The sequence below is a fragment of the Puntigrus tetrazona genome, unplaced genomic scaffold (genome assembly GCF_018831695.1).
Source record: "Puntigrus tetrazona isolate hp1 unplaced genomic scaffold, ASM1883169v1 S000000644, whole genome shotgun sequence".
Classification (NCBI taxonomy): domain Eukaryota; kingdom Metazoa; phylum Chordata; class Actinopteri; order Cypriniformes; family Cyprinidae; genus Puntigrus; species Puntigrus tetrazona.
Window position 1 is genome coordinate 201,239 of NW_025048265.1, and position 62,410 is coordinate 263,648.

The following is a 62,410-nucleotide window of genomic DNA, read 5'->3' on the forward strand; positions in this document are numbered from 1 at the left end:
TGCTGACAAATGCTGCAGCCGCGAGTTCTTCATAGAGACATCAAACTGGAGAACTTGTTAGTTAACACAGACAACCTGGACGTGACTCTGATTGATTTCGCTGCGGGACCTGCTGCATGAAATGCCGTACAGCACCTTTTTAGTGGTATGTATTATCAGGTGCCTGAGATTTTCTGCAGTATTTTTAACTTTCGTGAGTGGTCAGACCAACTTGTCATGTTGCACATGCTAACGGTGAAGAGAAAACATGCCCTGCCGGTATAAACGTACAAATGTCTTTCTTCTCCAGGTACAGAGGAATACTGCCCCTGAATATTCAGAGACGGGCAAGTACAACGGACGGCCAGCAACAGTGTTTTCACTGGGGTAGTTTTTTGTACACTTTGGTCTGCGGCTATTATCCAGACCACACCGATCTGGACAAGATCAAGAACTGGCTGTGGTATCTGCCCAGCTTGTCAAAAGGTCAGACCTTCAAACAAAGCCAACAGTAATTCTATATCGCAGAAAAGCACGAAAAAAGCCATCTGAGCCAAGTGTCCGCTCTTCCTCTAGATTATTTTTGCAAGCAGGTGAGTTGTTGTAAAGGAAGTTTAAGATAGCAGTCAAACGTCTCTCTCTCTTCTTTCTGAACAGAATGCAGCCATTTGATCAACGCCTGCCTGCATCCCAACCCCGAGGAGAGAATGCCTCTTGACAGACTCCTACCCACGACTGGTTTAACGTACCTATATATGATCAACATACATCATTGAGATAACTCAAATTGCTTTTACTTTGTTAGTTGTTTCGTTTGCTGTCTAATGATCAATAAACCTGATTTTTTTTTTTTTGTTTTTGTCGTAGGTCATCCCAAAAGTCGTGGAGACAAGAGCACCCTGCCACTGCACGCCACACAGGAAGTGCCCTGCAGTCAGCGTAGTGTCTGGTGGGCTGACACGAGTGGCCCATCCATCCGTCCGGGTCTTTGCGCCTTGCGCGAGACCGGCAAGCTCTGGTAGCGTCTGGCGCCAGGGCTTGACACTCCAAAAAAATGTTAATAAACAAAAAAAAATAAAATACTCTGTGTGTGTTAAGATTTGTTATTCCTCGTCATAAAAATATGTGTCTTATTTGCCATTTGACACAACCCCTCTTCCGACCTGTAGTGACCACTACTTGTGTTGGACCACTCCAACCTCGTATAATTCAATTGTTTTGTAGGCCCCTATTGTAATATGTAAGAAATATCACCAGCTTCATGAGTACTTGTAACGCTTAATGAAGTGAAATTTTATTACAAATTAATATTCAAAATATAATACTATTTATATAATTATCTTTTTTTTAAGCTGTCTACAGTATGTGACGGAAGGGGTATAGTTTTTAACAGTAACGCTTAAGTCAAAGAAATCCGACTACGCCACCCCTAGGATTATTCCCTGGGAACAAAGTTATAATTGACAGGTTCGGATCCCCTGGGAAAACACACTCATCCTCCTCACTCTCAGCACTGGAGCCCTCAGGGTTGTGTTCTGAGCCCCCCTGCTGTACTCTCGCTGTACACACATGACTGTGTGGCCACTACAAACTCCACCACCATCATTAATTTTGCTGACGACACTGTCGTGGTGGGCCTGATCTCCAACAACGATGAGATGGCCTACCTTCAGGAGATCAACAACCTGAGAGAGATGGTGTCAGGAGAACAATCTTCTCCTGAACGTCAGCAAAACAAAGGAGTTAATAGTGGACTTCAGCACGAAGCAGGTGCGCTCTACCATCCCATCATGATCGACGGACCCCAGTGGAGAGAGGGACAGTTTCTCGGGTTCCTGGGTGTTCACATCACGCAGGACCTGTCTTGGTCCTGTCACATCAACACCCTGGTGAAGAAGGCCCGGCAGCGCCTATACCATCTGAGGCGCTTAAGGGACTTCTAGACTCCCATCTCAGGTGCTCAGGAACTTTTACACCTGCACCATCGAGAGTGTCCTGACGGGAAACATCACCTCCTGGTTCGGGAACAGCACCATGCAGGACAGGCGAGCTCTTCAGAAGGTGGTGCGGTCAGCTGAGCGCACCATCCGCACTGAGCTCCCTGTACTGCAGCACATCTACAACAAGCGGTGCTGTACCAGGGCCAGGAAGATCGTGGAAGACCTCAGCCATCCCAACAATGGACTCTTTTCTCTGCTGCGCTCAGGAAAGCGCTTTCTTCCCTGAAGGCAAACACAGAGAGAATGAGGAGGAGCTTCTTCCCGCAGGCTATTCGGAGTCTGAACCAGAGAACACCCAGCACCTAATTACCGAATTCCCATGTTCACCCTCTCTTTCCCCAGATACTCGCCACTTACATTTGGACAATTGCACAGCCACTTTACACTTACACTTTATACATACTTTACACTTTATATCTTATACTTTATATTTATATTCTATTTTATTTTATTTTTTTATATTCTACTTTGCACACTTCTTTTTTATACATATTTTTTATATTTTATATTTATATATACATTTAAATTTTGTTTCTATTTTGATGCTGGACGGTTGTAAAGAACATTTCACTGCATGTCGTTACCATGTATGTATGTGTATGTGACAAATAAAATTTGAATTTGAATTTGATTTTTCATATGAAGTTAGGCTAGACACTTGGGTAGCATATAAAAGTATAAATTTTATTAATACACAAATTTTAAAATGCTTTCGCAAAAAGAAAAAAGCACCGCTTCAAAACAAGAATACAAATACAGAAATAATCTAAGGTTGGGGTCCTACAATAAATCACATACATCCGGCAGGGCTGAGGCTTCCAGCGGCAAGAGGAGTTCGGTTTTTACGATGGCACACTTCCACGCACACACCCCTGTGCACTCAGATCACACTACTAAATACTCAGTGTTACACAGCATACCAAGAAGAACCACCACCAGGAGAGAAAGCCAACCACCCGTGGGACCCCAGCTCCTGCAATGAAGCAAACAAAATAAATACAAAATTACAACATTAACCACAAAGTATAACAAACAATACATTAAAGCCACGCCGCACCAACAGGGGCACAAAGAAAAGAAAACAAAGACTTAAATCAAATACAAAATCAGGTTACATCCAAAAAGGTAATTTAAACCAAACAATTCGATCAAGAAAAGTAAATATCAACTAAACTCACAGAATGAAATGGAACAAGACAAACTAAAAGACAGGTGTAACGAATGGGAGAAAGGGAGGTGATCTTGAACATTACTCCCAGAAATAAAGAATACATAATTTCAAGCGGGCATTAAAACCACATCCAAACCAGACACGAACAGTCCCCTTTAAGAGTTACTGATGGCAGCTTCCGGCGTGTAACCAGGATAATTTAGCAGCATAAAGAGAAGTCAAAAGCACGTGGTTTCTATATGGGCGAAACAAAAGAAAGGGAGGATTCTACGCAAAAAGGACAAAAAGATGTTAATCTGCATCACATGGTTCCCAAATTTTAAGTATTGGTAGCACTTACCGTGAGAATATTACGCAGCAATAAATATCTATGGGCACCGGTTTGTCACTCATGCCTTCCGCTCACACAGTGGGGTACAGGAAATCATGACTATTTTGTGCGTAACAACATTACCTCCGCAAGTAGGTTAACAGGTTAAAAACACCGCCTCGGAAGAATGTACGTTACCTTTAAGCCAAGTCAAGGCATGCAACAATATGGTGGACGGCATACATACTGCGCCCACAGAAACAGTCGCTAATGAGGCATCTACGTATAAATACAAGGGTCTTTGTAGAAAAAACACATAAACGTATTCTCTTACACCAAATAATGATCTTTAAAATAGCATTATGTGACCCGTTAAAATACAGTGAACTGTAATGGCCTGTTTGCTTCATAAATGAAAACAAGAACAATATAATTCAGTTTATTATTACTAAATTTGAATGAAACTTTTCACTGATCGCTATTCACATTCTATGTGATATTGTCACCTATACCGAACAGTTTCACAATTGTGTTTTACTTCACAATATTGACAATACTGACAGGAATTTATATTTTGCATTATGATAAGGACCAAAGTATTACCATAATACGGTCTCAGTGCTCATGTGTTAGTTTTTGCTTATTATGAATTACTTGTCTATTTGACTCTATAATTTTATTTTTGATTTTAAATTTGACTTCATATTTGTACCCTTAATTTCTTTGTAATTTTTGTATTTTGCCTTTTTAATGAATACATTGTTTGTATTATTATATATGCATATTTTAAAATATGTCTATAGTCACAGTCAATTTCCTACAAAAACTAGTTGAACATTTTTAAACATTCCGATCAGAACATCAAACAGGTTCTCCCCACTCAGTGACGCACCCACTGAGAAACCTGATCAAAGTGCTCTAGTAATTGGCGATTCTATTGTACGAACGTGAAAATAGAGACACCAGCCACCATAGTCCAATGCTTACCGAGCCAGAGCGCCTGACATCTTGTCAAATTTAAAAGTGCTGGCTAATGCTAAACGTAAATTTCGTAAGATTGTTATTCACGCCGGCGCTTAATGATGTTCGACTTCGCCAGTCGGAGATCACTAAAAATAATATTAAAGAGGTGTGTGAATTTGCAAGCACGATGTCGGACAATGTAATATGCTCTGGTCCTCCCTGCTTACCGGGTGATGAGATTTACAGCAGATTGCTGGGTCTCAATGGCTGGATGTCTAAGTGGTGCCCGCAGAACAACATAGGCTTTATAGACAATTGGATGAGTTTCTGGGGCAGACCTGACCTGTTGAAAAGAGATGGTCTTCATCCCTCTTGGGGTGGTGCCGCTCTTCTATCTAGAAATATGGCATATAGTCTTATAGCTCCAACATGACCAACTAGTGCCCAGGTCAGAAGCAGACAGACCGGCTAAACCGACCGCCTGCTAGCTGCCTCACGTCACAGAAGGCAGTTAATTCTCAGCACATTCTCAGAGACTCTTTCACCTAGATATCACACTATAGAGACTGTGTCTGTTCCCCGAATTAGAATATGCAGAGAACGTCCAAACCTAATCAAAAGCAATAATTTAATTAATGTCCAACAAATTAAAACTACCTATAATTCAAATAAGCAAACGATAAAACTTGGCTCACTAAATATTAGATCACTTTCCACAAAAGCACTTTATGTATATGATTTGATCAATGATCAGAAGCTAGATTTGCTTTGTTTGACAGAAACCTGGCTAAAACCAGATGATTATATTACTCTAAATGAATCTACCCCCCAAAATTATTTCTATAAAAATGAGCCACGCTTAAAAGGTAGAGGGGGAGGTGTTGCTACAATTTATAACAATATTCTTAGTTCTTCTCAGAGGGCAGGCTTTAAGTATAACTCATTTGAAGTTTTGGTGCTGCATATAACATTATCTACAGAATCATGTGCTAGTGATAAATCTTCTGTTATGTTTGTACTGGCTACCGTGATACAGGCCACCAGGGCACAGCACAGATTTCATCAAAGAATTTGCTGATTTTCTAACTGAGTTAGTACTGGCGCAGATAAAGTCTTAATTGTTGGCGATTTTAATATCCATGTTGATAATGAAAAGACTCATTAGGATCAGCTTTCTTAGACATTTTGAACTCCATTGGGGTTAGACAACACGTCTCTGGACCTACTCATTGTAGAAATCATACTCTAGATCTAATACTGTCACATGGAATGGATGTTAAAATGGTTGAAGTACTGCAGCAAAGTGATGACATTTCAGATCACTATCTAGTCTTGTGTGAACTCTGTATAGTTAAACCTGTAAACTCTGCACCTTATTACAAGTATGGTAGAACCATCACTTCCACCACAAAAGAAAGCTTTCTAAATAACCTTCCTGACTTATCTCAATTCCTTAGCTCATCCAATACGACGCAAAAACTTGATGATGTAACAGAAACTATGCACTCTCTTTTTTCTAGCACTTTAGATACAGTTGCTCCTTTGCACTTAAAAAGATAAAAGAAAACAATCTGACTCCATGGTATAATGACAACACACGCACCCTAAAGAGAGCAGCCCGGAAAATGGAGCGCAGGTGGAGAAAAACCAAATTAGAAGTATTTCTGTATTGCCTGGCGGGAGAGTATGCTGTCATACAGAAAAGCATTAAAAATAGCAAGATCTGATTATTTTTCATCCCTTTTAGAAGAAAACAAACACAACCCCGGTATTTATTCAGTACAGTAACTAAATTAACAAAAATAAAGCATCAACAGGTGCTAATATTCCCCAAGAGCATAGCTGCAATGAGTACATGAATTTCTTTACTTCTAAGATTGATACCATCAGAGATAAAATTGTAACTATGCAGCCACAACTACAGTTTCACATCAGATAGTGAGCTTTAGATCCCCTGAGGAACAATTACACTCTTTCTCTATTATAGGAGAAGAAGACTTGTACAAACTTGTTAAATTATCTAAACCAGCAACATGTATGTTAGACCCTGTTCCATCTAAACTATTAAAAGATCTGCTTCCAGAAGTCATAGATCCTATTTTGAACATTATTAATTCATCATTGTCATTAGGTTATGTTCCCAAAACCTTTAAACTGGCTGTAGTTAAACCTCTCATTAAGAAACCACATCTTGATCCCAAAGACTTTTTAAATTACAGACCAATCTCTAATCTCCTTTTCTGTCAAAGATACTAGAAAAGGTAGTATCCTCACAACTGTATTCCTTTTTAGAAAAAAATGGTGTCTGTGAGGATTTCCAATCAGGTTTTAGACCGTACCATAGTACTGAGACTGCTCTCATTAGAGTTACTAATGACCTGCTTCTATCATCTGATCGTGGTTTTATCTCGTTATTAGTGCTATTAGATCTTAGCGCAGCATTCGATACTATCGATCACAACATTCTCTTGGATAGACTAGAAAACTATGTTGGCATTAGAGGAAGCGCCTTAGCATGGTTTAAATCATATCTATCTGACCGCTATCAGTTTGTGGCATTAAATGAGGAGGTATCATATCGATTAAAAGTAAAATATGGAGTTCCTCAAGGCTCAGTGCTTTTCAACCTGTACATGTTACCTCTGGGAGATATTATCAGGAGTCATGGTGTTAGTTTTCACTGCTATGCTGATGATACTCAGCTCTATATTTCAGCGCAGCCTGGTGATACACACTAAATTGAGAATCTAACAGAATGCATAGTCGATATAAAAAGCTGGATGATGAGTAACTTCTTAATGTTAAATTCTGAAAAAACAGAGGTGCTAATAATTGGACCTAAAAACCCCACATATAATAATCTAGAACACAGCCTATCACTTGATGGCTGCTCTGTTAATTCTTCATTGTCAGTTAGGAACCTAGGTGTGCTGTTTGACCGCAATCTTTCCTTTGAAAATCATGTTTCTAGCATCTGTAAAACTGCGTTTTTCCATCTTAAAAATATATCTAAATTACGACCTATGCTTTCAACCTCTAATGCAGAAATATTAATTCATGCGTTTATGACCTCAAGGTTAGATTATTGCAATGCTTTATTGGGTGGTTGTTCTACACGCTTAATAAACAAACTTCAGCTAGTCCAAAACGCAGCAGCCAGAGTCCTTACTAGAACAAGGAAGTATGATCATATTAGCCCAGTTCTGTCAACACTGCACTGGCTCCTATCAAACATCGAATAGATTTTAAAATCTTATTAATTACCTATAAAGCCCTGAATGGTTTAGCTCCTCAATCCTTCAGCGAGCTCTTATCACATTATAGTCCTGCACGTCCGCTACGCCCTTCTTGAACAATCTCCCTAACTCTGTTCGGGAAGCAGACACACTCTGCCAGTTTAAATCTAGATTAAAGACACATCTTTTAACTTAGCCTACACATAACACACCAACACGCTTTTATTATTCAAATCTGTTAAAGGATTTTTAGGCTGCATTACTTAGATTTGCTGGAACCGGGAACACTACTTCCTAAAATACGATGTACTTGTGACATCGTAAAAGAATGGCATCTACGCTAATATTAGTCCTGTCTCTTTCTCAATCTGCTTTCACAGTTTGTATCCAGACTAGATGGTGGATCAGCACCCAGAGATTATGTTCATCAGAGACCAGAACACCTAGATGCGCCCCGTGGACCAATCACCAGATCCTGATGCACACACACGCACACACTAAGTCATTTACACTACCTGACACAGCTGCGTTTAAAATTGAACTGGAAGTTAAGTGCTGGGCGTCCGGTCAGAGGAGAACTGACCCCAACTGAGTCTGGTTTCTCCCAAGGTTTTTTTTTCTCCATTCTGTATGCATGGGGTTTTGTTTCCTTGCCGCTGTCGCCTCTGGCTTGCTTGGTTGGGGACACTTAACTTCTAGTGACTATCGTTGAATTGACTACAGAGACCGCTCTCTGCATTTAATAAGAAATTGGTCACTCTCGTCATTATACATCCATGTCATTATACTGTACAGTGCTTTGATGCAACCTGTGTTGTTAAAAGCGCTATATAAATAAAAATTATTGATTAATTGATTGATTTTTATGTACAGTATATGCATATTTTGCTATTAATGTCAAATATATTTTGCATTAATTGTTCTTTAGTTTTTTATTGATCTGTTGTTTTTCAGTTGATTATGTCATATCCAATGCTACATGGGTCTGTAGTTCTTTCTCTCAACAAAGCTGTTACAGTTTAGTACATTATTTGTCCAAATACTGTTTAAATGCTGTTTTAGTTTGTGAAAAACTTTAAGACATTTTCAAAATCTCATAAAATGGATTTCAGAACAAAGTGGGTGGGTGCTGTTGTTTCCTCCTTTAACATTTGCATGTTTATTTATTTGTCATCAACTACTGGATAGATTTGACCTTTGATTTTATTTATTTTCCCGGGTGCTTTTCCCTGTCTCAATTATAAAAGCACATTATACTACTTTAAATACAAAACAAAACATTTATTTACACAATTAATATACATATATACAATTATATTTAGCTTCTATCTGATCCCATCAGAGCTCGGGTTTCAGCTGGCGCTGCATGTTCAGCTCCTCCAGCATCTACACAGAGCTCCTCACAGACTGAAGAAGAGGAGAGAAAGCTGATGTTCTTCTCCTCTTTTCTTTTGGTGCCCAGAGGAAGCTGTTCTCTACAGTTTCTGTGTCAGTACAAATCATTCAAGCCATTTATCTAGACTGATCCTGACCATACAACCCAACCAAAGACTGCAGTGATTGTGATTTCTGTAAAGTCATTGTCCACCTGTTCAGTTTAACCAGGGGTGGAGCTCAATGTCATCTAAAGTGGGCCGATCTGCCGCCTCTGCACTGAGACACCAGCTGATCAACTGACGGCACTCTGTTACACACAACACAGCACTTGTGTTCAGCAACACAAAACAACAAACGTCACAGGATTTGTGTCTCTTGCCTGTAGACAGCTTTCGAGGGAAGCGCAGTATGCTTTTGGAGGTGACTCTCCGTGTGACTCTGAAGGGCAACCACCCGCACAGGATTTTATAGAGAGTCACCCCGACTGACCAAACAGTAGCCGGTCCTGCATGATAGCGACGCTGACCGAACCATTCAGGAGGGGCGTACTGAAGAGTGCCTGAGAGACACAGCAACAACAGAAAGACTCCAGTCCAAAATATCTTTCAACGGTTTCTCTTTGTTTGATCATCATCAACGTACAAACACATCCACAGAGTGATGTAGAGAGATCTTTCTTGCTGTAACGATAAAACTACCTGAAAACCATCTGTAGGCCGAGTCCTTTACTAGGTCTCCACAGCCAAAGTCCAGCAGCTTGACTTCATGTGAGTCCGTGGAAATCAGCAGGTTCTGGGGCTTGACGTCCCGGTGCAGGACTCATGGCTTTCGCAGTGTTTCAACGCTGATGAGCTGCTGCAGCACTTTCTTGGCCAGGCTCTCATCCAGGTAGCCGATCTCCTCACAGAAACTCTGGAGATCTTGGCAAGGAACCGGACGCTCCAGGATCATGATGTATTGAGCGGGACTGTCAAACCACTCCACGAGCTGCAGGACATTGGGGCAGGCAGGAGCTGAATTCACCAGAGTCATCAATGCCACCTCCAGCGGCAGCCGGCCATGTCCTTCCTGCAGGGACAAATGCTGCGTTATATCCAGATGTGTTCAAACCAATGAGAAACAGAACAGATTCACTCACAACTTTCAGTCTCCTCTGCGGGCGTGACTTTAGAGACATATTTGATGGCAACCTGTAGACAGAACAAGCTCCTGTATAACATTTACTGATCTCAATTCTTAGGCTTCTTGAATGAATAACAGAAGAAAATTTCTTACTGGCAGTCCATCAGACCTGCGTGTCCCAGCAAACACAGAGCCGAATCCACCTCTTCCCAGCAATGAACCCTTCACATATGTTTCTGTAACATAAGATCACAAGAAATGTCTGCGAGAGAAAACACGTTGTAGTATCTAAAACTGTTCAGTAACAAGTCTTCTCATAATCTGAGCCTGATTTCTTTAATGTAAGTCTATTCTGACCTCTGCGAGAGCGCTTGGCAGGTCTTCTGCATGAGGTGGATGGACGCTGATCTCCCTGACTGCCGCTCTGCCACTTCCTCTTCCTGTTAGTCTGATCCGCTGACACAGAAACGGCCAACTCAGAAGGTAGAGGTGCTATATAGCCAGGCAGCTCTTGACTCGTGTCTGGGTTTGGTTTGGCAGCGGTTCCTGGTCGTGGTCACCAGAGACACGTCTCCCAACCTCCTGAACAGCAGCACTCCTGGATCTGGAGCGGCCTGAAGATGGAGCATTTCATCCATACAATAACTAAAGGTCCTATTATAATAACCAGATATCACATACCAATAACACAAATAATAAACAACTGAAATATAAAACACTCACCGCGTCTTTTTCAGCCATGTGAGCCATTTAAACCAAACCAAACTCCAATAAATAGAAATACAAAGCAAGAAAAATAACAAAATAGCAACAAACTAAATCAATTAGCGAAAGAAATAATAAATGTATACTGTCCTCGGAAAAACAACGAACAAAACAGAAAAAAACCCTCCAAACTTCTTCAAAATTAAGAGAAGAACAGTTAAATAAGTATTCTCAGGATAAATATCTGCAAAAGTCTCTTTGAGGTCGCCTCATCTCTCATAAGACATTTATATTCAGAAAGAAATCATTTAGGTGCACTCGTCGCTATAGCAACTAAAATTCGAATCAAACAGACGTCGCGTGCGTGAGCGCGCATACGTTGAAAAAAAAAAAAAAAAAAAAACCCTTTCTTTATTTTTAACTATTTATTTAAATTTGTGAGATTTATGTAAACACAAAGTTTTTCCTATGTGATTTTATATTGAACACACATTTAAAAAAATATATTAATACGGATTTTTCTTTATGCACAGCATCGCCAGTTAATGTTAATTGGTGTAGTTATTATTTAATTATCATAACTTTTTATTAGAAATGTAGTTATAGTTGTGTAATTCATATTATATTTATTTGACAGGTATTCTTTTACGAATCAATTTACAAATTAATTTAAAATCAATTACGGAGCAAAATACATATGCTGTTGAAACGGAACAAGCAATGTGTAATTAAGAATGTTAATTAATCACATATATAATTTTCATTTGAAGTGATTAAGTATTTTATTAAAAATTAATTTAATCGATTTAACATTGTCGTCATATATTTATTGTGTGCGTATTCGAATCACGTGACCTGACCGTTTCCTCTTAGCTAGTCCATAAAAATATGAATATAAAACCGCAGGTAGGTTAAGTTATTAATAATAACTTAAATATTTGTTTTTAATCTCAAAATCCTGTTCAAATAATATTTATCACGTCTACACTTACTCATATTGATATTCATCAAATTCATATTTTCAGTTAAGGAATAGAGACTTTTCTACTACTAACAAAATTGATCGTGTATGAAGATAATTTTGACAATGATGTGAAGAAAAGGCTGTTTTAATTTAGCCAGAGCTCATAATAAAACAATATAAATATACGGATAATAATAATAATAATAATAATAATAATAATAATAATAATAATAATAATAATAATAATAATAAATAGCTTACATAAAAATAATCAATAAAAAAATCTGAACAAACGCAAACCATCCCAATCATGGATTAAGATATTTGATGTAACTAGGTCTATTTGTGAATAAAACGGACGTACGCACGCGACGTCGTCATAGCAACGAGTGTAACGATATGAATTCCGGCTGAAAATATAAACACTGTCTGTTTTGAGAGACGAGACGAGACGACTTCAAAGACTTTTGGAGAGTATTTTCTGCGCAAAACTGGGATTTTTGGACTTTGGAAGATTTCTATACGCAGAGAGTTCAGATTATTTCTGAGAACACTTTTATTATATTATATTTTTTTTCATTTGGAAGAAGTTCGGAGGCGTATTCAATTGTTTCTACTTCAGAGGAGTATTTCTGAGGACAGTATTTATTTACTTGTTCGTTCATTCATTTCATTAGTTTGGTCAGTTATTTTATTTAATTTTAATTTTAATTTTACTTTTATTTTTGATTTATTGGAGTTTGGTTTGGTTTAAATGGCTCACATGGCTGAAAGACGCGGTAAGTGTTTTATATTTCAGTTGTTTATTATTTGTGTTATTGGTATGTGATATCTGGTTATTATAATAGGACCTTTAGTTATTGTATGGATGAAATGCTCCATCTTCAGGCCGCTCCAGATCCAGGAGTGCTGCTGTTCAGGAGGTTGGGAGACGTGTCTCTGGTGACCACGACCAGGAACCGCTGCCAAACCAAACCCAGACTCCGAGTCAAGAGCTGCCTGGCTATATAGCTCCTCTACCTTCTCAGTTGGCCGTTTCTGTGTCAGCGGATCAGACTAACAGGAAGAGGAAGTGGCAGAGCGGCAGTCAGGGAGATCAGCGTCCATCCACCTCATGCAGAAGACCTGCCAAACGCTCTCGCAGAGGTCAGAATAGACTTACATTAAAGAAATCAGGCTCAGATTATGAGAAGACTTGTTACTGAACAGTTTTAGATACTACAACGTGTTTTCTCTCGCAGAGATTTCTAGTGATCTTATGTTACAGAAACATATGTGAAGGGTTCATTGCTGGGAAGAGGTGGATTCGGCTCTGTGTTTGCTGGGACACGAAGATCTGATGGACTGCCAGTAAGACATTTCCTTCTGTTATTCATTCAAGAAGCCTAAGAATTGAGATCAGTATATGTTATACAGGAGCTTGTTCTGTCTACAGGTTGCCATCAAATATGTCTCTAAAGTCACGCCGCAGAGGAGACTGAAAGTTGTGAGTAAATCTGTTCTGTTTCTCATTGGTTTGAACACATCTGGATATAACGCAGCATTTGTCCCTGCAGGAAGGACATGGCCGGCTGCCGCTGGAGGTGGCATTGATGACTCTGGTGAATTCAGCTCCTGCCTGCCCCAATGTCCTGCAGCTCGTGGAGTGGTTTGACAGTCCCGCTCAATACATCATGATTCTGGAGCGTCCGGTTCCTTGCCAAGATCTCCAGAGTTTCTGTGAGGAGAACGGCTACCTGGATGAGAGCCTGGCAAAGAAAGTGCTGCTGCAGCTCATCAGCGCGTTGAAACACTGCGAGAGCCGCGGAGTCCTGCACCGGGACGTCAAGCCCCAGAACCTGCTGATTTCCACGGACTCACATGAAGTCAAGCTGCTGGACTTTGGCTGTGGAGACCTAGTAAAGGACTCGGCCTACAGATGGTTTTCAGGTAGTTTTATCGTTACAGCAGGAAAGATCTCTCTACATCACTCTGTGGATGTGTTTGTACGTAGATGATGATCAAACAAAGAGAAACCGTTGAAAGATATTTTGGACTGGAGTCTTTCTGTTGTTGCTGTGTCTCTCAGGCACTCTTCAGTACGCCTCCTGAATGGTTCGGTCCAGCGTCGCTATCATGCAGGACCGGCTACTGTTTGGTCAGTCGGGTGACTCTCTATAAAATCCTGTGCGGGTGGTTGCCCTTCAGAGTCACACGGAGAGTCACCTCCAAAGCATACTGCGCTTCCTCGAAAGCTGTCTACAGGCAAGAGACACAAATCCTGTGACGTTTGTTGTTTTGTGTTGCTGAACACAAGTGCTGTGTTGTGTGTAACAGAGTGCCGTCAGTTGATCAGCGCGTGTCTCAGTGCAGCGGCGGCAGATCGGCCCACTTTAGATGACATTGAGCTCCACCCCTGGTTAAACTGAACAGGTGGACAATGACTTTACAGAAATCACAATCACTGCAGTCTTTGGTTGGGTTGTATGGTCAGGATCAGTCTAGATAAATGGCTTGAATGATTTGTACTGACACAGAAACTGTAGAGAACAGCTTCCTCTGGGCACCAAAAGAAAAGAGGAGAAGAACATCAGCTTTCTCTCTCTTCTTCAGTCTGTGAGGAGCTCTGTGTAGATGCTGGAGGAGCTGAACATGCAGCGCCAGCTGAAACCCGAGCTCTGATATAATTGTATATATGTATATTAATTGTGTAAATAAATAATTTGATTTTGTTTTGTATTTAAAGCAGCATAATGTGCTTTACAATTAGGTCAGGGAAAAGCACCCAGAAATTAGAAAATTATAAAGAAAAACAAAAGGTCAAATCTATCCAGTATGTGTTGACAGATGCACAGAATGCATATCACTAAAATATTTTGTAAAACAAAATAAGTATTAACTAAAATAAATAAAATTATATTTTTGAGTACTACTGTACTGTAGTGACCACTACTTGTGTTGGACCACTCCAACCTCGTATAATTCAGTTGTTTTGTAGGCCCCTATTGTAATATGTAAGAAATATCACCAGCTTCATGAGTACTTGTAACGTTTAATGAAGTGAAATTTTACTACAAATATTAATATTCAAAATATAATACTATTTATATAATTATCTTTTTTTAAGCTGTCTACAGTAGTTAAACAAGATTTCGGCAATAGTCTTTTTGTGAATATTTTATTTGCTCATGTCATTAGATACAAATATCGAATATCGTGACTACTACTTGTGTTGGACCACTCCAACCTCGTATAATTCAATTATTTTGTAGGCCCTTATTGTACAAGATGGCAGTCAGAAAATGTTTGTTGTTTGTTTGTTTTTTTGGTCAAACTTGAGTTCTGCTGTGGTTGTAGAATTTAGTTCCATCCTGATTAAATACATACGAACCGGTTAATCACGTTCTTCAGGATTAGCAGAACATTAAACTCAATTAACAATATATAGTTTTTGTTACTGTCTTCCAGGCTGAATGTCGCACCATCTCAAAATCATGGCTGATTGCATAGCTTACAAATATTCAGGACATTCAAAATGTTTTATTAACTAGAACTTACTTAAGCTGCTTTTTCCCCAACAAGTCAATCCTACTGGACCCCTGCATTGGTATCCTCCCCATGAACCATAAGCTGTCTACCGCCCTCCTTTGGAAGTGAGAGAAAACACAAACATTAAAGGGAAAACTCGAATAGCCAAAAGCCAAGAGAGAGAATAGAGAAAATAGCTATTCAAAAGTGTAAAATTATCACAGTATTGTAAAGACTCTTGTTTAGAGAAACCCAAAATAATATACATGAATATACATCCCCTCCGTAAACGATATGCATGGACTGCATTTCATGAAATAAAAGGTTTTAAGACAAAATAGTTTCATTGTTGTTTTTATTATTATTATTTTTATTTAGGCAGAGGTTTTGTATTGTACTTCCAGGAATGCAGAGAAATATCATCAGCTTCATGAGTACTTGTAACGTTTAATGAAGTGGTGAAATTGTATTACAAATATTAATATTCAAAATATAATATTATTTACATAATTATCTCTCTTTTTTTAGCTGTGTACAGTAGTTAAACAAGATTTCGGCAATAGTCTTTTGTGAATATTTTATTTGCTCATATCATTAGATACAAACATCGAATAATACAAATGGCAACCAGGCAACCAGACTCCATGCAAGATTCTTTGCTGTTCCGTTCTCTCTTATGATGTCACATTCAGAATTCTCTTATGGAATGTTGGAGCATGTAAAAGTGTCAAACTCCAATATTACTTTTGTGGGTAGTTTGGAGAGACAGCAGTGTGTTAGTGCCATCATGGGTCAGCAAAACTCTTGTTTAAAGAAAGCGGTAGAGAGTGAGTGTGTGTACAACTCCCATCTAAGTACACCACTTCAGTCCAACATGCCAAATCCTCATCAGCGTGCTGGTACTGTTGAGGAAGATGGAGGAGATAGGGTGATGAGTGAGAAGAAGAAGGTGATGAGGAAAAAAAAAATGGAGGTTTTGGAAGAGGTTGGCCTGTTTCCACTTCTCTCGCCCAAGAGCTGGGAAGAGTGAGAAAGCTCAGGATGAGAAAGTGGAGCAAAGCGAGAAGCTGGAGCAGGCTGGATCTTCTAGGTGCTCTGATGGTAAATCACATCAACGTCACCTAAATGTGCATAGAATCGGAGCTCTGTGAATCAAAAAGTGTCTTAATGCTGCTCTTATGATTTATTCAAGTATTGTTTTTATGATCGTTCAGTCTTTTGTCATTTCCGATCCTCTCTTTAGATCAGATTTTCTGCAGAACATCACATGTGATGTTCATCAGGAAGCTCCGAGCTCTAAAGTCCTCCCCTCTTCTGAAGAGCAGCCGAGGAAGGAGCATCTTCAGGAGGAGTGTGTGGAAGATAATCTGTCCGAAGGAGAGATTAAGTCCCCGTTGACAGAACAACAGGACAGTGAAGTGGCCACGAGCAGTGAGAGTGGGTTTATTGCCATAACCCAAAACATACACACATATTTTATGGATGCTTGATATATAACGCAGACATGAACATTCAGGCTGTTTACGTTTCGCAGAGATCAATACAAATATTCCATACGGTTTCTCCATTAACATTTAAAAACTACTCATACATGAGAATGTGAAAAAATGTTAATGTTTCTTTATAGATATCTACTTGAACTACAGCATCGGTGCTAAACTGGGTGAAGGAGGATTCGTGCTGTTTACAAGGGAGTGCGATGCAAGGATGGCTTTCCGGTAATTTTTAAAAACATATACCCGATAAATTATTCTTTCGTTTTGTGTACATAGTGTACAACTAATCATTTGTTTTGTTGATCAGGTGGCACTGAAATTTGTCAAAAAAACAGAAAACATGAAATATATCAACATTGTAAGTAGACTGCACTCTCTCTGTTATCTCCTCACAGTCTCTGTTTTAATCATAGACAGGCAAATCATTTCTGTATTTAAAAACTGTCTTTCCGCTTAGCCTGATCACGCCCGACCCGTTCCCTGAAATCGGCCTGACCGCCCTTGCCAATAAGGGTCCCAGCTCACCGCACATCATTGAGCTGCTGGACTGGCAGGAGTTTCCAGACCATTATGTTATGGTCTTGCAGTGCCCCTCGCCCTGTGAGAATCTCTTTGACTACTTGGAGCGCTGTGGAGGCATCTTAGACGAAAAACTTTGCACGGCACGTGATGCAGCAGGTCGTCGAGGCTGCTGACAAATGCTGCAGCCGCGGAGTTCTTCATAGAGACATCAAACTGGAGAACTTGTTAGTTAACACAGACAACCTGGACGTGACTCTGATTGATTTCGCTGCGGGGACCTGCTGCATGAAATGCCGTACAGCACCTTTAGTGGTATGTATTATCAGGGTGCCTGAGATTTTCTGCAGTATTTTTAACTTTCGTGAGTGGTCAGACCAACTTGTCATGTTGCACATGCTAACGGTGAAGAGAAAACATGCCCTGCCGGTATAAACGTACAAATGTCTTTCCTCCAGGTACAGAGGAATACTGCCCCCCTGAATATTCAGAGACGGGCAAGTACAACGGACGGCCAGCAACAGTGTTTTCACTGGGGGTAGTTTTGTACACTTTGGTCTGCGGCTATTATCCAGACCACACCGATCTGGACAAGATCAAGAACTGGCTGTGGTATCTGCCCAGCTTGTCAAAAGGTCAGACCTTCGCAAACAAAGCCAACAGTAATTCTATATCGCAGAAAAGCACGAAAAAGTGCCATCTGAGCCAAGTGTCCGTCTTCCTCTAGATTATTTTTGCAAGCAGGTGAGTTGTTGTAAAGGAAGTTTAAGATAGCAGTCAAACGTCTCTCTCTTCTTTCTGAACAGAATGCAGCCATTTGATCAACGCCTGCCTGCATCCCAACCCCGAGGAGAGAATGCCTCTTGACAGACTCCTACTCCACGACTGGTTTAACGTACCTATATATGATCAACATACATCATTGAGATAACTCAAATTGCTTTTACTCTTTGTTAGTTGTTTCGTTTGCTGTCTAATGATCAATAAACCTGATTTTTTTTTTTTCTGTTTTTGTCGTAGGTCATCCCAAAAGTCGTGGAGACAAGAGCACCCTGCTACGGCCACACAGGAAGTGCCCTGCAGTCAGCGTAGTGTCTGGTGGGCTGACACGAGTGGCCCATCCATCCGTCCGGTCTTTGCGTCTTGCGAGACCGGCAAGCTCTGGTAGCGTCTGGCGCCAGGGCTTGACACCCAAAAATGTTAATAAACAAAAAAATAAAATACTCTGTGTGTGAAGATTTGTTATTCCTCGTCATAAAAATATGCGTCTTATTTGCCATTTGACACAACCCCTCTTCTGACCTGTAGTGACCACTACTTGTGTTGGACCACTCCAACCTCGTATAATTCAATTGTTTTGTAGGCCCCTATTGTAATATGTAAGAAATATCACCAGCTTCATGAGTACTTGTAACGTTTAATGAAGTGAAATTTTACTACAAATATTAATATTCAAAATTTAATACTATTTATATAATTATCTTTTTTTAAGCTGTCTACAGTAGTTAAACAAGATTTCGGCAATAGTCTTTTTGTGAATATTTTATTTGCTCATGTCATTAGATACAAATATCGAATATCGTGACCACTACTTGTGTTGGACCACTCCAACCTCGTATAATTCAATTATTTTGTAGGCCCTTATTGTACAAGATGGCAGTCAGAAAATGTTTGTTGTTTGTTTGTTTTTTGGTCAAACTTGAGTTCTGCTGTGGTTGTAGAATTTAGTTCCATCCTGATTAAATACATACGAACCGGTTAATCACGTTCTTCAGGATTAGCAGAACATTAAACTCAATTAACAATATATAGTTTTTGTTACTGTCTTCCAGGCTGAATGTCGCACCATCTCAAAATCATGGCTGATTGCATAGCTTACAAATATTCAGGACATTCAAAATGTTTTATTAACTAGAACTTACTTAAGCTGCTTTTTCCCCAACAAGTCAATCCTACTGGACCCTGCATTGGTATCCTCCCCATGAACCATAAGCTGTCTACCGCCTCCTTTGGAAGTGAGAGAAAACACAAACATTAAAGGGAAAACTCGAATAGCCAAAAGCCAAGAGAGAGAATAGAGAAAATAGCTATTCAAAAGTGTAAAATTATCACAGTATTGTAAAGACTCTTGTTTAGAGAAACCCAAAATAATATACATGAATATACATCCTCCCGTAAACGATATGCATGGACTGCATTTCATGAAATAAAAGGTTTTAAGACAAAATAGTTTCATTGTTGTTTTTATTATTATTATTTTTATTTAAGCAGAGGCTTTGTATTGTACTTCCAGGAATGCAGAGAAATATCATCAGCTTCATGAGTACTTGTAACGTTTAATGAAGTGGTGAAATTGTATTACAAATATTAATATTCAAAATATAATATTATTTACATAATTATCTCTCTTTTTTTAGCTGTGTACAGTAGTTAAACAAGATTTCGGCAATAGTCTTTTTGTGAATATTTTATTTGCTCATATCATTAGATACAAACATCGAATAATACAAATGGCAACCAGGCAACCAGACTCCATGCAAGATTCTTTGCTGTTCCGTTCTCTTATGATGTCACATTCAGAATTCTCTTATGGAATGTTGGAGCATGTAAAAGTGTCAAACTCAATATTACTTTTGTGGGTAGTTTGGAGAGACAGCAGTGTGTTAGTGCCATCATGGGTCAGCAAAACTCTTGTTTAAAGAAAGCGGTAGAGAGTGAGTGTGTGTACAATTCCCATCTAAGTACACCACTTCAGTCCAACATGCCAAATCCTCATCAGCGTGCTGGTACTGTTGAGGAAGATGGAGGAGATAGGGTGATGAGTGAGAAGAAGAAGGTGATGAGGAAAAAAAATGGAGGTTTTGGAAGAGGTTGGCCTGTTTCCACTTCTCTCGCCCATAAGCTGGGAAGAGTGAGAAAGCTCAGGATGAGAAAGTGGAGCAAAGCGAGAAGCTGGAGCAGGCTGGATCTTCTAGGTGCTCTGATGGTAAATCACATCAACGTCACCTAAATGTGCATAGAATCGGAGCTCTGTGAATCAAAAAGTGTCTTAATGCTGCTCTTATGATTTATTCAAGTATTGTTTTTACGATCGTTCAGTCTTTTGTCATTTCCGATCCTCTCTTTAGATCAGATTTTCTGCAGAACATCACATGTGATGTTCATCAGGAAGCTCCGAGCTCTAAAGTCCTCCCCTCTTCTGAAGAGCAGCCGAGGAAGGAGCATCTTCAGGAGGAGTGTGTGGAAGATAATCTGTCCGAAGGAGAGATTAAGTCCCCGTTGACAGAACAACAGGACAGTGAAGTGGCCACGAGCAGTGAGAGTGGGTTTATTGCCATAACCCAAAACATACACACATATTTTATGGCTGCTTGATATATAACGCAGACATGAACATTCAGGCTGTTTACGTTTCGCAGAGATCAATACAAATATTCCATACGGTTTCTCCATTAACATTTAAAAACTACTCATACATGAGAATGTGAAAAAAATGTTAATGTTTCTTTATAGATATCTACTTGAACTACAGCATCGGTGCTAAACTGGGTGAAGGAGGATTCGGTGCTGTTTACAAGGGAGTGCGATGCAAGGATGGCTTTCCGGTAATTTTTAAAAACATATACCCGATAAATTATTCTTTCGTTTTTGTGTACATAGTGTACAACTAATCATTTGTTTTGTTGATCAGGTGGCACTGAAATTTGTCAAAAAACAGAAAACATGAAATATATCAACATTGTAAGTAGACTGCACTCTCTCTGTTATCTCCTCACAGTCTCTGTTTTAATCATAGACAGGCAAATCATTTCTGTATTTAAAAACTGTCTTTCCGCTAGCCTGATCACGCCGACCCGTTCCCTGGAAATCGGCCTGACCGCCCTTGCCAATAAGGGTCCCAGCTCACCGCACATCATTGAGCTGCTGGACTGGCAGGAGTTTCAGACCATTATGTTATGGTCTTGCAGTGCCCTCGCCTGTGAGAATCTCTTTGACTACTTGGAGCGCTGTGGAGGCATCTTAGACGAAAACTTTGCACGGCACGTGATGCAGCAGGTCGTCGAGGCTGCTGACAAATGCTGCAGCCGCGGAGTTCTTCATAGAGACATCAAACTGGAGAACTTGTTAGTTAACACAGACAACCTGGACGTGACTCTGATTGATTTCGGCTGCGGGGACCTGCTGCATGAAATGCCGTACAGCACCTTTAGTGGTATGTATTATCAGGTGCCTGAGATTTTCTGCAGTATTTTTAACTTTCGTGAGTGGTCAGACCAACTTGTCATGTTGCACATGCTAACGGTGAAGAGAAAACATGCCCTGCCGGTATAAACGCACAAATGTCTTTCCTCCAGGTACAGAGGAATACTGCCCCTGAATATTCAGAGACGGGCAAGTACAACGGACGGCCAGCAACAGTGTTTTCACTGGGGGTAGTTTTGTACACTTTGGTCTGCGGCTATTATCCAGACCACACCGATCTGGACAAGATCAAGAACTGGCTGTGGTATCTGCCCAGCTTGTCAAAAGGTCAGACCTTCGCAAACAAAGCCAACAGTAATTCTATATCGCAGAAAAGCACGAAAAAGTGCCATCTGAGCCAAGTGTCCGTCTTCCTCTAGATTATTTTTGCAAGCAGGTGAGTTGTTGTAAAGGAAGTTTAAGATAGCAGTCAAACGTCTCTCTCTTCTTTCTGAACAGAATGCAGCCATTTGATCAACGCCTGCCTGCATCCCAACCCCGAGGAGAGAATGCCTCTTGACAGACTCCTACTCCACGACTGGTTTAACGTACCTATATATGATCAACATACATCATTGAGATAACTCAAATTGCTTTTACTCTTTGTTAGTTGTTTCGTTTGCTGTCTAATGATCAATAAACCTGATTTTTTTTTTTGTTTTTTTTGTCGTAGGTCATCCCAAAAGTCGTGGAGACAAGAGCACCTGCTACGGCCACACAGGAAGTGCCCTGCAGTCAGCGTAGTGTCTGGTGGGCTGACACGAGTGGCCCATCCATCCGTCCGGGTCTTTGCGTCTTGCGAGACCGGCAAGCTCTGGTAGCGTCTGGCGCCAGGGCTTGACACCCAAAAAAATGTTAATAAACAAAAAAATAAAATACTCTGTGTGTGAAGATTTGTTATTCCTCGTCATAAAAATATGCGTCTTATTTGCCATTTGACACAACCCTCTTCTGACCTGTAGTGACCACTACTTGTGTTGGACCACTCCAACCTCGTATAATTCAATTGTTTTGTAGGCCCCTATTGTAATATGTAAGAAATATCACCAGCTTCATGAGTACTTGTAACGTTTAATGAAGTGAAATTTTACTACAAATATTAATATTCAAAATTTAATACTATTTATATAATTATCTTTTTTAAGCTGTCTACAGTAGTTAAACAAGATTTCGGCAATAGTCTTTTTGTGAATATTTTATTTGCTCATGTCATTAGATACAAATATCGAATATCGTGACCACTACTTGTGTTGGACCACTCCAACCTCGTATAATTCAATTATTTTGTAGGCCCTTATTGTACAAGATGGCAGTCAGAAAATGTTTGTTGTTTGTTTGTTTTTGGTCAAACTTGAGTTCTGCTGTGGTTGTAGAATTTAGTTCCATCCCTGATTAAATACATACGAACCGGTTAATCACGTTCTTCAGGATTAGCAGAACATTAAACTCAATTAACAATATATAGTTTTTGTTACTGTCTTCCAGGCTGAATGTCGCACCATCTCAAAATCATGGCTGATTGCATAGCTTACAAATATTCAGGACATTCAAAATGTTTTATTAACTAGAACTTACTTAAGCTGCTTTTTCCCCAACAAGTCAATCCTACTGGACCCCTGCATTGGTATCCTCCCCATGAACCATAAGCTGTCTACCGCCTCCTTTGGAAGTGAGAGAAAACACAAACATTAAAGGGAAAACTCAATAGCCAAAAGCCAAGAGAGAGAATAGAGAAAATAGCTATTCAAAAGTGTAAAATTATCACAGTATTGTAAAGACTCTTGTTTAGAGAAACCCAAAATAATATACATGAATATACATCCCCTCCGTAAACGATATGCATGGACTGCATTTCATGAAATAAAAGGTTTTAAGACAAAATAGTTTCATTGTTGTTTTTATTATTATTATTTTTATTTAAGCAGAGGCTTTGTATTGTACTTCCAGGAATGCAGAGAAATATCATCAGCTTCATGAGTACTTGTAACGTTTAATGAAGTGGTGAAATTGTATTACAAATATTAATATTCAAAATATAATATTATTTACATAATTATCTCTCTTTTTTTTTAGCTGTGTACAGTAGTTAAACAAGATTTCGCAATAGTCTTTTTGTGAATATTTTATTTGCTCATATCATTAGATACAAACATCGAATAATACAAATGGCAACCAGGCAACCAGACTCCATGCAAGATTCTTTGCTGTTCCGTTCTCTTATGATGTCACATTCAGAATTCTCTTATGGAATGTTGGAGCATGTAAAAGTGTCAAACTCAATATTACTTTTGTGGGTAGTTTGGAGAGACAGCAGTGTGTTAGTGCCATCATGGGTCAGCAAAACTCTTGTTTAAAGAAAGCGGTAGAGAGTGAGTGTGTGTACAATTCCCATCTAAGTACACCACTTCAGTCCAACATGCCAAATCCTCATCAGCGTGCTGGTACTGTTGAGGAAGATGGAGGAGATAGGGTGATGAGTGAGAAGAAGAAGGTGATGAGGAAAAAAAATGGAGGTTTTGGAAGAGGTTGGCCTGTTTCCACTTCTCTCGCCCAAGAGCTGGGAAGAGTGAGAAAGCTCAGGATGAGAAAGTGGAGCAAAGCGAGAAGCTGGAGCAGGCTGGATCTTCTAGGTGCTCTGATGGTAAATCACATCAACGTCACCTAAATGTGCATAGAATCGGAGCTCTGTGAATCAAAAAGTGTCTTAATGCTGCTCTTATGATTTATTCAAGTATTGTTTTTGCGATCGTTCAGTCTTTTGTCATTTCCGATCCTCTCTTTAGATCAGATTTTCTGCAGAACATCACATGTGATGTTCATCAGGAAGCTCCGAGCTCTAAAGTCCTCCCCTCTTCTGAAGAGCAGCCGAGGAAGGAGCATCTTCAGGAGGAGTGTGTGGAAGATAATCTGTCCGAAGGAGAGATTAAGTCCCGTTGACAGAACAACAGGACAGTGAAGTGGCCACGAGCAGTGAGAGTGGGTTTATTGCCATAACCCAAAACATACACACATATTTTATGGCTGCTTGATATATAACGCCAGACATGAACATTCAGGCTGTTTACGTTTCGCAGAGATCAATACAAATATTCCATACGGTTTCTCCATTAACATTTAAAAAACTACTCATACATGAGAATGTGAAAAAATGTTAATGTTTCTTTATAGATATCTACTTGAACTACAGCATCGGTGCTAAACTGGGTGAAGGAGGATTCGGTGCTGTTTACAAGGGAGTGCGATGCAAGGATGGCTTTCCGGTAATTTTTAAAAACATATACCCGATAAATTATTCTTTCGTTTTGTGTACATAGTGTACAACTAATCATTTGTTTTGTTGATCAGGTGGCACTGAAATTTGTCAAAAAACAGAAAACATGAAATATATCAACATTGTAAGTAGACTGCACTCTCTCTGTTATCTCCTCACAGTCTCTGTTTTAATCATAGACAGGCAAATCATTTCTGTATTTAAAAACTGTCTTTCCGCTTAGCCTGATCACGCCGAACCCGTTCCTGGAAATCGGCCTGACCGTCCTTGCCAATAAGGGTCCCAGCTCACCCCACATCATTGAGCTGCTGGACTGGCAGGAGTTTCCAGACCATTATGTTATGGTCTTGCAGTGCCCCTCGCCCTGTGAGAATCTCTTTGACTACTTGGAGCGCTGTGGAGGCATCTTAGACGAAAAACTTTGCACGGCACGTGATGCAGCAGGTCGTCGAGGCTGCTGACAAATGCTGCAGCCGCGGAGTTCTTCATAGAGACATCAAACTGGAGAACTTGTTAGTTAACACAGACAACCTGGACGTGACTCTGATTGATTTCGGCTGCGGGGACCTGCTGCATGAAATGCCGTACAGCACCTTTAGTGGTATGTATTATCAGGGTGCCTGAGATTTTCTGCAGTATTTTTAACTTTCGTGAGTGGTCAGACCAACTTGTCATGTTGCACATGCTAACGGTGAAGAGAAAACATGCCCTGCCGGTATAAACGTACAAATGTCTTTCCTCCAGGTACAGAGGAATACTGCCCCCCTGAATATTCAGAGACGGGCAAGTACAACGGACGGCCAGCAACAGTGTTTTCACTGGGGTAGTTTTGTACACTTTGGTCTGCGGCTATTATCCAGACCACACCGATCTGGACAAGATCAAGAACTGGCTGTGGTATCTGCCCAGCTTGTCAAAAGGTCAGACCTTCGCAAACAAAGCCAACAGTAATTCTATATCGCAGAAAAGCACGAAAAAGTGCCATCTGAGCCAAGTGTCCGTCTTCCTCTAGATTATTTTTGCAAGCAGGTGAGTTGTTGTAAAGGAAGTTTAAGATAGCAGTCAAACGTCTCTCTCTTCTTTCTGAACAGAATGCAGCCATTTGATCAACGCCTGCCTGCATCCCAACCCCGAGGAGAGAATGCCTCTTGACAGACTCCTACTCCACGACTGGTTTAACGTACCTATATATGATCAACATACATCATTGAGATAACTCAAATTGCTTTTACTCTTTGTTAGTTGTTTCGTTTGCTGTCTAATGATCAATAAACCTGATTTTTTTTTTTCTGTTTTTGTCGTGGAGTCATCCCAAAAGTCGTGGAGACAAGAGCACCCTGCTACGGCCACACAGGAAGTGCCCTGCAGTCAGCGTAGTGTCTGGTGGGCTGACACGAGTGGCCCATCCATCCGTCCGGTCTTTGCGTCTTGCGAGACCGGCAAGCTCTGGTAGCGTCTGGCGCCAGGGCTTGACACCCAAAAAAATGTTAATAAACAAAAAAAAAAAAATACTCTGTGTGTGAAGATTTGTTATTCCTCGTCATAAAAATATGTGTCTTATTTGCCATTTGACACAACCCCTCTTCCGACCTGTAGTGACCACTACTTGTGTTGGACCACTCCAACCTCGTATAATTCAATTGTTTTGTAGGCCCCTATTGTAATATGTAAGAAATATCACCAGCTTCATGAGTACTTGTAACGTTTAATGAAGTGAAATTTTACTACAAATATTAATATTCAAAATATAATACTATTTATATAATTATCTTTTTTTTAAGCTGTCTACAGTAGTTAAACAAGATTTCGGCAATAGTCTTTTTGTGAATATTTTATTTGCTCATGTCATTAGATACAAATATCGAATATCGTGACCACTACTTGTGTTGGACCACTCCAACCTCGTATAATTCAATTATTTTGTAGGCCCTTATTGTACAAGATGGCAGTCAGAAAATGTTTGTTGTTTGTTTGTTTTTTGGTCAAACTTGAGTTCTGCTGTGGTTGTAGAATTTAGTTCCATCCCTGATTAAATACATACGAACCGGTTAATCACGTTCTTCAGGATTAGCAGAACATTAAACTCAATTAACAATATATAGTTTTTGTTACTGTCTTCCAGGCTGAATGTCGCACCATCTCAAAATCATGGCTGATTTCATAGCTTACAAATATTCAGGACATTCAAAATGTTTTATTAACTAGAACTTGCTTAAGCTGCTTTTTCCCCAACAAGTCAGTCCTACTGGACCCCTGCATTGGTATCCTCCCCATGAACCATAAGCTGTCTACCGCCCTCCTTTGGAAGTGAGAGAAAACACAAACATTAAAGGAAAACTCGAATAGCCAAAAGCCAAGAGAGAGAATAGAGAAAATAGCTATTCAAAAGTGTAAAATTATCACAGTATTGTAAAGACTCTTGTTTAGAGAAACCCAAAATAATATACATGAATATACATCCCCTCCGTAAACGATATGCATGGACTGCATTTCATGAAATAAAAGGTTTTAAGACAAAATAGTTTCATTGTTGTTTTTATTATTATTATTTTTATTTAAGCAGAGGCTTTGTATTGTACTTCCAGGAATGCAGAGAAATATCATCAGCTTCATGAGTACTTGTAACGTTTAATGAAGTGGTGAAATTGTATTACAAATATTAATATTCAAAATATAATATTATTTACATAATTATCTCTCTTTTTTTAGCTGTGTACAGTAGTTAAACAAGATTTCGGCAATAGTCTTTTTGTGAATATTTTATTTGCTCATATCATTAGATACAAACATCGAATAATACAAATGGCAACCAGGCAACCAGACTCCATGCAAGATTCTTTGCTGTTCCGTTCTCTTATGATGTCACATTCAGAATTCTCTTATGGAATGTTGGAGCATGTAAAAGTGTCAAACTCAATATTACTTTTGTGGGTAGTTTGGAGAGACAGCAGTGTGTTAGTGCCATCATGGGTCAGCAAAACTCTTGTTTAAAGAAAGCGGTAGAGAGTGAGTGTGTGTACAATTCCCATCTAAGTACACCACTTCAGTCCAACATGCCAAATCCTCATCAGCGTGCTGGTACTGTTGAGGAAGATGGAGGAGATAGGGTGATGAGTGAGAAGAAGAAGGTGATGAGGAAAAAAAAATGGAGGTTTTGGAAGAGGTTGGCCTGTTTCCACTTCTCTCGCCCAAGAGCTGGGAAGAGTGAGAAAGCTCAGGATGAGAAAGTGGAGCAAAGCGAGAAGCTGGAGCAGGCTGGATCTTCTAGGTGCTCTGATGGTAAATCACATCAACGTCACCTAAATGTGCATAGAATCGAGCTCTGTGAATCAAAAAGTGTCTTAATGCTGCTCTTATGATTTATTCAAGTATTGTTTTTGCGATCGTTCAGTCTTTTGTCATTTCCGATCCTCTCTTTAGATCAGATTTCTCTGCAGAACATCACATGTGATGTTCATCAGGAAGCTCCGAGCTCTAAAGTCCTCCCCTCTTCTGAAGAGCAGCCGAGGAAGGAGCATCTTCAGGAGGAGTGTGTGGAAGATAATCTGTCCGAAGGAGAGATTAAGTCCCCGTTGACAGAACAACAGGACAGTGAAGTGGCCACGAGCAGTGAGAGTGGGTTTATTGCCATAACCCAAAACATACACACATATTTTATGGCTGCTTGATATATAACGCAGACATGAACATTCAGGCTGTTTACGTTTCGCAGAGATCAATACAAATATTCCATACGGTTTCTCCATTAACATTTAAAAAAACTACTCATACATGAGAATGTGAAAAAAATGTTAATGTTTCTTTATAGATATCTACTTGAACTACAGCATCGGTGCTAAACTGGGTGAAGGAGGATTCGGTGCTGTTTACAAGGGAGTGCGATGCAAGGATGGCTTTCCGGTAATTTTTAAAACATATACCCGATAAATTATTCTTTCGTTTTGTGTACATAGTGTACAACTAATCATTTGTTTTGTTGATCAGGTGGCACTGAAATTTGTCAAAAAACAGAAAACATGAAATATATCAACATTGTAAGTAGACTGCACTCTCTCTGTTATCTCCTCACAGTCTCTGTTTTAATCATAGACAGGCAAATCATTTCTGTATTTAAAAACTGTCTTTCCGCTTAGCCTGATCACGCCGAACCCGTTCCCTGGAAATCGGCCTGACCGTCCTTGCCAATAAGGGTCCCAGCTCACCCCACATCATTGAGCTGCTGGACTGGCAGGAGTTTCCAGACCATTATGTTATGGTCTTGCAGTGCCCCTCGCCCTGTGAGAATCTCTTTGACTACTTGGAGCGCTGTGGAGGCATCTTAGACGAAAACTTTGCACGGCACGTGATGCAGCAGGTCGTCGAGGCTGCTGACAAATGCTGCAGCCGCGGAGTTCTTCATAGAGACATCAAACTGGAGAACTTGTTAGTTAACACAGACAACCTGGACGTGACTCTGATTGATTTCGGCTGCGGGACCTGCTGCATGAAATGCCGTACAGCACCTTTAGTGGTATGTATTATCAGGGTGCCTGAGATTTTCTGCAGTATTTTTAACTTTCGTGAGTGGTCAGACCAACTTGTCATGTTGCACATGCTAACGGTGAAGAGAAACATGCCCTGCCGGTATAAACGTACAAATGTCTTTCCTCCAGGTACAGAGGAATACTGCCCCCCTGAATATTCAGAGACGGGCAAGTACAACGGACGGCCAGCAACAGTGTTTTCACTGGGGTAGTTTTGTACACTTTGGTCTGCGGCTATTATCCAGACCACACCGATCTGGACAAGATCAAGAACTGGCTGTGGTATCTGCCCAGCTTGTCAAAAGGTCAGACCTTCGCAAACAAAGCCAACAGTAATTCTATATCGCAGAAAAGCACGAAAAAAAAGTGCCATCTGAGCCAAGTGTCCGTCTTCCTCTAGATTATTTTTGCAAGCAGGTGAGTTGTTGTAAAGGAAGTTTAAGATAGCAGTCAAACGTCTCTCTCTTCTTTCTGAACAGAATGCAGCCATTTGATCAACGCCTGCCTGCATCCCAACCCCCGAGGAGAGAATGCCTCTTGACAGACTCCTACTCCACGACTGGTTTAACGTACCTATATATGATCAACATACATCATTGAGATAACTCAAATTGCTTTTACTCTTTGTTAGTTGTTTCGTTTGCTGTCTAATGATCAATAAACCTGATTTTTTTTTTTCTGTTTTTGTCGTAGGTCATCCCAAAAGTCGTGGAGACAAGAGCACCCTGCTACGGCCACACAGGAAGTGCCCTGCAGTCAGCGTAGTGTCTGGTGGGCTGACACGAGTGGCCCATCCATCCGTCCGGGTCTTTGCGTCTTGCGAGACCGGCAAGCTCTGGTAGTAGCGTCTGGCGCCAGGGCTTGACACCCAAAAAAATGTTAATAAACAAAAAAAAATAAAATACTCTGTGTGTGTTAAGATTTGTTATTCCTCGTCATAAAAATATGTGTCTTATTTGCCATTTGACACAACCCCTCTTCCGACCTGTAGTGACCACTACTTGTGTTGGACCACTCCAACCTCGTATAATTCAATTGTTTTGTAGGCCCCTATTGTAATATGTAAGAAATATCACCAGCTTCATGAGTACTTGTAACGTTTAATGAAGTGAAATTTTATTACAAATTAATATTCAAAATATAATACTATTTATATAATTATCTTTTTTTTTTAAGCTGTCTACAGTATGTGACGGAAGGGGTATAGTTTTTAACAGTAACGCTTAAGTCAAAGAAATCCGACTACGCCACCCTAGGGATTATTCCCTGGGAACAAAGTTATAATTGGACAGGTTCGGATCCCCCTGGGAAAACACACCTCATCCTCCCTCACTCTCAGCACTGGAGCCCCTCAGGGTTGTGTTCTGAGCCCCCTGCTGTACTCGCTGTACACACATGACTGTGTGGCCACTACAAACTCCACCACCATCATTAATTTTGCTGACGACACTGTCGTGGTGGGCCTGATCTCCAACAACGATGAGATGGCCTACCTTCAGGAGATCAACAACCTGGAGAGATGGTGTCAGGAGAACAATCTTCTCCTGAACGTCAGCAAAACAAAGGAGTTAATAGTGGACTTCAGCACGAAGCAGGTGCGCTCTTACCATCCCATCATGATCGACGGGACCCCAGTGGAGAGAGTGGACAGTTTCGGTTCCTGGGTGTTCACATCACGCAGGACCTGTCTTGGTCCTGTCACATCAACACCCTGGTGAAGAAGGCCCGGCAGCGTCTATACCATCTGAGGCGCTTAAGGGACTTCAGACTCCCATCTCAGGTGCTCAGGAACTTTTACACCTGCACCATCGAGAGTGTCCTGACGGGAAACATCACCTCCTGGTTCGGGAACAGCACCATGCAGGACAGGCGAGCTCTTCAGAAGGTGGTGCGGTCAGCTGAGCGCACCATCCGCACTGAGCTCCCTGTACTGCAGCACATCTACAACAAGCGGTGCTGTACCAGGGCCAGGAAGATCGTGGAAGACCTCAGCCATCCCAACAATGGACTCTTTTCTCTGCTGCGTTCAGGAAAGCGCTTTCGTTCCCTGAAGGCAAACACAGAGAGAATGAGGAGGAGCTTCTTCCCGCAGGCCATTCGTAGTCTGAACCAGAGAACACCCAGCACCTAATTACCGGAATTCCCATGTTCACCCCTCTTTCCCCAGATACTCGCCACTTACATTTGGACAATTGCACAGCCACTTTACACTTACACTTTATACACTTTACACTTTATATCTTATACTTTATATTTATATTCTATTTTATTTTATTTTTTTATATTCTACTTTGCACACTTCTTTTTATACATATTTTTTATATTTTATATTTATATATACATTTAAATTTTGTTTCTATTTTGATGCTGGACGGTTGTAAAGAACATTTCACTGCATGTCGTACCATGTATGTATGTGTATGTGACAAATAAAATTTGAATTTGAATTTGATTTTTCATATGAAGTTAGGCTAGACACTTGGGTAGCATATAAAAGTATAAATTTTATTAATACACAAATTTTAAAATGCTTTCGAAAAAAGAAAAAAGCACCGCTTCAAAACAAGAATACAAATACAGAAATAATCTAAGGTTGGGGTCCTACAATAAATCACATACATCCGGCAGGGCTGAGGCTTCCAGCGGCAAGAGGAGTTCGGTTTTTACGATGGCACACTTCCACGCACACACCCCTGTGCACTCAGATCACACTACTAAATACTCAGTGTTACACAGCATACCAAGAAGAACCACCACCAGGAGAGAAAGCCAACCACCCGTGGGACCCCAGCTCCTGCAATGAAGCAAACAAAATAAATACAAAATTACAACATTAACCACAAAGTATAACAAACAATACATTAAAGCCACGCCGCACCAACAGGGGCACAAAGAAAAGAAAACAAAGACTTAAATCAAATACAAAATCAGGTTACATCCAAAAAGGTAATTTAAACCAAACAATTCGATCAAGAAAAAGTAAATATCAACTAAACTCACAGAATGAAATGGAACAAGACAAACTAAAAGACAGGTGTAACGAATGGGAGAAAGGGAGGTGATCTTGAACATTACTCCCAGAAATAAAGAATACATAATTTCGAAGCGGGCATTAAAACCACATCCAAACCAGACACGAACAGTCCCCTTTAAGAGTTACTGATGGCAGCTTCCGCGTTGTAACCAGGATAATTTAGCAGCATAAAGAGAAGTCAAAAGCACGTGGTTTCTATATGGGCGAAACAAAAGAAAGGGAGGATTCTACGCAAAGGACAAAAAGATGTTAATCTGCATCACATGGTTCCCCAAATTTTAAGTATTGGTAGCACTTACCGTGAGAATATTACGCAGCAATAAATATCTATGGGCACCGGTTTGTCACTCATGCCTTCCGCTCACACAGTGGGGTACAGGAAATCATGACTATTTTGTGCGTAACAACATTACCTCCGCAAGTAGGTTAACAGGTTAAAAACACCGGCTCGGAAGAATGTACGTTACCTTTAAGCCAAGTCAAGGCCGCGCAACAATATGGTGGACGGCATACATACTGCGGCCCACAGAAACAGTCGCTAATGAGGCATCTACGATAAAATACAAGGGTCTTTGTAGAAAAACACATAAACGTATTCTCTTACACCAAATAATGATCTTTAAAATAGCATTATGTGACCCCGTTAAAATACAGTGAACTGTAATGGCCTGTTTGCTTCATAAATGAAAACAAGAACAATATAATTCAGTTTATTATTACTAAATTTGAATGAAACTTTTTCACTGATCGCTATTCACATTCTATGTGGATATTGTCACCTATACCGAACAGTTTCACAATTGTGTTTTACTTCACAATATTGACAATACTGACAGGAATTTATATTTTGCATTATGATAAGGACCAAAGTATTACCATAATACGGTCTCAGTGCTCATGTGTTAGTTTTTGCTTATTATGAATTACTTGTCTATTTGACCTATAATTTTATTTTTTGATTTTAAATTTGACTTCATATTTGTACCCTTAATTTCTTTGTAATTTTTTGTATTTTGCCTTTTTTTAATGAATACATTGTTTGTATTATTATATATGCATATTTTAAAATATGTCTATAGTCACAGTCAATTTCCCTACAAAAACTAGTTGAACATTTTTAAACATTCCGATCAGAACATCAAACAGGTTCTCCCCACTCAGTGACGCACCCACTGAGAAACCTGATCAAAGTGCTCTAGTAATTGGCGATTCTATTGTACGGAACGTGAAAATAGAGACACCAGCCACCATAGTCCAATGCTTACCGGGAGCCAGAGCGTCTGACATCTTGTCAAATTTAAAAGTGCTGGCTAATGCTAAACGTAAATTTCGTAAGATTGTTATTCACGTCGGCGCTAATGATGTTCGACTTCGCCAGTCGGAGATCACTAAAAATAATATTAAAGAGGTGTGTGAATTTGCAAGCACGATGTCGGACAATGTAATATGCTCTGGTCCCCTCCTGCTTACCGGGGTGATGAGATTTACAGCAGATTGCTGGGTCTCAATGGCTGGATGTCTAAAGTGGTGCCCGCAGAACAACATAGGCTTTATAGACAATTGGATGAGTTTCTGGGGCAGACCTGACCTGTTGAAAAGAGATGGTCTTCATCCTCTTGGGGTGGTGCCGCTCTTCTATCTAGAAATATGGCATATAGTCTTATAGCTCCAACATGACCAACTAGTGCCCAGGTCAGGAAGCAGACAGACCGGCTAAACCGACTGTCTGCTAGCTGCCTCACGTCACAGAAGGCAGTTAATTCTCAGCACATTCTCAGAGACTCTTTCACCTAGATATCACACTATAGAGACTGTGTCTGTTCCCGATTTAGAATATGCAGAGAACGTCCAAACCTAATCAAAAGCAATAATTTAATTAATGTCCAACAAATTAAAACTACCTATAATTCAAATAAGCAAACGATAAAACTTGGCTCAAGCTAAATATTAGATCACTTTCCACAAAAGCACTTTATGTATATGATTTGATCAATGATCAGAAGCTAGATTTGCTTTGTTTGACAGAAACCTGGCTAAAACCAGATGATTATATTACTCTAAATGAATCTACCCCCAAAATTATTTCTATAAAAATGAGCCACGCTTAAAAGGTAGAGGGGGAGGTGTTGCTACAATTTATAACAATATTCTTAGTTCTTCTCAGAGGGCAGGCTTTAAGTATAACTCATTTGAAGTTTTGGTGCTGCATATAACATTATCTACAGAATCATGTGCTAGTGATAAATCTTCTGTTATGTTTGTACTGGCTACAGTATACAGGCCACCAGGGCACAGCACAGATTTCATCAAAGAATTTGCTGATTTTCTAACTGAGTTAGTACTGGCCGCAGATAAAGTCTTAATTGTTGGCGATTTTAATATCCATGTTGATAATGAAAAAGACTCATTAGGATCAGCTTTCTTAGACATTTTGAACTCCATTGGGGTTAGACAACACGTCTCTGGACCTACTCATTGTAGAAATCATACTCTAGATCTAATACTGTCACATGGAATGGATGTTAAAATGGTTGAAGTACTGCAGCAAAGTGATGACATTTCAGATCACTATCTAGTCTTGTGTGAACTCTGTATAGTTAAACCTGTAAACTCTGCACCTTATTACAAGTATGGTAGAACCATCACTTCCACCACAAAAGAAAGCTTTCTAAATAACCTTCCTGACTTATCTCAATTCCTTAGCTCATCCAATACGACGCAAAAACTTGATGATGTAACAGAAACTATGCACTCTCTTTTTCTAGCACTTTAGATACAGTTGCTCCTTTGCACTTAAAAAAGATAAAAGAAAACAATCTGACTCCATGGTATAATGACAACACACGCACCCTAAAGAGAGCAGCCCGGAAAATGGAGCGCAGGTGGAGAAAAACCAAATTAGAAGTATTTCGTATTGCCTGGCGGGAGAGTATGCTGTCATACAGAAAAGCATTAAAAATAGCAAGATCTGATTATTTTTCATCCCTTTTAGAAGAAAACAAACACAACCCCGGTATTTATTCAGTACAGTAACTAAATTAACAAAAATAAAGCATCAACAGGTGCTAATATTCCCCAAGAGCATAGCTGCAATGAGTACATGAATTTCTTTACTTCTAAGATTGATACCATCAGAGATAAAATTGTAACTATGCAGCCGTCAACTACAGTTTCACATCAGATAGTGAGCTTTAGATCCCTGAGGAACAATTACACTCTTTCTCTATTATAGGAGAAGAAGACTTGTACAAACTTGTTAAATTATCTAAACCAGCAACATGTATGTTAGACCCTGTTCCATCTAAACTATTAAAAGATCTGCTTCCAGAAGTCATAGATCCTATTTTGAACATTATTAATTCATCATTGTCATTAGGTTATGTTCCCAAAACCTTTAAACTGGCTGTAGTTAAACCTCTCATTAAGAAACCACATCTTGATCCCAAAGACTTTTTAAATTACAGACCAATCTCTAATCTCCCTTTTCTGTCAAAGATACTAGAAAAGGTAGTATCCTCACAACTGTATTCCTTTTTAGAAAAAAATGGTGTCTGTGAGGATTTCCAATCAGGTTTTAGACCGTACCATAGTACTGAGACTGCTCTCATTAGAGTTACTAATGACCTGCTTCTATCATCTGATCGTGGTTTTATCTCGTTATTAGTGCTATTAGATCTTAGCGCAGCATTCGATACTATCGATCACAACATTCTCTTGGATAGACTAGAAAACTATGTTGGCATTAGAGGAAGCGCCTTAGCATGGTTTAAATCATATCTATCTGACCGCTATCAGTTTGTGGCATTAAATGAGGAGGTATCATATCGATTAAAAGTAAAATATGGAGTTCCTCAAGGCTCAGTGCTTTTCAACCTGTACATGTTACCTCTGGGAGATATTATCAGGAGTCATGGTGTTAGTTTTCACTGCTATGCTGATGATACTCAGCTCTATATTTCAGCGCAGCCTGGTGATACACACTAAATTGAGAATCTAACAGAGAATGCATAGTCGATATAAAAAGCTGGATGATGAGTAACTTCTTAATGTTAAATTCTGAAAAACAGAGGTGCTAATAATTGGACCTAAAACCCCACATATAATAATCTAGAACACAGCCTATCACTTGATGGCTGCTCTGTTAATTCTTCATTGTCAGTTAGGAACCTAGGTGTGCTGTTTGACCGCAATCTTTCCTTTGAAAATCATGTTTCTAGCATCTGTAAAACTGCGTTTTTCCATCTTAAAAATATATCTAAATTACGACCTATGCTTTCAACCTCTAATGCAGAAATATTAATTCATGCGTTTATGACCTCAAGGTTAGATTATTGCAATGCTTTATTGGGTGGTTGTTCTACACGCTTAATAAACAAACTTCAGCTAGTCCAAAACGCAGCAGCCAGAGTCCTTACTAGAACAAGGAAGTATGATCATATTAGCCCAGTTCTGTCAACACTGCACTGGCTCCTATCAAACATCGAATAGATTTTAAAATCTTATTAATTACCTATAAAGCCCTGAATGGTTTAGCTCCTCAATCCTTCAGCGAGCTCTTATCACATTATAGTCCTGCACGTCCGCTCGTCCTCTTGAACAATCTCCCTAACTCTGTTCGGGAAGCAGACACACTCTGCCAGTTTAAATCTAGATTAAAGACACATCTTTTTAACTTAGCCTACACATAACACACCAACACGCCTTTTATTATTCAAATCCGTTAAAGGATTTTTAGGCTGCATTAATTAGATCAGCTGGAACCGGGAACACTACTCCTAAAATACGATGTACTTTTGACATCGTAAAAGAATGGCATCTACGCTAATATTAGTCCTGTCTCTTTCTCAATCTGCTTTCACAGTTTGTATCCAGACTAGATGGTGGATCAGCACCCAGAGATTATGTTCATCAGAGACCAGAACACCTAGATGCGCCCCGTGGACCAATCACCAGATCCTGATGCACACACGCACACGCACACACTAAGTCATTTACACTACCTGACACAGCTGCGTTTAAAATTGAACTGGAAGTTAAGTGCTGGGCGTCCGGTCAGAGGAGAACTGACCCCAACTGAGTCTGGTTTCTCCCAAGGTTTTTTTTTCTCCATTCTGTATGCATGGGGTTTTGTTTCCTTGCCGCTGTCGCCTCTGGCTTGCTTGGTTGGGGACACTTAACTTCTAGTGACTATCGTTGAATTGACTACAGAGACCGTCTCTGCATTTAATAAGAAATTGGTCACTCTCGTCATTATACATCCATGTCATTATACTGTACAGTGCTTTGATGCAACCTGTGTTGTTAAAAGCGCTATATAAATAAAAATTATTGATTAATTGATTGATTTTTATGTACAGTATATGCATATTTTGCTATTAATGTCAAATATATTTTGCATTAATTGTTCTTTAGTTTTTTATTGATCTGTTGTTTTTCAGTTGATTATGTCATATCCAATGCTACATGGGTCTGTAGTTCTTTCTCTCAACAAAGCTGTTACAGTTTAGTACATTATTTGTCCAAATACTGTTTAAATGCTGTTTTAGTTTGTGAAAAACTTTAAGACATTTTCAAAATCTCATAAAATGGATTTCAGAACAAAGTGGGTGGGTGCTGTTGCTCTCTCCTTTAACATTTGCATGTTTATTTATTTGTCATCAACTACTGGATAGATTTGACCTTTGATTTTATTTATTTTCCCGGTGCTTTTCCTGTCTCAATTATAAAAGCACATTATACTACTTTAAATACAAAACAAAACATTTATTTACACAATTAATATACATATATACAATTATATTTAGCTTCTATCTGATCCCATCAGAGCTCGGGTTTCAGCTGGCGCTGCATGTTCAGCTCCTCCAGCATCTACACAGAGCTCCTCACAGACTGAAGAAGAGGAGAGAAAGCTGATGTTCTTCTCCTCTTTTCTTTTGGTGCCCAGAGGAAGCTGTTCTCTACAGTTTCTGTGTCAGTACAAATCATTCAAGCCATTTATCTAGACTGATCCTGACCATACAACCCAACCAAAGACTGCAGTGATTGTGATTTCTGTAAAGTCATTGTCCACCTGTTCAGTTTAACCAGGGTGGAGCTCAATGTCATCTAAAGTGGGCCGATCTGCCGCCTCTGCACTGAGACACCAGCTGATCAACTGACGGCACTCTGTTACACACAACACAGCACTTGTGTTCAGCAACACAAAACAACAAACGTCACAGGATTTGTGTCTCTTGCCTGTAGACAGCTTTCGAGGGAAGCGCAGTATGCTTTTGGAGGTGACTCTCCGTGTGACTCTGAAGGGCAACCACCCGCACAGGATTTTATAGAGAGTCACCCGACTGACCAAACAGTAGCCGGTCCTGCATGATAGCGACGCTGACCGAACCATTCAGGAGGCGTACTGAAGAGTGCCTGAGAGACACAGCAACAACAGAAAGACTCCAGTCCAAAATATCTTTCAACGGTTTCTCTTTGTTTGATCATCATCAACGTACAAACACATCCACAGAGTGATGTAGAGAGATCTTTCTTGCTGTAACGATAAAACTACCTGAAAACCATCTGTAGGCCGAGTCCTTTACTAGGTCTCCACAGCCAAAGTCCAGCAGCTTGACTTCATGTGAGTCCGTGGAAATCAGCAGGTTCTGGGGCTTGACGTCCCGGTGCAGGACTCATGGGCTTTCGCAGTGTTTCAACGCGCTGATGAGCTGCTGCAGCACTTTCTTGGCCAGGCTCTCATCCAGGTAGCCGATCTCCTCACAGAAACTCTGGAGATCTTGGCAAGGAACCGGACGCTCCAGGATCATGATGTATTGAGCGGGACTGTCAAACCACTCCACGAGCTGCAGGACATTGGGGCAGGCAGGAGCTGAATTCACCAGAGTCATCAATGCCACCTCCAGCGGCAGCCGGCCATGTCCTTCCTGCAGGGACAAATGCTGCGTTATATCCAGATGTGTTCAAACCAATGAGAAACAGAACAGATTCACTCACAACTTTCAGTCTCCTCTGCGGCGTGACTTTAGAGACATATTTGATGGCAACCTGTAGACAGAACAAGCTCCTGTATAACATTTACTGATCTCAATTCTTAGGCTTCTTGAATGAATAACAGAAGAAAATTTCTTACTGGCAGTCCATCAGACCTGCGTGTCCCAGCAAACACAGAGCCGAATCCACCTCTTCCCAGCAATGAACCCTTCACATATGTTTCTGTAACATAAGATCACAAGAAATGTCTGCGAGAGAAAACACGTTGTAGTATCTAAAACTGTTCAGTAACAAGTCTTCTCATAATCTGAGCCTGATTTCTTTAATGTAAGTCTATTCTGACCTCTGCGAGAGCGTTTGGCAGGTCTTCTGCATGAGGTGGATGGACGCTGATCTCCCTGACTGCCGCTCTGCCACTTCCTCTTCCTGTTAGTCTGATCCGCTGACACAGAAACGGCCAACTCAGAAGGTAGAGGTGCTATATAGCCAGGCAGCTCTTGACTCGGTGTCTGGGTTTGGTTTGGCAGCGGTTCCTGGTCGTGGTCACCAGAGACACGTCTCCCAACCTCCTGAACAGCAGCACTCCTGGATCTGGAGCGGCCTGAAGATGGAGCATTTCATCCATACAATAACTAAAGGTCCTATTATAATAACCAGATATCACATACCAATAACACAAATAATAAACAACTGAAATATAAAACACTCACCGCGTCTTTCAGCCATGTGAGCCATTTAAACCAAACCAAACTCCAATAAATAGAAATACAAAGCAAGAAAAATAACAAAATAGCAACAAACTAAATCAATTAGCGAAAGAAATAATAAATGTATACTGTCCTCGGAAAAACAACGAACAAAACAGAAAAAACCCTCCAAACTTCTTCAAAATTAAGAGAAGAACAGTTAAATAAGTATTCTCAGGATAAATATCTGCAAAAGTCTCTTTGAGGTCGCCTCATCTCTCATAAGACATTTATATTCAGAAAGAATTCATTTAGGTGCACTCGTCGCTATAGCAACTAAAATTGAATCAAACAGACGTCGCGCGTGCGTGAGCGCATACGTTGAAAAAAAAAAAAAAAAAAAAACCTTTCTTTATTTTTAACTATTTATTTAAATTTGTGAGATTTATGTAAACACAAAGTTTTTCCTATGTGATTTTATATTGGACACACATTTAAAAAAATATATTAATACGGATTTTTCTTTATGCACAGCATCGCCAGTTAATGTTAATTGGTGTAGTTATTATTTAATTATCATAACTTTTTATTAGAAATGTAGTTATAGTTGTGTAATTCATATTATATTTATTTGACAGGTATTCTTTTACGAATCAATTTACAAATTAATTTAAAATCAATTACGGAGCAAAATACATATGCTGTTGAAACGGAACAAGCAATGTGTAATTAAGAATGTTAATTAATCACATATATAATTTTCATTTGAAGTGATTAAGTATTTTATTAAAAATTAATTTAATCGATTTAACATTGTCGTCATATATTTATTGTGTGCGTATTCGAATCACGTGACCTGACCGTTTCCTCTTAGCTAGTCCATAAAAATATGAATATAAAACCGCAGGTAGGTTAAGTTATTAATAATAACTTAAATATTTGTTTTTAATCTCAAAATCCCGTTCAAATAATATTTATCACGTCTACACTTACTCATATTGATATTCATCAAATTCATATTTTCAGTTAAGGGAATAGAGACTTTTCTACTACTAACAAAATTGATCGTGTATGAAGATAATTTTGACAATGATGTGAAGAAAAGGCTGTTTTAATTTAGCCAGAGCTCATAATAAAACAATATAAATATACGGATAATAATAATAATAATAATAATAATAATAATAATAATAATAATAATAATAATAATAATAATAATAAATAGCTTACATAAAAATAATCAATAAAAAATCTGAACAAACGCAAACCATCCCAATCATGGATTAAGATATTTGATGTAACTAGGTCTATTTGTGAATAAAACGGACGTACGCACGCGACGTCGTCATAGCAACGAGTGTAACGATATGAATTCGGCTGAAAATATAAACACTGTCTGTTTTGAGAGACGAGACGAGACGACTTCAAAGACTTTTGGAGAGTATTTTCTGCGCAAAACTGGGATTTTTGGACTTTGGAAGATTTCTATACGCAGAGAGTTCAGATTATTTCTGAGAACACTTTTATTATATTATATTTTTTTTCATTTGGAAGAAGTTCGAGGCGTATTCAATTGTTTCTACTTCAGAGGAGTATTTCTGAGGACAGTATTTATTTACTTGTTCGTTCATTCATTTCATTAGTTTGGTCAGTTATTTTATTTAATTTTAATTTTAATTTTAATTTTATTTTTGATTTATTGGAGTTTGGTTTGGTTTAAATGGCTCACATGGCTGAAAGACGCGGTAAGTGTTTTATATTTCAGTTGTTTATTATTTGTGTTATTGGTATGTGATATCTGGTTATTATAATAGGACCTTTAGTTATTGTATGGATGAAATGCTCCATCTTCAGGCCGCTCCAGATCCAGGAGTGCTGCTGTTCAGGAGGTTGGGAGACGTGTCTCTGGTGACCACGACCAGGAACCGCTGCCAAACCAAACCCAGACTCCGAGTCAAGAGCTGCCTGGCTATATAGCTCCTCTACCTTCTCAGTTGGCCGTTTCTGTGTCAGCGGATCAGACTAACAGGAAGAGGAAGTGGCAGAGCGGCAGTCAGGGAGATCAGCGTCCATCCACCTCATGCAGAAGACCTGCCAAACGCTCTCGCAGAGGTCAGAATAGACTTACATTAAAGAAATCAGGCTCAGATTATGAGAAGACTTGTTACTGAACAGTTTTAGATACTACAACGTGTTTTCTCTCGCAGAGATTTCTAGTGATCTTATGTTACAGAAACATATGTGAAGGGTTCATTGCTGGGAAGAGGTGGATTCGCTCTGTGTTTGCTGGGACACGAAGATCTGATGGACTGCCAGTAAGACATTTCCTTCTGTTATTCATTCAAGAAGCCTAAGAAATTGAGATCAGTATATGTTATACAGGAGCTTGTTCTGTCTACAGGTTGCCATCAAATATGTCTCTAAAGTCACGCCGCAGAGGAGACTGAAAGTTGTGAGTAAATCTGTTCTGTTTCTCATTGGTTTGAACACATCTGGATATAACGCAGCATTTGTCCCTGCAGGAAGGACATGGCCGGCTGCCGCTGGAGGTGGCATTGATGACTCTGGTGAATTCAGCTCCTGCCTGCCCCAATGTCCTGCAGCTCGTGGAGTGGTTTGACAGTCCCGCTCAATACATCATGATTCTGGAGCGTCCGGTTCCTTGCCAAGATCTCCAGAGTTTCTGTGAGGAGAACGGCTACCTGGATGAGAGCCTGGCAAAGAAAGTGCTGCTGCAGCTCATCAGCGCGTTGAAACACTGCGAGCCGCGAGTCCTGCACCGGGACGTCAAGCCCCAGAACCTGCTGATTTCCACGGACTCACATGAAGTCAAGCTGCTGGACTTTGGCTGTGGAGACCTAGTAAAGGACTCGGCCTACAGATGGTTTTCAGGTAGTTTTATCGTTACAGCAGGAAAGATCTCTCTACATCACTCTGTGGATGTGTTTGTACGTAGATGATGATCAAACAAAGAGAAACCGTTGAAAGATATTTTGGACTGGAGTCTTTCTGTTGTTGCTGTGTCTCTCAGGCACTCTTCAGTACGCCCCTCCTGAATGGTTCGGTCAGCGTCCGCTATCATGCAGGACCGGCTACTGTTTGGTCAGTCGGGTGACTCTCTATAAAATCCTGTGCGGGTGGTTGCCCTTCAGAGTCACACGGAGAGTCACCTCCAAAAGCATACTGCGCTTCCCTCGAAAGCTGTCTACAGGCAAGAGACACAAATCCTGTGACGTTTGTTGTTTTGTGTTGCTGAACACAAGTGCTGTGTTGTGTGTAACAGAGTGCCGTCAGTTGATCAGCGCGTGTCTCAGTGCAGCGGCGGCAGATCGGCCCACTTTAGATGACATTGAGCTCCACCCCTGGTTAAACTGAACAGGTGGACAATGACTTTACAGAAATCACAATCACTGCAGTCTTTGGTTGGGTTGTATGGTCAGGATCAGTCTAGATAAATGGCTTGAATGATTTGTACTGACACAGAAACTGTAGAGAACAGCTTCCTCTGGGCACCAAAAGAAAAGAGGAGAAGAACATCAGCTTTCTCTCCTCTTCTTCAGTCTGTGAGGAGCTCTGTGTAGATGCTGGAGGAGCTGAACATGCAGCGCCAGCTGAAACCCGAGCTCTGATATAATTGTATATATGTATATTAATTGTGTAAATAAATAATTTGATTTTGTTTTGTATTTAAAGCAGCATAATGTGCTTTACAATTAGGTCAGGGAAAAGCACCCAGAAATTAGAAAAATTATAAAGAAAAAACAAAAGGTCAAATCTATCCAGTATGTGTTGACAGATGCACAGAATGCATATCACTAAAATATTTTGTAAAACAAAATAAGTATTAACTAAAATAAATAAAATTATATTTTTGAGTACTACTGTACTGTAGTGACCACTACTTGTGTTGGACCACTCCAACCTCGTATAATTCAGTTGTTTTGTAGGCCCCTATTGTAATATGTAAGAAATATCACCAGCTTCATGAGTACTTGTAACGTTTAATGAAGTGAAATTTTACTACAAATATTAATATTCAAAATATAATACTATTTATATAATTATCTTTTTTTAAGCTGTCTACAGTAGTTAAACAAGATTTCGGCAATAGTCTTTTTGTGAATATTTTATTTGCTCATGTCATTAGATACAAATATCGAATATCGTGACCACTACTTGTGTTGGACCACTCCAACCTCGTATAATTCAATTATTTTGTAGGCCCTTATTGTACAAGATGGCAGTCAGAAAATGTTTGTTGTTTGTTTGTTTTTGGTCAAACTTGAGTTCTGCTGTGGTTGTAGAATTTAGTTCCATCCCTGATTAAATACATACGAACCGGTTAATCACGTTCTTCAGGATTAGCAGAACATTAAACTCAATTAACAATATATAGTTTTGTTACTGTCTTCCAGGCTGAATGTCGCACCATCTCAAAATCATGGCTGATTGCATAGCTTACAAATATTCAGGACATTCAAAATGTTTTATTAACTAGAACTTACTTAAGCTGCTTTTTCCCCAACAAGTCAATCCTACTGGACCCCTGCATTGGTATCCTCCCCATGAACCATAAGCTGTCTACCGCCCTCCTTTGAAGTGAGAGAAAACACAAACATTAAAGGGAAAACTCGAATAGCCAAAAGCCAAGAGAGAGAATAGAGAAAATAGCTATTCAAAAGTGTAAAATTATCACAGTATTGTAAAGACTCTTGTTTAGAGAAACCCAAAATAATATACATGAATATACATCCTCTCAGTAAACGATATGCATGGACTGCATTTCATGAAATAAAAGGTTTTAAGACAAAATAGTTTCATTGTTGTTTTTATTATTATTATTTTTATTTAGGCAGAGGTTTTGTATTGTACTTCCAGGAATGCAGAGAAATATCATCAGCTTCATGAGTACTTGTAACGTTTAATGAAGTGGTGAAATTGTATTACAAATATTAATATTCAAAATATAATATTATTTACATAATTATCTCTCTTTTTTTAGCTGTGTACAGTAGTTAAACAAGATTTCGGCAATAGTCTTTTTGTGAATATTTTATTTGCTCATATCATTAGATACAAACATCGAATAATACAAATGGCAACCAGGCAACCAGACTCCATGCAAGATTCTTTGCTGTTCCGTTCTCTTATGATGTCACATTCAGAATTCTCTTATGGAATGTTGGAGCATGTAAAAGTGTCAAACTCCAATATTACTTTTGTGGGTAGTTTGGAGAGACAGCAGTGTGTTAGTGCCATCATGGGTCAGCAAAACTCTTGTTTAAAGAAAGCGGTAGAGAGTGAGTGTGTGTACAACTCCCATCTAAGTACACCACTTCAGTCCAACATGCCAAATCCTCATCAGCGTGCTGGTACTGTTGAGGAAGATGGAGGAGAGATAGGGTGATGAGTGAGAAGAAGAAGGTGATGAGGAAAAAAAATGGAGGTTTTGGAAGAGGTTGGCCTGTTTCCACTTCTCTCGCCCAAGAGCTGGGAAGAGTGAGAAAGCTCAGGATGAGAAAGTGGAGCAAAGCGAGAAGCTGGAGCAGGCTGGATCTTCTAGGTGCTCTGATGGTAAATCACATCAACGTCACCTAAATGTGCATAGAATCGGAGCTCTGTGAATCAAAAAGTGTCTTAATGCTGCTCTTATGATTTATTCAAGTATTGTTTTTGCGATCGTTCAGTCTTTTGTCATTTCCGATCCTCTCTTTAGATCAGATTTCTCTGCAGAACATCACATGTGATGTTCATCAGGAAAGCTCCGAGCTCTAAAGTCCTCCCCTCTTCTGAAGAGCAGCCGAGGAAGGAGCATCTTCAGGAGGAGTGTGTGGAAGATAATCTGTCCGAAGGAGAGATTAAGTCCCCGTTGACAGAACAACAGGACAGTGAAGTGGCCACGAGCAGTGAGAGTGGGTTTATTGCCATAACCCAAAACATACACACATATTTTATGGCTGCTTGATATATAACGCAGACATGAACATTCAGGCTGTTTACGTTTCGCAGAGATCAATACAAATATTCCATACGGTTTCTCCATTAACATTTAAAAACTACTCATACATGAGAATGTGAAAAAAATGTTAATGTTTCTTTATAGATATCTACTTGAACTACAGCATCGGTGCTAAACTGGGTGAAGGAGGATTCGGTGCTGTTTACAAGGGAGTGCGATGCAAGGATGGCTTTCCGTAATTTTTAAAAACATATACCCGATAAATTATTCTTTCGTTTTGTGTACATAGTGTACAACTAATCATTTGTTTTGTTGATCAGGTGGCACTGAAATTTGTCAAAAAAACAGAAAACATGAAATATATCAACATTGTAAGTAGACTGCACTCTCTCTGTTATCTCCTCACAGTCTCTGTTTTAATCATAGACAGGCAAATCATTTCTGTATTTAAAAACTGTCTTTCCGCTAGCCTGATCACGCCGAACCCGTTCCCCTGGAAATCGGCCTGACCGTCCTTGCCAATAAGGGTCCCAGCTCACCGCACATCATTGAGCTGCTGGACTGGCAGGAGTTTCCAGACCATTATGTTATGGTCTTGCAGTGCCCCTCGCCCTGTGAGAATCTCTTTGACTACTTGGAGCGCTGTGGAGGCATCTTAGACGAAAACTTTGCACGGCACGTGATGCAGCAGGTCGTCGAGGCTGCTGACAAATGCTGCAGCCGCGGAGTTCTTCATAGAGACATCAAACTGGAGAACTTGTTAGTTAACACAGACAACCTGGACGTGACTCTGATTGATTTCGGCTGCGGGGACCTGCTGCATGAAATGCCGTACAGCACCTTTAGTGGTATGTATTATCAGGGTGCCTGAGATTTTCTGCAGTATTTTTAACTTTCGTGAGTGGTCAGACCAACTTGTCATGTTGCACATGCTAACGGTGAAGAGAAAACATGCCCTGCCGGTATAAACGTACAAATGTCTTTCCTCCAGGTACAGAGGAATACTGCCCCCCTGAATATTCAGAGACGGGCAAGTACAACGGACGGCCAGCAACAGTGTTTTCACTGGGGGTAGTTTTGTACACTTTGGTCTGCGGCTATTATCCAGACCACACCGATCTGGACAAGATCAAGAACTGGCTGTGGTATCTGCCCAGCTTGTCAAAAGGTCAGACCTTCGCAAACAAAGCCAACAGTAATTCTATATCGCAGAAAAGCACGAAAAAGTGCCATCTGAGCCAAGTGTCCGTCTTCCTCTAGATTATTTTTGCAAGCAGGTGAGTTGTTGTAAAGGAAGTTTAAGATAGCAGTCAAACGTCTCTCTCTTCTTTCTGAACAGAATGCAGCCATTTGATCAACGCCTGCCTGCATCCCAACCGAGGAGAGAATGCCTCTTGACAGACTCCTACTCCACGACTGGTTTAACGTACCTATATATGATCAACATACATCATTGAGATAACTCAAATTGCTTTTACTCTTTGTTAGTTGTTTCGTTTGCTGTCTAATGATCAATAAACCTGATTTTTTTTTTTTTTTCTGTTTTTGTCGTAGGTCATCCCAAAAGTCGTGGAGACAAGAGCACCCTGCTACGGCCACACAGGAAGTGCCCTGCAGTCAGCGTAGTGTCTGGTGGGCTGACACGAGTGGCCCATCCATCCGTCCGGGTCTTTGCGTCTTGCGAGACCGGCAAGCTCTGGTAGCGTCTGGCGCCAGGGCTTGACACCCAAAAAAATGTTAATAAACAAAAAAAAAATAAAATACTCTGTGTGTGAAGATTTGTTATTCCTCGTCATAAAAATATGTGTCTTATTTGCCATTTGACACAACCCCTCTTCCGACCTGTAGTGACCACTACTTGTGTTGGACCACTCCAACCTCGTATAATTCAATTGTTTTGTAGGCCCCTATTGTAATATGTAAGAAATATCACCAGCTTCATGAGTACTTGTAACGTTTAATGAAGTGAAATTTTACTACAAATATTAATATTCAAAATATAATACTATTTATATAATTATCTTTTTTTTAAGCTGTCTACAGTAGTTAAACAAGATTTCGGCAATAGTCTTTTTGTGAATATTTTATTTGCTCATGTCATTAGATACAAATATCGAATATCGTGACCACTACTTGTGTTGGACCACTCCAACCTCGTATAATTCAATTATTTTGTAGGCCCTTATTGTACAAGATGGCAGTCAGAAAATGTTTGTTGTTTGTTTGTTTTTGGTCAAACTTGAGTTCTGCTGTGGTTGTAGAATTTAGTTCCATCCCTGATTAAATACATACGAACCGGTTAATCACGTTCTTCAGGATTAGCAGAACATTAAACTCAATTAACAATATATAGTTTTTGTTACTGTCTTCCAGGCTGAATGTCGCACCATCTCAAAATCATGGCTGATTGCATAGCTTACAAATATTCAGGACATTCAAAATGTTTTATTAACTAGAACTTACTTAAGCTGCTTTTTCCCCAACAAGTCAATCCTACTGGACCCCTGCATTGGTATCCTCCCCATGAACCATAAGCTGTCTACCGCCCTCCTTTGGAAGTGAGAGAAAACACAAACATTAAAGGGAAAACTCGAATAGCCAAAAGCCAAGAGAGAGAATAGAGAAAATAGCTATTCAAAAGTGTAAAATTATCACAGTATTGTAAAGACTCTTGTTTAGAGAAACCCAAAATAATATACATGAATATACATCCCCTCCGTAAACGATATGCATGGACTGCATTTCATGAAATAAAAGGTTTTAAGACAAAATAGTTTCATTGTTGTTTTTATTATTATTATTTTTATTTAAGCAGAGGCTTTGTATTGTACTTCCAGGAATGCAGAGAAATATCATCAGCTTCATGAGTACTTGTAACGTTTAATGAAGTGGTGAAATTGTATTACAAATATTAATATTCAAAATATAATATTATTTACATAATTATCTCTCTTTTTTTTTAGCTGTGTACAGTAGTTAAACAAGATTTCGGCAATAGTCTTTTTGTGAATATTTTATTTGCTCATATCATTAGATACAAACATCGAATAATACAAATGGCAACCAGGCAACCAGACTCCATGCAAGATTCTTTGCTGTTCCGTTCTCTTATGATGTCACATTCAGAATTCTCTTATGGAATGTTGGAGCATGTAAAAGTGTCAAACTCCAATATTACTTTTGTGGGTAGTTTGGAGAGACAGCAGTGTGTTAGTGCCATCATGGGTCAGCAAAACTCTTGTTTAAAGAAAGCGGTAGAGAGTGAGTGTGTGTACAATTCCCATCTAAGTACACCACTTCAGTCCAACATGCCAAATCCTCATCAGCGTGCTGGTACTGTTGAGGAAGATGGAGGAGATAGGGTGATGAGTGAGAGAAGAAGAAGGTGATGAGGAAAAAAAAAAATGGAGGTTTTGGAAGAGGTTGGCCTGTTTCCACTTCTCTCGCCCATAAGCTGGGAAGAGTGAGAAAGCTCAGGATGAGAAAGTGGAGCAAAGCGAGAAGCTGGAGCAGGCTGGATCTTCTAGGTGCTCTGATGGTAAATCACATCAACGTCACCTAAATGTGCATAGAATCGGAGCTCTGTGAATCAAAAAGTGTCTTAATGCTGCTCTTATGATTTATTCAAGTATTGTTTTTGCGATCGTTCAGTCTTTTGTCATTTCCGATCCTCTCTTTAGATCAGATTTCTCTGCAGAACATCACATGTGATGTTCATCAGGAAGCTCCGAGCTCTAAAGTCCTCCCCTCTTCTGAAGAGCAGCCGAGGAAGGAGCATCTTCAGGAGGAGTGTGTGGAAGATAATCTGTCCGAAGGAGAGATTAAGTCCCGTTGACAGAACAACAGGACAGTGAAGTGGCCACGAGCAGTGAGAGTGGGTTTATTGCCATAACCCAAAACATACACACATATTTTATGGCTGCTTGATATATAACGCAGACATGAACATTCAGGCTGTTTACGTTTCGCAGAGATCAATACAAATATTCCATACGGTTTCTCCATTAACATTTAAAAAAACTACTCATACATGAGAATGTGAAAAAAATGTTAATGTTTCTTTATAGATATCTACTTGAACTACAGCATCGGTGCTAAACTGGGTGAAGGAGGATTCGGTGCTGTTTACAAGGGAGTGCGATGCAAGGATGGCTTTCGGTAATTTTTAAAAACATATACCCGATAAATTATTCTTTCGTTTTGTGTACATAGTGTACAACTAATCATTTGTTTTGTTGATCAGGTGGCACTGAAATTTGTCAAAAAACAGAAAACATGAAATATATCAACATTGTAAGTAGACTGCACTCTCTCTGTTATCTCCTCACAGTCTCTGTTTTAATCATAGACAGGCAAATCATTTCTGTATTTAAAAACTGTCTTTCCGCTAGCCTGATCACGCCGAACCCGTTCCCCTGGAAATCGGCCTGACCGTCCTTGCCAATAAGGGTCCCAGCTCACCCCACATCATTGAGCTGCTGGACTGGCAGGAGTTTCCAGACCATTATGTTATGGTCTTGCAGTGCCCCTCGCCCTGTGAGAATCTCTTTGACTACTTGGAGCGCTGTGGAGGCATCTTAGACGAAAACTTTGCACGGCACGTGATGCAGCAGGTCGTCGAGGCTGCTGACAAATGCTGCAGCCGCGGAGTTCTTCATAGAGACATCAAACTGGAGAACTTGTTAGTTAACACAGACAACCTGGACGTGACTCTGATTGATTTCGGCTGCGGGGACCTGCTGCATGAAATGCCGTACAGCACCTTTAGTGGTATGTATTATCAGGGTGCCTGAGATTTTCTGCAGTATTTTTAACTTTCGTGAGTGGTCAGACCAACTTGTCATGTTGCACATGCTAACGGTGAAGAGAAAACATGCCCTGCCGGTATAAACGTACAAATGTCTTTCCTCCAGGTACAGAGGAATACTGCCCCCCTGAATATTCAGAGACGGGCAAGTACAACGGACGGCCAGCAACAGTGTTTTCACTGGGGGTAGTTTTGTACACTTTGGTCTGCGGCTATTATCCAGACCACACCGATCTGGACAAGATCAAGAACTGGCTGTGGTATCTGCCCAGCTTGTCAAAAGGTCAGACCTTCGCAAACAAAGCCAACAGTAATTCTATATCGCAGAAAAGCACGAAAAAGTGCCATCTGAGCCAAGTGTCCGTCTTCCTCTAGATTATTTTTGCAAGCAGGTGAGTTGTTGTAAAGGAAGTTTAAGATAGCAGTCAAACGTCTCTCTCTTCTTTCTGAACAGAATGCAGCCATTTGATCAACGCCTGCCTGCATCCCAACCCCGAGGAGAGAATGCCTCTTGACAGACTCCTACTCACGACTGGTTTAACGTGCCTATATATGATCAACATACATCATTGAGATAACTCAAATTGCTTTTACTCTTTGTTAGTTGTTTCGTTTGCTGTCTAATGATCAATAAACCTGATTTTTTTTTTTTTCTGTTTTTGTCGTAGGTCATCCCAAAAGTCGTGGAGACAAGAGCACCCTGCTACGGCCACACAGGAAGTGCCCTGCAGTCAGCGTAGTGTCTGGTGGGCTGACACGAGTGGCCCATCCATCCGTCCGGGTCTTTGCGTCTTGCGAGACCGGCAAGCTCTGGTAGCGTCTGGCGCCAGGGCTTGACACCCAAAAAATTTTTTATAAAAAAAATAATAAAAAATACTCTGTGTGTGAAGATTTGTTATTCCTCGTCATAAAAATATGCGTCTTATTTGCCATTTGACACAACCCCTCTTCTGACCTGTAGTGACCACTACTTGTGTTGGACCACTCCAACCTCGTATAATTCAATTGTTTTGTAGGCCCCTATTGTAATATGTAAGAAATATCACCAGCTTCATGAGTACTTGTAACGTTTAATGAAGTGAAATTTTACTACAAATATTAATATTCAAAATATAATACTATTTATATAATTATCTTTTTTTTTAAGCTGTCTACAGTAGTTAAACAAGATTTCGGCAATAGTCTTTTTGTGAATATTTTATTTGCTCATGTCATTAGATACAAATATCGAATATCGTGACCACTACTTGTGTTGGACCACTCCAACCTCGTATAATTCAATTATTTTGTAGGCCCTTATTGTACAAGATGGCAGTCAGAAAATGTTTGTTGTTTGTTTGTTTTTGGTCAAACTTGAGTTCTGCTGTGGTTGTAGAATTTAGTTCCATCCCTGATTAAATACATACGAACCGGTTAATCACGTTCTTCAGGATTAGCAGAACATTAAACTCAATTAACAATATATAGTTTTTGTTACTGTCTTCCAGGCTGAATGTCGCACCATCTCAAAATCATGGCTGATTGCATAGCTTACAAATATTCAGGACATTCAAAATGTTTTATTAACTAGAACTTACTTAAGCTGCTTTTTCCCCAACAAGTCAATCCTACTGGACCCTGCATTGGTATCCTCCCCATGAACCATAAGCTGTCTACCGCCTCTCCTTTGGAAGTGAGAGAAAACACAAACATTAAAGGGAAAACTCGAATAGCCAAAAGCCAAGAGAGAGAAGAGAAAATAGCTATTCAAAAGTGTAAAATTATCACAGTATTGTAAAGACTCTTGTTTAGAGAAACCCAAAATAATATACATGAATATACATCCCCTCCGTAAACGATATGCATGGACTGCATTTCATGAAATAAAAGGTTTTAAGACAAAATAGTTTCATTGTTGTTTTTATTATTATTATTTTTATTTAAGCAGAGGCTTTGTATTGTACTTCCAGGAATGCAGAGAAATATCATCAGCTTCATGAGTACTTGTAACGTTTAATGAAGTGGTGAAATTGTATTACAAATATTAATATTCAAAATATAATATTATTTACATAATTATCTCTCTTTTTTTTAGCTGTGTACAGTAGTTAAACAAGATTTCGGCAATAGTCTTTTTGTGAATATTTTATTTGCTCATATCATTAGATACAAACATCGAATAATACAAATGGCAACCAGGCAACCAGACTCCATGCAAGATTCTTTGCTGTTCCGTTCTCTTATGATGTCACATTCAGAATTCTCTTATGGAATGTTGGAGCATGTAAAAGTGTCAAACTCCAATATTACTTTTGTGGGTAGTTTGGAGAGACAGCAGTGTGTTAGTGCCATCATGGGTCAGCAAAACTCTTGTTTAAAGAAAGCGGTAGAGAGTGAGTGTGTGTACAATTCCCATCTAAGTACACCACTTCAGTCCAACATGCCAAATCCTCATCAGCGTGCTGGTACTGTTGAGGAAGATGGAGGAGATAGGGTGATGAGTGAGAAGAAGAAGGTGATGAGGAAAAAATGGAGGTTTTGGAAGAGGTTGGCCTGTTTCCACTTCTCTCGCCCAAGAGCTGGGAAGAGTGAGAAAGCTCAGGATGAGAAAGTGGAGCAAAGCGAGAAGCTGGAGCAGGCTGGATCTTCTAGGTGCTCTGATGGTAAATCACATCAACGTCACCTAAATGTGCATAGAATCGGAGCTCTGTGAATCAAAAAGTGTCTTAATGCTGCTCTTATGATTTATTCAAGTATTGTTTTTGCGATCGTTCAGTCTTTTGTCATTTCCGATCCTCTCTTTAGATCAGATTTTCTGCAGAACATCACATGTGATGTTCATCAGGAAGCTCCGAGCTCTAAAGTCCTCCCCCTCTTCTGAAGAGCAGCCGAGGAAGGAGCATCTTCAGGAGGAGTGTGGAAGATAATCTGTCCGAAGGAGAGATTAAGTCCCCGTTGACAGAACAACAGGACAGTGAAGTGGCCACGAGCAGTGAGAGTGGGTTTATTGCCATAACCCAAAACATACACACATATTTTATGGCTGCTTGATATATAACGCAGACATGAACATTCAGGCTGTTTACGTTTCGCAGAGATCAATACAAATATTCCATACGGTTTTCTCCATTAACATTTAAAAAAACTACTCATACATGAGAATGTGAAAAAATGTTAATGTTTCTTTTTTATAGATATCTACTTGAACTACAGCATCGGTGCTAAACTGGGTGAAGGAGGATTCGGTGCTGTTTACAAGGGAGTGCGATGCAAGGATGGCTTTCCGGTAATTTTTAAAAAACATATACCCGATAAATTATTCTTTCGTTTTGTGTACATAGTGTACAACTAATCATTTGTTTTGTTGATCAGGTGGCACTGAAATTTGTCAAAAAAACAGAAAACATGAAATATATCAACATTGTAAGTAGACTGCACTCTCTCTGTTATCTCCTCACAGTCTCTGTTTTAATCATAGACAGGCAAATCATTTCTGTATTTAAAACTGTCTTTCCGCTTAGCCTGATCACGCCGAACCCGTTCCCCTGGAAATCGGCCTGACCGTCCTTGCCAATAAGGGTCCCAGCTCACCCCACATCATTGAGCTGCTGGACTGGCAGGAGTTTCCAGACCATTATGTTATGGTCTTGCAGTGCCCCTCGCCCTGTGAGAATCTCTTTGACTACTTGGAGCGCTGTGGAGGCATCTTAGGACGAAAACTTTGCACGGCACGTGATGCAGCAGGTCGCCGAGGCTGCTGACAAATGCTGCAGCCGCGGAGTTCTTCATAGAGACATCAAACTGGAGAACTTGTTAGTTAACACAGACAACCTGGACGTGACTCTGATTGATTTCGGCTGCGGGGACCTGCTGCATGAAATGCCGTACAGCACCTTTAGTGGTATGTATTATCAGGGTGCCTGAGATTTTCTGCAGTATTTTTAACTTTCGTGAGTGGTCAGACCAACTTGTCATGTTGCACATGCTAACGGTGAAGAGAAAACATGCCCTGCCGGTATAAACGCACAAATGTCTTTCCTCCAGGTACAGAGGAATACTGCCCCCTGAATATTCAGAGACGGGCAAGTATAACGGACGACCAGCAACAGTGTTTTCACTGGGGGGTAGTTTTGTACACTTTGGTCTGCGGCTATTATCCAGACCACACCGATCTGGACAAGATCAAGAACTGGCTGTAGTATCTGCCCAGCTTGTCAAAAAAGGTCAGACCTTCGCAAACAAAGCCAACAGTAATTCTATATCGCAGAAAAGCACGAAAAAGTGCCATCTGAGCCAAGTGTCCGTCTTCCTCTAGATTATTTTTGCAAGCAGGTGAGTTGTTGTAAAGGAAGTTTAAGATAGCAGTCAAACGTCTCTCTCTTCTTTCTGAACAGAATGCAGCCATTTGATCAACGCCTGCCTGCATCCCAACCCCGAGGAGAGAATGCCTCTTGACAGACTCCTACTCCACGACTGGTTTAACGTACCTATATATGATCAACATACATCATTGAGATAACTCAAATTGCTTTTACTCTTTGTTAGTTGTTTCGCTTTGCTGTCTAATGATCAATAAACCTGATTTTTTTTTTTTCTGTTTTTGCGTGAGGTCATCCCAAAAGTCGTGGAGACAAGAGCACCCTGCTACTGCCACACAGGAAGTGCCCTGCAGTCAGCGTAGTGTCTGGTGGGCTGACACGAGTGGCCCATCCATCCGTCCGGGTCTTTGCGTCTTGCGCGACCGGCAAGCTCTGGTAGCTGCGTCTGGCGCCAGGGCTTGACACCCAAAAAAATGTTAATAAACAAAAAAAAAAAAATACTCTGTGTGTGAAGATTTGTTATTCTCGTCATAAAAATATGTGTCTTATTTGCCATTTGACACAACCCCTCTTCCGACCTGTAGTGACCACTACTTGTGTTGGACCACTCCAACCTCGTATAATTCAATTGTTTTGTAGGCCCCTATTGTAATATGTAAGAAATATCACCAGCTTCATGAGTACTTGTAACGTTTAATGAAGTGAAATTTTACTACAAATATTAATATTCAAAATATAATACTATTTATATAATTATCTTTTTTTAAGCTGTCTACAGTAGTTAAACAAGATTTCGGCAATAGTCTTTTGTGAATATTTTATTTGCTCATGTCATTAGATACAAATATCGAATATCGTGACCACTACTTGTGTTGGACCACTCCAACCTCGTATAATTCAATTATTTTGTAGGCCCTTATTGTACAAGATGGCAGTCAGAAAATGTTTGTTGTTTGTTTGTTTTTTGGTCAAACTTGAGTTCTGCTGTGGTTGTAGAATTTAGTTCCATCCCTGATTAAATACATACGAACCGGTTAATCACGTTCTTCAGGATTAGCAGAACATTAAACTCAATTAACAATATATAGTTTTTGTTACTGTCTTCCAGGCTGAATGTCGCACCATCTCAAAATCATGGCTGATTGCATAGCTTACAAATATTCAGGACATTCAAAATGTTTTATTAACTAGAACTTACTTAGCTGCTTTTTCCCCAACAAGTCAATCCTACTGGACCCCTGCATTGGTATCCTCCCCATGAACCATAAGCTGTCTACCGCCCTCCTTTGGAAGTGAGAGAAAACACAAACATTAAAGGAAAACTCGAATAGCCAAAAGCCAAGAGAGAGAATAGAGAAATAGCTATTCAAAAGTGTAAAATTATCACAGTATTGTAAAGACTCTTGTTTAGAGAAACCCAAAATAATATACATGAATATACATCCCCTCCGTAAACGATATGCATGGACTGCATTTCATGAAATAAAAGGTTTTAAGACAAAATAGTTTCATTGTTGTTTTTATTATTATTATTTTTATTTAAGCAGAGGCTTTGTATTGTACTTCCAGGAATGCAGAGAAATATCATCAGCTTCATGAGTACTTGTAACGTTTAATGAAGTGGTGAAATTGTATTACAAATATTAATATTCAAAATATAATATTATTTACATAATTATCTCTCTTTTTAGCTGTGTACAGTAGTTAAACAAGATTTCGGCAATAGTCTTTTTGTGAATATTTTATTTGCTCATATCATTAGATACAAACATCGAATAATACAAATGGCAACCAGGCAACCAGACTCCATGCAAGATTCTTTGCTGTTCCGTTCTCTTATGATGTCACATTCAGAATTCTCTTATGGAATGTTGGAGCATGTAAAAGTGTCAAACTCAATATTACTTTTTGTGGGTAGTTTGGAGAGACAGCAGTGTGTTAGTGCCATCATGGGTCAGCAAAACTCTTGTTTAAAGAAAGCGGTAGAGAGTGAGTGTGTGTACAATTCCCATCTAAGTACACCACTTCAGTCCAACATGCCAAATCCTCATCAGCGTGCTGGTACTGTTGAGGAAGATGGAGGAGATAGGGTGATGAGTGAGAAGAAGAAGGTGATGAGGAAAAAAAATGGAGGTTTTGGAAGAGGTTGGCCTGTTTCCACTTCTCTCGCCCAAGAGCTGGGAAGAGTGAGAAAGCTCAGGATGAGAAAGTGGAGCAAAGCGAGAAGCTGGAGCAGGCTGGATCTTCTAGGTGCTCTGATGGTAAATCACATCAACGTCACCTAAATGTGCATAGAATCGAGCTCTGTGAATCAAAAAGTGTCTTAATGCTGCTCTTATGATTTATTCAAGTATTGTTTTTGCGATCGTTCAGTCTTTTGTCATTTCCGATCCTCTCTTTAGATCAGATTTCTCTGCAGAACATCACATGTGATGTTCATCAGGAAGCTCCGAGCTCTAAAGTCCTCCCTCTTCTGAAGAGCAGCCGAGGAAGGAGCATCTTCAGGAGGAGTGTGTGGAAGATAATCTGTCCGAAGGAGAGATTAAGTCCTCGTTGACAGAACAACAGGACAGTGAAGTGGCCACGAGCAGTGAGAGTGGGTTTATTGCCATAACCCAAAACATACACACATATTTTATGGCTGCTTGATATATAACGCAGACATGAACATTCAGGCTGTTTACGTTTCGCAGAGATCAATACAAATATTCCATACGGTTTCTCCATTAACATTTAAAAAAACTACTCATACATGAGAATGTGAAAAAATGTTAATGTTTCTTTATAGATATCTACTTGAACTACAGCATCGGTGCTAAACTGGGTGAAGGAGGATTCGTGCTGTTTACAAGGGAGTGCGATGCAAGGATGGCTTTCCCCAGTAATTTTTAAAAACATATACCCGATAAATTATTCTTTCGTTTTGTGTACATAGTGTACAACTAATCATTTGTTTTGTTGATCAGGTGGCACTGAAATTTGTCAAAAACAGAAAACATGAAATATATCAACATTGTAAGTAGACTGCACTCTCTCTGTTATCTCCTCACAGTCTCTGTTTTAATCATAGACAGGCAAATCATTTCTGTATTTAAAAACTGTCTTTCCGCTTAGCCTGATCACGCCGAACCCGTTCCTGGAAATCGCCTGACCGTCCTGCCAATAAGGGTCCCAGCTCACCGCACATCATTGAGCTGCTGGACTGGCAGGAGTTTCCAGACCATTATGTTATGGTCTTGCAGTGCCCTCGCCCTGTGAGAATCTCTTTGACTACTTGGAGCGCTGTGGAGGCATCTTATTTAAAACTTTGCACGGCACGTGATGCAGCAGGTCGCCGAGGCTGCTGACAAATGCTGCAGCCATGCGAGTTCTTCATAGAGACATCAAACTGGAGAACTTGTTAGTTAACACAGACAACCTGGACGTGACTCTGATTGATTTCGGCTGGGGACCTGCTGCATGAAATGCCGTGACAGCACCTTTTAGTGGTATGTATTATCAGGGTGCCTGAGATTTTCTGCAGTATTTTTAACTTTCGTGAGTGGTCAGACCAACTTGTCATGTTGCACATGCTAACGGTGAAGAGAAAAAACATGCCCTGCCGGTATAAACGTACAAATGTCTTTCCTCCAGGTACAGAGGAATACTGCCCCTGAATATTCAGAGACGGGCAAGTACAACGGACGTGACCAGCAACAGTGTTTTCACTGGGGTAGTTTTGTACACTTTGGTCTGCGGTTATTATCCAGACCACACCGATCTGGACAAGATCAAGAACTGGCTGTGGTATCTGCCCAGCTTGTCAAAGGTCAGACCTTCGCAAACAAAGCCAACAGTAATTCTATATCGCAGAAAAGCACGAAAAAGTGCCATCTGAGCCAAGTGTCCGCTCTTCCTCTAGATTATTTTTATGCAAGCAGGTGAGTTGTTGTAAAGGAAGTTTAAGATAGCAGTCAAACGCTCTCTCTCTTCTTTTCTGAACAGAATGCAGCCATTTGATCAACGCCTGCCTGCATCCCAACCCCGAGGAGAGAATGCCTCTTGACAGACTCCTACCCACGACTGGTTTAACGTATCTATATATGATCAACATACATCATTGAGATAACTCAAATTGCTTTTTACTCTTTGTTAGTTGTTTCGTTTGCTGTCTAATGATCAATAAACCTGATTTTTTTTCTGTGCTTTTGTCGTAGGTCATCCCAAAAGTCGTGGAGACAAGAGCACCCTCTGCCACGGCCACACAGGAAGTGCCCTGCAGTCAGCGTAGTGTCTGGTGGGCTGACACGAAAGTGGCCCATCCGGGTCGCCCGGTCTTTGCGTCTTGCAGACCGCAAGCTCTGGTAGGCGTCTGGCGCCAGGGCTTGACACCCAAAAAATGTTAATAAACAAAAAAATAAAATACTCTGTGTGTGAAGATTTGTTATTCCTCGTCATAAAAATATGTGTCTTATTTGCCATTTGACACAACCCCTCTTCTGACCTTGTAGTAGACCACTACTTGTGTTGGACCACTCCAACCTCGTATAATTCCAATTGTTTTGTGCCAGGCCCCTATTGTAATATTGCAAGTAAGATATCACCAGCTTCATGAGTACTTGTAACGTTTAATGGGAAGTGAAATTTTTACTACAAATATTAATATTCAAAATTTAATACTATTTATATAATTATCTTTTTTTAAGCTGTCTACAGTAGTTAAACAAGATTTCGGCAATAGTCTTTTTGTAGAATATTTTATTTGCTCATGTCATAGATACAAATATCGAATATCGTTGACCACTACTTGTGTTGGACCACTCCAACCTCAGATAATTCAATTATTTTGTAGGCCCTTATTGTACAAGATGGCAGTCTGAAAATGCTTGTTGTTTGTTTGTTTTTAGTCAAACTTGAGTTCTGCTGTGTTGTAGAATTTGCATTTCCATCCCTGATTAAATACATACCGTAACCGGTTAATCACGCTCTTCAGGATTAACTAGAACATTAAACAATCAATAACAATATATAGTTTTTGTTACTGTCTTTCCAGGCTGAATGTCGCACCATCTCAAAATCATGGCTGATTGCATAGCTTACAAATATTCAGGACATTCAAAATGGTTTATTAACTAGAACTTACTTCTAAGCTGCTTTTTCCACAACAAGTCAATCTCTACTGGACCCCTGCATTGGTATCCTCCCCATGAACTATAAGCTGTCTACTCGCCCTCCTTTTGGAAGTGAGAGAAAACACAACACATTAAAGGAGAAAACTCGAATGGCTTAAAAGCCAAGAGAGAGAATAGAGAAAAATAGCTATTCAAAAGTGTAAAATTATCACAGTATTGTAAAGACTCTTGTTTAGAGAAACCAAAATAATATACATGAATATACATCCTCCCAAGTAAACGATATGTGCATGGACTGCATTTCATGAAATAAAAGGTTTTAAGACAAAATAGTTTCATTGTTGTTTTTATTATTATTTTTATTTAAGCCCAGAGGCTTTGTATTGTACTTCCAGGAATGCAGAGAAATATCATCAGCCTACTTGAGTACTTGTAACGTTTAATGAAGTGGTAGAAATTGTATTACAAATATTAATATTCAAAATATAATATTATTTGGCATAATTATCTCTTTTAGCTGTGTGTACAGTAGCTAAACAAGATTTCGGCAATAGTCTTTTGTGAATATTTTATTTGCTCATATCATTAGATACAAACATCGAATAATACAAATGGCAACCAGGGCAACTAGACTCCATGCAAGATTCTTTGCTGTTCCGCTCTTCTTATGATGTCACATTCAGAATTCTCTTATGGAATGTTGGAGCATGTAAAAGTGTCAAACTCCAATATTACTTTTTGTGGGTAGTTTGGAGAGACAGCAGAGTCAATGTTAGTGCCATCCATAGGTCAGCAAAACTCTTGTTTAAAGAAAGCGGAGAGGAGTGAGTGTGTGTACAACTCCATCTAAGTACACCACTTCAGTCCAACATGCCAAATCCTCATCAGTGCATGGTACTGTTGAGGAAGATGGAGAGATAGGGTGATGAGTGAGAAGAAGAAGGTGATGAGGAAAAAAATGGAGGTTTTGGAAGAGGTTGGCCTGTTTCCACTTCTCTCGCCCAAGAGCTGGAAGAGTGAGAAAAGCTCAGGATGAGAAAGTGGAGCAAAGCGAGAAGCTAGAGCAGAGTTGGATCTTCACAAGAGTGCTCTGATGGTAAATCACATCAACGCTACCTAAATGTGCATAGAATCGAGACTCCTGTGAATCAAAAAAGTGTCTTAATGCTTGTCTTATGATTTATTCAAGTATTGTTTTTGCGATCGTTCAGTCTTTTACATCACTTCTGATCCTCTCCTTAGATCAGATTTTCTCTGCAGAACATCAAGCATGTGATGTTCATCAGGAAGCTCCAGCTCCCTAAAGTCTTCCCCTCTTCTGAAGAGCAGCCGAGGAAGGAGCATCTTCAGGAGGAGTGTGTGGAAGATAATCTGTCCAAGGGAGAGATTAAGTCCCCGCTGACAGAACAGGATACAGGAAGGGCCACGGAGCAGTGAGAGTGGGTTTATTGCCATAACTCCAAAACATACACATATATTTTTGGTGGCTGCTTGATATAACGCAGACATGAAACATTCAGGCTGTTTGTACGCTTCTGCAGAGATCAATACAAATATTCCATATGATTTCTCCACACATTTAAAAACTACTCATAAGGCGAGAATGTAGAAAAATGCTAATGTTTCTTTATAGATATCTACTTGAATCTACAGCATCGGTGCTAAAACTGGGTGAAGGAGGATTCGTGCTGTTTACAAGGGAGTGCGATGCAAGGATGGCTTTCTCTGCAATTTTTTTAAAACATATACCTGATAAATTATTCTTTTTTCTGTTTTGTGTACATAGTGTGCTAAATTCAATCTCTATTTGTTTTGTGGTTGATCAGGTGGTACTGAAATTTGTCAAAAACAGAAAACATGAAATATATCAATAACATTGTAAGTAGACTGCACTCTCTCTGTTATTCTCACAGTCTCTGTTTTAACTGGCAGACAGGCAAATAATTTCTGTATTTAAAAACTGCTTTTCCGCTTAGCCTGATCACGCCAACCTCGCTCTCCCCTGAAAATCGGCCTGACCGCCCTTAAGCAATAAGGGTCCTGGTGCTCACCTACATCATTGAGCTGCTGGATCATAGAGCTCAGACCATTATGTTATGGTTCTGCAGTGCCCTCGCCCTGCAGAATCTCTCTTTGA

General features: G+C 39.9%; 5 pseudogenes; 3 read left to right on the forward strand and 2 right to left on the reverse strand.

The window, feature by feature from the left end:
* Positions 1-8,825: 8,825 nt before the first annotated feature.
* LOC122334796 lies at positions 8,826-10,226 on the reverse strand (annotated as a pseudogene).
* Positions 10,227-12,581: 2,355 nt separating this feature from the next.
* Positions 12,582-14,396, forward strand: LOC122334794 (annotated as a pseudogene).
* A 2,645-nt stretch (positions 14,397-17,041) lies between these two features.
* On the forward strand, positions 17,042-24,528 carry LOC122334789 (annotated as a pseudogene).
* Positions 24,529-31,941: 7,413 nt separating this feature from the next.
* LOC122334797 lies at positions 31,942-39,990 on the reverse strand (annotated as a pseudogene).
* A 1,828-nt stretch (positions 39,991-41,818) lies between these two features.
* Positions 41,819-43,722, forward strand: LOC122334793 (annotated as a pseudogene).
* Positions 43,723-62,410: the final 18,688 nt, after the last annotated feature.